This window comes from Sphaerodactylus townsendi, linkage group LG17 (genome assembly GCF_021028975.2).
Source record: "Sphaerodactylus townsendi isolate TG3544 linkage group LG17, MPM_Stown_v2.3, whole genome shotgun sequence".
In the NCBI taxonomy this organism is placed as follows: domain Eukaryota; kingdom Metazoa; phylum Chordata; class Lepidosauria; order Squamata; family Sphaerodactylidae; genus Sphaerodactylus; species Sphaerodactylus townsendi.
Genome location: NC_059441.1, coordinates 4,520,223 through 4,591,042, shown reverse-complemented (window position 1 = coordinate 4,591,042; position 70,820 = coordinate 4,520,223). Strand labels below are relative to the sequence as shown.

The 70,820-nt window shown below is 53.0% G+C and overlaps 1 protein-coding gene and 1 long non-coding RNA gene across 3 annotated transcripts in view; both read right to left on the bottom strand.

Annotated features, from left to right (window-relative positions):
- The window catches only part of SKOR1 (SKI family transcriptional corepressor 1), a 13,750-nt gene extending 10,019 nt beyond the window's left edge, over positions 1 to 3,731 (bottom strand). For both annotated transcript variants that reach the window (XM_048481890.1, XM_048481891.1), the window contains exons 1-2: positions 3,619 to 3,731; positions 1 to 1,968 (exon numbers count right to left, since the gene is read on the bottom strand). The exon at positions 1 to 1,968 is cut by the window's left edge and continues 42 nt beyond it. In XM_048481890.1, the coding sequence (XP_048337847.1) occupies positions 1 to 1,935 (1,935 nt within the window). In that variant the 5' untranslated portion in view covers positions 1,936 to 1,968; positions 3,619 to 3,731. The remainder of the gene's footprint in view (positions 1,969 to 3,618) is intronic.
- A 43,045-nt stretch (positions 3,732 to 46,776) lies between these two features.
- LOC125424759 lies at positions 46,777 to 68,614 on the bottom strand. Its single transcript, XR_007243273.1, has 4 exons — positions 68,584 to 68,614; positions 68,196 to 68,228; positions 51,902 to 51,963; positions 46,777 to 46,828 (listed from the first exon to the last, which is right to left on the bottom strand). It is a non-coding gene; the product is annotated as an uncharacterized LOC125424759 (long non-coding RNA).
- Between the last annotated feature and the right edge of the window lie 2,206 nt (positions 68,615 to 70,820).

Here is a 70,820-nt window from a genome sequence, read left to right as displayed (position 1 = left end):
CGCCGCGGGAGGGACGCTGCTGGGCGCCGCCAGGGGGTCCTCCGGGGCGGCCAAGAGCGGCGGCTGGGAGGCCTCCGGGGCTTCCTCCTGCGGCGCCTCCTCCTCCTCGTCGTCGTCCTCTTCCTCGTCGTCCTCGTCGTCCGGGAAGCGGTTGGATTCCACGTCGACCTCGGGCTCGTCGACCGTGTCGTTGCCCGGGGAGAGGGAGCGGTAGCTGGAGCTGCCCTCGCTGAGGAAGTCGGGCGAGAGGTAGCCCGGGGGGCAGGCGCGGGGCGCGGCGGCGGCGGCGGCGGCGAAGGCCTCGCGGGTGCCGTAGAGCTTGGCGATGCTCTCGGCGTCCTTCACCACGGGCCGGAAGGCCGACAGGTAGCTCCCCTTGCGGGGCAGCGGCAGGGCCGGCAGCAGGGCCTCGTCGCCCGAGCGCTCCTCGTCGCCCAGGGCCCGCGAGAGGGCACTGGCGCAGCGCTCGCCCTCGGGGCCGCCGGCGCCCGAGCCCTCCTGGGGGGTGGCGCTGCCGCGCTCGCTGCCCGACGGCTCGGAGCCCTCCAGCTCCCCGTGGGCCGGGCCGGGCCCGCGCAGCACCAGCGGCTCCACGGCGGCGGCTGCGGCAGCGGCGGCGGCCACCACCACGGCGGTGGCGGCGGCTTTGGCTTGGCTCTGCGCCGGGTAGGGGGGCACCGGCAGGCTCCCGGAGGCCGGCCAGAACATGGGGAAGGGCGGGTACACGCCGCCCTCCTTGGCCCCGGCGCCGGGCTGCTGCTGCTGCTGCTGCTGCGGAGGGTGCGGGTGGGGGTGCGGCGGCCCCCAGAACATGCCCGGCGGCAGCCCGCCCGCGCCCTTGCCCGCCTCGCCGGCGCCGCCCAAGCCCTCGTCCGGCTTCTTGGGGCACAGGCCGAAGGCAGCGGCCGGGAAGCCGTAGGGCGGCGGGAAGAGGGGCGGCGGCAGCTTCTGCAGCATGCCGAAGCCTTTGCTGGGCACCGGGATGACCGGGTAGCTGCGCACGACGGCGGCGGCGGCGGGCCCGTGGGCCGCGGCGGGCAAGCCCAGGGCGGTGCGCTCGCCCGGCGGGTCGTCGGCTCCGGCGCAGCGCAGGCTCTTGTGGACGGGGGCGAGCTCAGCGGCGCTGGCGGGCGGCGGGTGGGGGGCGCCCTTGGCGGCGGCCGAGGCGCCCCCGTGGGAGGCGCCGTGCAGGGAGAAGGTCCGCTTGCGGGTGCCGCCGTTGAACATGGCCTTGACGTCCTCCCAGGCGTGGCTGAGGTCGTCGCTGGCGCCCTTGTCGCTGAGCTTGAGGTGGCGGCGCCAGGAGTTGAAGTTGGCCGCGTCGGGCTGCGTGTACTTGGCCTCGGGGATGCGGTGCGAGTGGAAGATGAACTTGTTGGGCGAGAAGTACATGCTGCAGTAGGCGCACTTGATGCACTTGGCCCGCGAGCTGTTGTAGCGCGCGGGGATGAAGCTGCCGCGGGAGCCCCACGCGCACTCGTGCACCACGTCGAAGGCGAAGTTCTCCGGCAGCTTGGGCGGCTTGTGCTCGCCCAGGAAGGACTTGCACAGCCGCTCGGCCTCGCGCTTGGTGATCATGCCGCAGCGGCGCGAGGAGATGGGCATGGCGCCCGCCCGCCGGAGGATCTCGAGCTGCACCGGGGTGCACTGCACGCACGTGATGCCCAGCGCCACGCGCCGGTTGTGGATCTCATTGTAGCTGTAGTTCTTGAGCAGCGTGTTGGAGATCTGCGCCAGGCACAGGCGCTCCTGGCCGTCGATCACCAGCGACACGATGGGCACCCCGTACAGCGCGGTCTCGCCCACCTGGTTGGGCTTCAGCGCGCTGGCCCCCGAGTAGGGCTGCAGCTCTTGCTTGGAGTGGGGCGACGGCGAGGAGGAGGAGCCAGAGTCTCGGCCAGGCCCCAGCTGACTGGCGGCCGCCAGCGACTCCATGGCCGCCCCCCGGCCGCGCCGGGCTCCTGCTGCCTGCGGGGAGAAGAAAGACGCGGCTCAGAAAAGGCGCCCGCGAGCAGGGGAAGGGGAGAAGGAAGCGGGCAGCCCCCCGAGACACACACACACACACACACACGCCCCCCACCCCACACGCCGGCCCTGGCGCCTTCTTCCAGCCGGCACCCAACTCAAGGCCGGCTGGGAAAGGATGCCGGAGCGGCATCAGCACGGGGGGACTCCTTGCCTGCAGAAAGGGGCCGGGGGTGGGGGGTCTTCAGTAGCCGGCCGTTTTAGGGTGCCCCCTAACGAAAAGCCCCAGCCCTTGTGAGCGCCTCCAAAGGAAGGGTGCGCGGCAGAAACAACAATCAAGCTTCCTCTTGCAATAACAAACCGTACAAAAATAATAATAATAAAGCCCGGGGCCTTGAACGCAAATGTTTATATATACATTTATATATAAACATTTATATATATAAACATATATATACATACACACACACACCGTGAAAATATCCCACGAAGCGAAGACAATCTTAACGTTTCCCTTCCCCGGCCCCGGATTTCTTTGCGGGTTTCCAGCTTGAACTGGAAGAAGGCGACCTGATCCCGCTCCCCGCGTTTCCCGATTTCTCTCCCCTCCCACTCCTCCCGGCGCCCCGTGTTTGGAAGCCGGGAGAAACGGTGCGTGTTGGGGGTGGGGGGTGGGGGGTGGGAAGAGAGAGAAAAATAATGCGGTAATTAGAGCCGCGGAGAGCGGTATTTAAAGGTGAGGCGGAGCCGGCCGGCCCGCGACCCACCAGGTTTAAATAAACTCTGCGCCTTCTTGAGCCTGCCCGGTAATCCTGGCCCGCCATGGGGCCAGAGGTATTTAATCCCAAATGCCGCCTCTCGCTTCCTCCCCACCGCCCAAAGGAGCCGCGACTTTCCCCAGAGCCCGGGGAAGGGGGCAAGAGCCAGACCCCCGTCAGGGCGCCGTTACTGTTACAGACCTCAATATTTTTGGGGGTGGGGGTGGGGGACGGCTTGGCGCCAGAAGCTTCTCGGGGGTTTAGGAGCCAGGCAGCTTATGGGACTATGTGCAGCCCTCGCAAGGCAGCGAGAGGGAAAGGCCGGCAGAAGGGAGCCTGAGCCGCTTAGCCAAACAGGATCGGCCCGGCTTAAGGACGGAGCGGACCGCGTAATTACACGGCAGAGAGTCTCTTTCTGCCAGCAACACACAAACACACAAACACACAAACACACACACATCCCGCCAGCCCCAAAACGTTTGTCTTCTCTCTCGCTCGTTCCCCAAATCGAACGAAAAACGTTTCTTTGGCCAGGCGACGGCAGAGGCGCGCTTGGGGCCGAAGGAGCCCAGACCTGACCCCCCCCCCCGCGTGTCAATGGCTTGTTTCGCCCCGCTCAGAAGTGACCCGCTCATTTGGCCCCCCTGCTCTTCTTTTTCAGAGGGGCCTTTGGGAGAAGCCCCCCAGGCCGAGCGTCCCCCGCTCGTCGGGGAGGCGAAAACGGCCCCCCAAATTGCAACCCCGGGAAGGGACGGCCAGAAAGGGGTGACCCCTTCCCCAAGGAGCAGGAGGGAAAAGGGCCGAGGGACTGACCACGCGGGGGGCCAAGCAAGCCCGAAGCCCAAAGGGTTCCGCTGTCTGCGGAGCTGGGGGGGGGGGGAGAGAAGCCGCTTACCGTTTGCGCGTGGGCGACGCTCAGCCCCGGCCGCCTCCGGGCGATCCCGAAGCCCGCTTAGCAGCCGCCGCGCACCGGGGCTCCCGCGCGGCCGCCTGCCCTGCGCCGCCCTCCTCGGCTGTGCAGCTGCGGGCGGGCGGCTGACCGCATGGCTTCAAAAGAGGCAGGGCCGGGCGGGGGGCTGGGGGGGGGCGCGGAGCGAGGCGGGATCCTCAGCCTCGCCCGCCGCCGCCGCCGCCGCGCACTGCTCCGCCGCCGGGCGCCCGCGCAGGATGGCGACACCCAGTTAGCAGCCCCCGCGCCTCTCGCCGCCTGCCTGCGGGGCTCGGGCGCCTGTCAATCATCCGGCGACGCCAGTCAATCACGAGGCGGACGGGGCTTCTTTAAGGAACCACAGATTGGGCGGGGGGGGGGAGAGAGACGAGGAGGAGGAGGAGGAAGAGGAGGAGGAGGGAGTGGAGCGCGAAGGAGTCGCCCCAGCGGGAGCAGGTAAGCCTTGGCATGGGGACCCCGACGACCCTGGCTGGGGGACCCCCCCCTGCAGACCCAGACCGTCAGCCGCCACCCACCCTTCCCAGGAGGCCGGTCCGCAGACTTCGCCCCCCTCCAGGGCTGCTGGGTTTATTAAAGGACAGGGGGCGGTGAAGCTGGACAGGGCGGGGGAAGATCTGGGCTGGCCAGAGAGGGGCCCAGCTCCGTGACGCCTCCCTCTCGACCGGGATCCCCCCCCCTCAAGTTCTCGCCTCCCCCTCCACGCACAGCGGAGACCCTCAGGCCTGGGGCGGCCGGGGGGGGGGGCTGCGGGCCGCTCGGCAGGGGTTTGGGATGGTCCCGGGAGGGCCGCGGGAGGGAAATCGGGGAGGGAAATTGGGAGGCGGCGGAGATCTCCTTCTGGTGACCGGCTGGATTCCCCCCCCTCCCCCGGCTTTCGGGGGCAATAGCTGGGAAAGCGCGAGGGCGGCGGCGATCGATAAGAGATCTTCCGCTGGGGGAGGAGGAGGGGGCTTCAGTCGCCAAACCCGAGGAGCGAATTCTGGCTCCCCCAGTAAGGGACTGATGGAGGGGTCCCATGGCTGATGGGTAATCAATCGTTTGGAGGACCTCAGCGAGGCAAATCTCTCTCTCTCTCTCTCTCTCTCTCTCTCTCTCTCTCTCTCTCTCTCTCTCTCTCTCTCTCTCTCTCTCTCTTTCTCTCTGCTAGATCTGCGATAGATTCCGTGCTAGGAAACTCTCTGGAAAAGTTTTCGCAGATGAGGGGGGGGGGGAGGGAGACCCCTCGAGCCTCCTGAGGCCAGGGCCTTCCTGCCTGCTCCAAAATGTGGACGCGGTGACATTAGACAGGCGTCATTATCCCCCCAACCGGATGTTATTTACCTTTCCCTACCTGGATTCTTGGGAGAGAGGTGACCGATGGATCGAGACCTTTCAAAGAGGGACCTCTTTGAAAAAAGGTTATGCCGGGGGCTTGAATGTAGGTTTTAATCGAGACACGTCAGGGGAGGGGAAGAGGAAACTGTCATTATTTTTGCAAAGCACCCCCCCCCCCTCCGTCTGCGCAGGGCCTCTCTCTCTCTCTTTCTCCAGCCCGAATTGCAACCCAGGCGAAGGAGGAATTGGAAGCAACTTCTAGGCTTGAGGAGGGGGTGTTCTAATTTCAGGCGGGGGTGGGTGGTTAGAAGTCGTCGGGAGTGTTTGGGCAGAGCGTAGCAGCCATCCAGAAAAATGCCCGTCTTGGCCCTGACCGGGGTCGCGCGCGGCAGGAAGAAAACCCGTGGAAATGTGCCCTGCGAGTGCATTTTACAACATCCTTCTATCATGCTTCCGACCATTTTAATTCCCCGTATCCCTCCCCTTCCCTCATCTGGAAACCTTATCCGGGCATTTCCCGATGCCAAAATAAATACATTCCGATTTAACAAAAAAAATAGAGGGGGGGGGGGAAGAGAGAGAGACTCAACCCTCCCCCTTCGCCTCGAGTTTCATTCCTCAGGCGGTTTTTCTGGGCGCAACGTGGCATTAAGTGCTCTTAATGGACGCGTTAATTAAACTGTAATTAATCATACTGTCCGGCCCCAAATTTGAGCAATTACCCTAATCAAACAGAAGTTAATAACGGCCGGGGCTGTGGCCGCGGGGCTGGCGCTTGTGCGGGGGGGGGGGGCGCTCGCCCTTCGCCCCAACATATGCGAGCCGGCAGCTTTGTTATGAAAATTCGCCTCTCGCCTCCTTGAGATGCGATGTGTCATTAGACGGGATTTGTCCTTGAAAACAGATTTGGGGGGCATAAATCTCTTCCCAGGAATCCGGGGGCGAATGGGGGTGGGGGGGACGGTGGAGAAAGCCTGTTTCTCCCGGGAGGACCGGAATCCATCACCCTCGGAGAGGGTGGGGGAGGGACCTTGAGAAACCGGGCGCGGGGGAAGGGGGCGCGTGGAATAATTTGGAAAGAGTTGAGACTTTTCTTCGGAGGAGCTGGAGGGGCGGACGGAGGGCAGGAGACTAGGAGCGCTCCCGGTTTTAGCAGGGGGGGGGTTCTTCCTTTTGGAGAGGATCCCAGAACACCCCCCACCCCCGCCGCCCACCCCTCTCAGGCCTGATCTCTCTCCTCCCCACCTGGGGCAGACAAAAGGTGAGCTGGAAAATTCCTGCCCGCGGCCGGCGAGCGAGGTAACCCGGCCTGGCGGCTGTTTGGCGCTGGCGGCGGCTCCCGTTTCCAAAGCGCGAGCGGCTGCCCATAATTACAATGGGGGCTCGGTAATTATTCCTCGCCTTTTAATTATTTAAAGCCGAGACACACTGAATTCCGCATTGTGACCAATAAATGCTGCAGCTCCGGATGGCCAGAGAGGAGCCCCCCCCCCAACCCCCCCCCCCCCAGCCTTTGCCCTTAATTAGACTTCCCCCTGGCCAAGGCGACCCCAGTCCCTTCTGCCCCCCCACCCCAGCCGGCTCCTGACCCCCCGCAAGCCCTGACTCCTGGCCTCTCTCTCCCCTCCACGCCCACCCCACATACACAAAAAAATGCGCAGTTAAATATTTATTAGCCGTTATTACAGAGCCCACTGATTCGCCCCCCCACCCCCGGCCGCCGGCGCGGGCGAGGAAGTTAAAAAGATGAACCCTTTTCATAAGAGGAAGCCGAAAGGCCTGCGGGGGGGGGGGGTGCGGGCCGCCCCCTGCAGAGACAGCCGGTTTATGCATGATTTTAATATGCGTAAGTGCGTGTTTGTACAGACAGAAGTTAGGCGTTCGGTATCAATTTGATGGAATGGCCTTTGGTATTTATTTGAGGGGGGGGGCAGTAAACGTTGCTTCGCTTTTAAAATATTATTTATTCGAATAATTCTCCGAGCTCCGCCGCTTTATGCCAGATCTCGATGCGGAGGGGGGGGGGTTCCCTCCAAATTCAAACAAACCAATACAAACTGCGCTGCGTGGAGTTTAAATGAAATTTTAAATACTTACAAAGTACCGTATTTAATCTGATCCCCCCCCCCCTTCCCGCCGCGTCTTCCTCTCCCTTCCTTCCCCCCGCCCTTCGCCCCAGGGCTCTTAACCTCTGCAGAGCGGTGGATATTAGACCCGTCTGTTAGCCTAGAGTGTCAATTGCAAAGGCAACCCCGGGAAAGGGGGGGGGGGTGGACAGCGCGGAGGACGCAGAGGGAGGAAACTTGGCAGCACCGAAGGAAGTTGAATTCCTTCCCTTCCCCGCCCCCCGCCCCCGCCAGGCTCAAAAGAATAGCAAAGAGAGGGCAAAAGAGACGTCCTTTCATTTTCATGGGGTGGTGAGTTTCTCTAACCGTTTTGGGGGAAAGACTGGACCACCCGGGCGCCGCCCGTTTAAGACCCACACGCCGGTTCCGAACTCAAATTTAATTACAACCCTGTACAAATAAGTCACAGTCCGGAATCTAGACGCCAGACACAGGAGCCCCCCCATTGAGCTGCCCCGGGGGAAACCCCCTCCGAAAGTGACTCTGAGTCTCGGTACAAACGAAGGGTTTGGGGTCCCACACCAAGCTGCTCAGAGAAAGCCATCCTCTAAGTCCCAAGCGAGTCCCCACCTTGATTCAAGCCCAGACGCCGGCCCCACGAGCAAAGGCATCGGCTACCTTCAACCAGCGTTGCTAAATGGCCAGGAAGGTAAACAGAATGTGACAGACATGCGCCGAGGGGGCCTTCCTCTGTTGGCTCAGGTGGTATTTATTTCTCCTCCTCCCCCCAAGTCAAACTAGGAGCCTGGTCCATGAGCCCCTCCCCCCCGCAGACCCAATCGGGGCCCACAACCTCTCCGTGCCCTCCCAGGGCTCGCTGTCCGAGGTCCTGAATCTCCCCACCGGAGCGCGGCTCGGGTTGGCGGCTCCGGCCTGGGCTCCCCGGAGCGAAGTGGGGTTCTCCCCGCGGCCCTCCGTTCAGCACCCGGGACAGCGCCCGGGGCGGGCCGATGCAGTTCGACCGCGTGGCCGTGGGGGGCGCTGCTTGAAGTGCGCTGAAGTTGCCCGCCGCCGGTTCTGGCCCCTGGACGGGAAGGGGGTCAACCAGGCGGCAGCAGCACCCTCCAAGCGCACCCCACCCCCCACCCGCGCCCAAGGAAGGCCAACCACGCAGCTGGCTAGTCCAGCTCTTCTCAGAGCTCCTCATAAAGCTGGCACATCTGGGAACCCCACGGAATCCCGGCCAACCAAGGCGCTTCTGCAGTCCCTGCTAGGGTGGGGGGTGGGGGGTGGGGGGTGGGGCGCTTGCTGGCCTGTTTTCGTTGCCCTTCCTGACAGTTAAACCACAACCTGAAATAACCTTCTCTCGTGAGGGCGTTTCAGGAGGAGGGTGGGGGAGAGGAGTACAGAAAGAAAGGAGCACATTTTAAAAATAATAGCCACCGGGTGGCCATTCAGATTCTCTCCTGCGACCTCTCGGGTCCCCCGGGGGCTGTGCTTTTAGCTGTTCGGGATACCCTCCCTGGTCCTCGGGAAGCCCGCCCGAAGGGGATGGGGGCCCAGTCGGCTTGAACAGCTAGGTTTCTTCGGTCGCTCGCTCGGTCCTTCCCTCGCCTCTGCCTGGATCCAAGAGGGGAGGAGAGCGGGAGCAGGCAGGTGCGATCTCCCCCGCTTCCTCGCCTTGCTTCTCTTGAGCTTCTTGCGATCCCCATATCTTTTAACAGTTGAATTAACTGCAGTTTTTTTGTCAGTTAATTAGGTTTAATTTACATAATTAGTACAGTATAAAGAGTATTGGGGATAATCAGGAGGTACGTCTCGCTTACTGTGTAAACACGGATTCGGAATTAAAAATCAGATGTAATTAAGGCGTGTGTGCGCACGTGCGTGCTTGGCGGGTTTAATTGTAACAATTTCTAATTAACACTCAATGATCACCCAATGCAAAAGGGGTTTTTGGGGGGGAGACAGCCATTGTTTTGTTGTGGGGGGGAGAGAATGGGATGTGGGGTGAGCCTTCACCTATTCCTAGTTGATTTTGGCGGGGGGAGGAAGGGAAGGAGTGGTTTGGACCCGAGAGCCTGCCATTCGAAACGGAGAAGGTGTGGAGGAAGACACCTGCACTCAAGAAGGAGGGAAGGGCCGAGAAGACGCACCTGGCCACTTTGCCTCTTGGCTCCAGCACCAAAAGCGCCCTGTCTTTCAAGAGGGGCGCCTCTTCTCACACAGCTGGCCTGCCGCGGTCCCAAGCAACTCACTGCCACAAGAGGCGGCGACGGCAAGGTGTATGAACAGTCGGCCCAGAAAGCCAAAAAGGGCCACTTCGGAATCCACGGAGGGGGGGAAAGGCAAAGAGGATTTCTTGCTAATTTCTCTTGTTAGTGAACATTTCCAAGGCATCTATTTGGCTGCATGAGAAACTGGCAGCCCGTTGACCTAACAGAGGAACGCCTCCGCTTGGCCCGGCTTTGAAAGAAGGGGCGACCGACCGTTCACGGGAAGGGAAGGGGGCAATTACTCCCCCCGACGTCTTTTTCTCACGTCCTGCCAAGCTGAGGGGGCACCTGGGGTGGTGAGGGGGGCGGCCCACCCGGAGTATTGGTACTTTATTTATTATTTAGACATTGGGCTGGCTTGAATCACAGCCCCGACGCCCCTCGCGGGCTGAGATGAAATCGAATCCGAAACTGAATCACAGTCCGGTAAAAAAGAAGAGTTGGTGCTGTCACGAGAGAGAGAAGAGAGAGAGAGAGAGAGAGAGACCCGGGTGTGCAATAAAAATGTCAGTCAGTCAGAATAAAAGGGGAGGAGCTTGTGACCTTGGTTTAGTTGGTGTTGATGAAAGGGCAGCGCTTAATAGGGGGGGAGGATGTTTTGAGGTTTGGGGGGGGGAGGAAGAGATCCCCAAGCTTATCCCTTCTCTAGTGGGGGAGGGGAGCCAGTTCTGGGTCCGGGCCAGTCTATAAGTTTCAAATTGGCTTTCGAATCCGGCCAGCGGATGACCTCCCCGCCCATTCTCTCTCTCTCTCTCTCTCTCTCTCTCTCTCTCTCTCTCTCTCTCTCTCTCTCTCTCTCTCTCTCTCTCTCTCTCTCTCTCTCTCTCTCTCTCTCACACACACACACACACACACACACACACACACACACACACACACACACACACACACACACACACACACTCTTCGTGGCTTCCCTCTCCTAAACTAGGCGCAGGTGTAGAAACGGTGACCAAGTGAAGGCCGCCTCTTTCAGCTCTGCTTGAGGCCGAATAGACTGGGGTGGGGGGAGCGGGGGGCCCAATCCTGACTGCCGGCTGCGGAGGCGGAGGGCAGCCCCAGGACTTCGGTGGGGCCAGCTCGCCCGATCTCCTCCGACGGGGGGGGGAAGGGGGCTGAGCAGGGCTGGCCCCGGTTCGTCCTTGGGTGGGAGACCGCCCAGGAAGTCCAGGCTTGCTGTGCAGAGAGCGCCAGGCGGCGGGAAAGCAGTTTGGGAGATCTCCTGCCTTGAAACTTTCATGGGGGAAAACGAGGGGGGGAAGAGTTTAATCTGGGCTGGGGGGAGGGCTGGGAGAATGCTTAGAGCCGGTAAGTTTTGGCAACTTTAGGGGGCCTTTGGAGCCCAGCCGGCTCCCCCCCCTCCGCCCAGGCCTTCGGCGGCCCTTTCCCCAGGTTAAAACCCACCCCGCCGTGTCATCTTTTTATAAATATCTGCGGTCCAAGGCCCTTTCCCCCGCTTCTCCTTCCTGGAGGGGCTCGCAGGCACGAGATTGGCCCATAAATCACGGCGGTCTAATTCAGTGGAAGTTTAATAAACGCCTCCTATTGGAAACGAATGTTCCCCATTTAACAGTTGTATCAGCACCATATAAAACCATGACCCCAATAAATTTCATTTTAGCGGCCGATCAATCCCGGGCCTCGCGCTATCGATCCACGCCAGCGCCCCGCCGCCCGCCCCCCCCCCTCCCTCCGCCCGCCGCGGCCAGTTGCTGCTGGTGGGGGAAAATAGCCTTTCGATTGGACGCTTTATTAGGGAAAGATTGCTCCGAGAAGGCCTGAAAATTAAACGGTGACATTTTAATTACTGGACATTGATAAAAGAATCCGGGGGGGGGGGGCGGCTCTCTTCCTGGCCTCGGCGGGCGCCGCCTGCCCGGCTGGGGAAAGTTCAGCACCCTGGACAGCGGCGCGCCCTTCCAGCCTGCCTGGCCCACGGCCCGCTTTGAGGGGGGGGGGCAGCACCACCCCCGGAAGGGCTTTGGGAGGCCAGAGAGGAGAGGAGGCCAGAGAGGAGGGAACTTCAGCACCCTGGACAGCGGCGCGCCCTTCCAGCCTGCCTGGCCCATGGCCCGCTTTGAGGGGGGGGGCAGCACCACCCCCGGAAGGGCTTTGGGAGGCCAGAGAGGAGGGGAGGCCAGAGAGGAGGGAACTTCAGCACCCTGGACAGCGGCGCGCCCTTCCAGCCTGCCTGGCCCACGGCCCGCTTTGAGGGGGGGACGGCACCACCCCGCCCTCCCCCCATCCAACTCAAGATGCGTCAAGAGTCTTTCCTACCAACCAACCCACCCCCCCCACACACACACCAAAAAGCACAATGGTCCACAGCGAGCTCACACTTGGGGGAGGGGGTGGGAGAGAAACGCCAGGGCCATTCTTCTCCCCTCCCCCCACCCCCCCACCCCCGGCTCTGCCCGATAACTCTCAATAGAAGAGGATGGCTAAGTGATGGTCGGAGAATGAAATTTACGCGATCGATAGACAAGACTTTATTGATTAGGTTAAAACAGCGCTTTCCCCGCAGCAGCCGGGTTGGGCGAAAATGAGCTAAAAGGGAACAATTAACACTGGGCCGAGGCCCCCCCCTTTCCCTCCCCCCTTTAAACAGTGGAAGACGTGGAGGTGTTTAAGTGAGCAGGCCCCTGGAGGGGGGGGAGGAAGAGCCCGGCAGGAGCGGGGGAGGGGGCTTCCCCACATGCTGCACACTCTTGGCATACAGCGGCTGCTGGCATGCGATGTGGGCGCACAACGCCAGCCAGGATTTCACTCACCTTCTTGGAGTTGGTTGATCTAGGTGGGTTGATCTCTCTCTCTCTCTCTCTCTCTCTCTCTCTCTCTCTCTCTCTCTCTCTCTCTCTCTCTCATCCACTAGATTTTGTGGTGGATCAGCTGTGAGAAGGACCACCCTCCCCCCCCCAGCCCTAAAACCATTTAAAAGCCCCAGACATCCATTTTCCATTAAAAATCTCTTGGGCTGACCAGCCACTTATAAACCTTGAACTTTCTCTCCAGGATTCCGGCTCAGAGCAGCTGCGCCAGTGGGGAAGCAGGGCCGGCCGAGCAGCCCCGGTTTGTTCTTCAATAGCCAGGAAGGCTCAATCCATAAATCCTGTCATTAGAGCCGCACTTGTAGTTTATGACCCTACCCTTTCGTGAAGGTAAAGTCTCCACAGTCGGCACAAATCTTCAGCAATTGTACAGCCAGAGTCTCCCTCCTATCGAAATGACACCGAGCTCTGGGCAACTCTGCTGAGAAAGGAGAGATGCCAAAGAGAGCTCCAGAGATGAGCTTGTCAGCCTCCCTTTCAGAAGGGTAAGCAAAGCCCACTCCGCTCTTTCCGCCTGCAGGGGAGGACCGAGTCTACACCTGGGGACTGGCGTCCATTCACATAGAACAGTGATGGCGAACCTTTTTGAGACCAAGTGCCCAAATTGCAACCCAAACCCCACTTATTGATCGCAAAGGGCCAACCTGGCCATTTAACCTGAATGCTGAGGTTTTGGTTTAGAAAAAAACCCTTGGTTCCCTCTTCCTCCGCCCCACCCATTCGATCAGGGGCCAGCCTGCTCTAGCCTCCAGCAAGTCCCACACACTCCGCTTTGTGCCTCTCTAGCATCTCTGCCTCCTCTGTGCCCCCACCCCTCAGGCAGCAGCCACCTGAAGCACAGGCACCAGGCCCACCAGCCGAGTCCTCCCTGCTCACCGTGGTGCACACGAATCGTGCTCAGTGGCCCAGGCCAGCCTAGATGTCTGTGTGAGTGTGTGTGTGTGTGGGGGGGTGATTTTCCACCCCCACATGACGAACTCTGTGTGCGCGTGCCCACAGAGAGGGCTCCGAGTGCCACCTCTGGCACCCGTGCCATAGGTTCGCCATCATTGACATAGAAACAAATCCCAGCTGCCTTTTATGGGTTCAGCTCTGGATGATAATAGCCACAATAACATCTTGCATTAGAAGTGTGTAAAACACTCCACACGCCCACTGCGTCATTCTCGCAGTCCCATAAGATCATCCCTTTAGAGCCAAACTTTGTGGCAACAGGAAACTTTTTTAGAGCGCTTTAAAAAAACAACACTGTACTTCCTTCAGGAGCTCCCAATGAAAATGAAACACATTCATATTAGCCATGGATATCAAGGTCTATGTCTCTGTGTCTCTTTACCAGTAAGTAACCACTGCAGTTTGTCTTAAAACTTGGACTGGGTTCTTGGCCTTTCTAGAGAATGTCTCATGCCATGTCAGGTCAGGTCAGCCTGCCTCTTGACTGTTCTAGACTTTACTTGAGGATCTAAAATCTGACTCCATCTGCATGCAGTTCAGAGGATGTTCCTATAGGGGCAGTAGTGCAGGCCGTTAACAGACCTGGCTGCTAGCCAGATTCCATCAGACCTCAGAAGCTAAGCAGGGTGGTACCTGCGTAGAAGTCCACCAAGGAAGTCCAGGTTTGATGTGCAGATGCAGGCTACAGCAAACCGCCTCTGCTCATCTCTTGCCTTGAAAACTGCATGATCCTGGGGTTCTCGTGAGTTGTCGAAGGCTTTCACAGCCGGATTCAACTGGTTCTGGTGGGTTTTCCAGGCTGTGTGGCTGTGGTCTGTGTGATCCACCAGACCACGGCCACACAGCCTGGAAAACCCACCAGAACCAGTTATCACGAGTTGTTTGCAACCTGACAGCACACAATAATTATTATGATTTGTGAAGGGACACACACTTCTGCTTTGAAGGAGGACTTCATCATACTACAGATTGCTGAACAACTGTCTCAGAAGAAGTAAATGCACAAACCTGGCTGACATTGTGAATTTGAATGTCTTGGAGAGGGTAATAAAGAATCCTGGAAAGCGGAGTTGAGTGTAGCCACGATCTATGAAGCAACTGTGATTCTGGACCAATGAGAGGCTGTTGCGTGGGGGGGGGGGAGTATCCCTGATGTATGCATTGTATATGCTATGCTAAGTTCAGAGAGATAGAGTCTGAGTTGAGTGTTAAGTTGAACTTTGTTATTGCTGAAGAGTTCCGTATAGTCTTGTATAGAATAGACTTGTGTAACCTTGCAACCGCTAAAGTAAAAACCTTCCTATTGAAAGAACATCTTGTGTGAAGAGTATTCTTTTCCAAGAGTGTGCTAGAAGGTTGCAGTGAGTGCAAGAAGACTATTAAACCTTCTCATCTTACCAGAGTAGCTCCGCTTTAAACTCTGCTGACAGTCATGTGGTCAGGACAAGAGATGGTTTACCATTGTCTAACTCTCTGGCACTGTGGAGCGTGGATGGAATGTACAGAAGTGAAAAAAAATTGGGCAATTGTAATGATATATATCGAAAAACTGGTGAAGATTAATATTGGTTTAAATAATGACTTAATGTTCATGGGTGTAATGGAGGATAGAAGGGTGGATAAAAAATATAGCTATATGTATAAAATAATGATTAGAGCAGCACATGCAACAATAGCTTTAGGCTGGAAAGAAAAGAAAAAAATGGACAATCCAGAAATGGTTGGAATACATTTGGGAACAAGTGACACTGGACATTTTCGATATAATAACAAAAAATAAACTGTGGCAAGATAAACAGAGTGAAATCTTGACGATATGGACCATATATGTGGACTGGATGAAAGAAGCTGGAGTCAATGAGGAAATATGGGAGAAGAGAATACAACGAATGAATTTACTGCTGTTTGGTTGATAAAATCATGAAGAAAACACAGGGGGGAGGGGAAAAAGGGGAAAATGTATTGTTTGAAAATGAACGAAGAAGAGTACTAATATAAACTGTAATGTTCAAATGATAACAATAAATTTTTTTTTAAAAGCCATTGCCTGACTGTGTGGGTTGAGAGAGTTCTGAGAGGACTGTCACAGGCCCAAGTTCTCCCAGCAGACTTCATGTGGGGGAGCGGGGAATCGAACCTGGTTCTCTAGATTAGGGTCCACCTCTCTTAACCACTCTGGCTTTCAAATGGAGGTACAGCCCTGAAGTAAGTGAAGCCTTTGGGGGCAGCAGGGTAGAAATTCTCAATGTTGGGGTAGATCCAGCCAATTTTTAAAAACTCAGTCCTGCCCGATTCCCCTCAGTCAGCATGAATTTTGTCCCTACAGCTCCCATGAACCCTAACATAGTATTTATGGGTGGCCATAGAGGACCTTTCCCCCCCTTTTCTACCAGTGGGAAACTGGATCTGGATTACTGTATATACTCATGTATAAGTCGAATTTTTCAGCACATTTTTTATGCTGAAAAAGCTCCCCTTGACTTATATGCGGGTCATTAAAATTTTTTGTGTTTTTACTTTGCCGGCCTGCAGGGGGCACAGTTTTTATGCTAGCGGCACCAAAATTTCAGGGTACCCTCAGAAGCCTCTCCTGATGATACCAGCCAAGTTTGGTAAAGTGTGGATCAGGGGGTCCAAGTTATGGACCCCCAAAGGAGGTACCCCCATTCCCCATTGTTTTCAATGGGAGCTATTAGTAGATGGGGCTACCCTTTTGAGGGTCCATAACTTTGGACCCTCTGAACCAAACTTCACCAAAGCCTGGCTGGTCTCATCAGGAGAGTCTCTTTATGATACCAGCCAGGTTTGGGTGAAGGATTTGGGTCCAAATGGGGATCCAAAGTTATTGAAGTCCCCTCAAAAGGGTGCCCCATCCCCATTGTTTACAATGGGAAGCTTAATAGTAGATTTTCCATTTCTGATAATATCCCTCTTAAAATCTAAGTTGAGTTACATTTTGGACATACAGATGATGACATTAGGGAATCCAGTTTTGAAAGGATTTTTAACTCTTGTGTTTTAGCTTGGTTGCTGGTTGAGCTAAGGTTTTTGAACTTTTAAAGTTATTGTTGATGCCATATTGTTCTTGTTGACCCTCTTTTGCACTTACAGAGCCAGTTTACTGTTTTTCTTTGAAATAAATATTCAAAAACATTTAACCTACTGATGCCTCAATTGATGTAATTTTATTGGCATCTATTTTTATTTTTGAAATTTACCAGCAGCTGCTGCATTTCCCACCCTCGACTTATACGCGAGTCAATACGTTTTCCCAGCTTTTTGTGGTAAAATTAGGTGCCTCGACTTATATGCGGGTCGACTTATACACGAGTATATACGGTAATTCAGAACATGAACTGATAGCCGGACTTGTGACACGGTTAAAGTCCTACGTAAAGCTCACCCTCAGGAGGAAAATTTTGGCCCCAGCTGGAGCAGTTTGGGGTTTTGCCTTTTGAAGCCACAGTTTGAGTAGTTCCATGAATTGTTTTCTTTTGCCAGTAAATCCACACACCAAGAGAGCTTTCTCAAGCTGCTGTAGAGAAAACGAAGAGTGACGCTTTGCCCTTGGCAAACTGACAGCGGGGTGCCAGGAGAAAAATGCAAGGAACCAATTTTTTCCCTCCTTAAAACCCTTCTCCTGAAAACAAGGCAGCTAAACTGAGAGCACTTGGGGGCTTCAGGGGAGAGACAACCGTCTATTTTTAAAAAAACAGAATGTCTTTCTTGGGAGCAAGTCTTTTTTTTAAAAAAACCCTGCAAAACTTTAACACAGTTGGAAAGCAGACAGCACCCCCCCTAGCCTGCTGCCGATCTAAACCACACATGGTGTTTTGAGTAGTTCCACTGATAGTCTGAATAAGTACCGGAATACAGAACAGGACCGCCCTTGCAAGAGAAGGAGAAGGAGAAGGAGAAGGAGAAGCATAAGCATAAGCATTTTATTGTCATTGTGCACGCACAACGAAATTTACAGCAGCATTCCTCGATGCACACAATTCCAGACTCATACATCATCATCCTCCACCCATCCCTACACAGCCCCAAATACATCAATATGAAGCAGCGGAGTTTAGCATAGCCACAGCTTCTAGAGTAGAAGCTGTCTCTAAACCTCTTTGTCCTAGTTCTGAGGGCCCTGTATCGTCTGCCAGATGGTAGCAGTTTAAAAGAGAGTGTGCTGGATGAGACAGGGTCCCTCAGAATATTTTAGTGGCTTTGATTTAGGCTTCGGGCATTATAGATTTCTTCCAAGGAGGGGAGAGGGCAGCCGATAATCCTTTGTGCAGTGGTGATCACCCTTTGGAGCGCCTTCCTATTCTGCCACTTTCGTGCAACCTGGTGAAGACCATACACAGATGCAGTAGGTTAGGACACTCTCTATAGCACAGCGGTAAAAGGACACCAGGAGTTTTCCATCCAGTTGCTGCTTCCTTAAAAGTCTCAGATAGTACAGTCTTTGCTGGGCTTTCTGACAATCCACTCCAGCAGTCTGTCACCTCCCTGTAGGTCAAATCCTCTTTGAATCATAGCGCCGCAGAAGAAGGGAGAAGGAGAGAAGGTTAAGGAGAAGGAGAAGGAGGAGAAGGAGAAGGAGAAGGAGAAGGAGAAGAGAGAAGGCAAGAGGAGGTGAGGAGAGAGGAGAGGAGGAGGAGGAGTGAGGAAGAAGAAGAAGAGGAGGAGGAGGAGGGAGGAGAGAGGAGGAGGAGGAGGGAAGAGTTTGACGATTTATATCAGAAGAGGTGGGATCCAGCAGGTTCTCACCAGTTCCTGAGAGTGGGTTACTAATTATTTGTGTGTGCCGAGAGGGGGTTACTAATTGGGTCTGCTTTTCCGTTAGAAATTCCATTAGGTCCAAAAATCGTGAAGTCCTGTGGTTTCCTAGTGTGGCTGGATTAGCGAAGGTATGTAAGAAAACGGGATAATTCTCCCTGTTGGGCTGTTTTAAAAACATGTTTTAGCAATATGGTAAAGTTCCTTGTTTAAGGAAAGTCTCCTTCTTTGGATTTCTAGAAACAAAATTAAGTATTTGAAAGTATTAAGTATTTGACAGGCAGTCAATTAGAGGAGAAGTAGTTGTTTCTGTTGGCAGCAGACGATAGGAGTTGCTATAATGAGTTTAAATTATGGACAGAAGGATACCAGCTGGAAATTAGGAACTTTCTTTTTTACAGTAAGAGTTTTTTACAGTAACAGAGAAATTATTAATGCCCCGCCCCCGGAATGCCCGGCCACGCCCCCGTTGTGCCCCGCCCAGCCCCATTGGCGCTACGCCACTGTTTGAATCCCACCACCATGGGAACCTGTTACTAAAATTGTTGGATCCCACCACTGTTTATATCCCCCCTTTCTCTCCTCTAAGAGACTCAAAGGGGCTTACAATCTCCTTTCCCTTCCCCCCTCACAACAAACACCCTGTGAGGTGAGTGGGGCTGAGAGAGCTCCGAAGAACTGTGACTAGGGGTCTGCGATCCGCGGATCCGGAGCCGCATGCGGCTCTTTCGTCGTTGTGCTGCAGCTCCCTCTGGCCTCCGGCCTCCACTGAGGAGCCCACCGGCCATGGAGAAGCTCTTCCTCGGGGCTTCGGTACCAAGCGGAGAAGACAGGCGGCGGTGGCTCCTGCCCTACAATGGCAGGGATCAGTCCCTCCCGCCCGAACCACAGTGGTGACAGCGGCTGATCCGCTCTGAGCTGTTCACTCCCCCTCCCCCAAGATCCGAACGGTGACTGACAGCTCAAGCCCCGCCTCCTATCCACCTTCCTTGCCCTCCATTGGTCCCTAACATACAAGGGTCTGCCTGCTTTTTAGCTGCTCTATCAGAAACACTGATGTAATTCTCACACCAGTTCTATGGAAACAGAGACATGGCGACGTGGAGCTTTCTGGGTAACAAAGGTGTTCAACTTTTTTGCTGCTGCCTGGAAAGGGGCTTTTTAAATTGGAAGTACAAGTAACCGGAATGCACAGAGGAGATAGTGAGGAGAATTAGAAAATAGGGGCGGGGGAATAGATCGAGGGTGGGAGGGAAAGCACCACGGGACCAGTGTGGACTGTTGAGGTAAGTGCTCCTGGTAGTTGGAGATTACCCCTTATCGTAGTTAGCAGAGCGGCACGGGTGGCTAGAACACAGCAGAAGCCTTACCTCGTGTGCGTGCGTGTGCGTGATGGATCCCAATGTGCGGCCAGCTTACACAAAAGAAAGTCGGAGTCAGTTGTAGTTTCTAATCTAATAAAAAGAGTATTTATTAGTGAACTCCATTCTGGATAGAAAGGTAGGTAGGTAGAGTCACTATGCTATCCTAATCTAGCTGGATGGAGATGGATGCGAGGAGCATCCATCTTCTCTCTAGGCATGGTAGGAAGAAGTGTGAGAAGGGGTCGAGGAAGAAGCCGGAAGGAAGGAAGTCCCTGAGAGTATCAGTCTAACATCAAAGGGATAGAACCAGCATGATAGAGTAAAGGTGTCAAATCCCTAGGTCCCTATCTAGCCACTAGCTCTCTAGTAAAACCCCCTCTGTAGTTGAGGCAGGAAACAGCGTAACAGTGTAAAGTCCTTCACTTCCAACATGGACAACCATTCACGAAGGAGGGGAACTGGGCAGGACTGAGTGAAAACAGGGTTCTGAAATGGTTGGAAGGCAATTTTCAGCTGTGTGGTTAGATGCAGTTAAAAGCGGTGGGAGGCTCCAACCTGATCGTAATTGGAGACAGAGCTGAAATTACAGGTACAACGAAGTTGGTGAGAGACTAACTGGAGAGTGAAGGGCTAAGCTCTGACCATCTTTCCATTCAACCCTCCTGGGTGCACAGCCACTCCACATTCACATGAATGCTGCTTCATGTTGCTCGGCTGCCGTTCTTTGGGTCAAGGGTGGCTGGGGGCCCATTGCCTTTGTAGGAAAGTTTAGAAGGAGCCGCAGGAGATCCCAGAGATGCTGACAGAGCTGCAGGGACTGATGGCTTAGATCAGTGATGGCGAACCTATGGCACGGGTGCCAGAGGTGGCACTCGGAGCCCTCTCTGTGGGCACGCACCCACAGAGTTTGTCATTTGGGGGGCAGAAAATCACCCCCACACACACATCTAGGCTGGCCTGAGCCACTGAACAGGACGTGCACGCACCGTAGTGAGCAGGGAGGACTCGGCTGGCGGGCCTGGTGCCTATGCTCTGGGTGGCTGCTGCCCGAGTGGGGTGCACAGAGGAGGCAGAGATGCTAGAAAGGCACAGAACGGTGCGCGCGGGACTTGCTGGAGGCTTGGACAGGCTGGCCCCTGCTGGAGCGGGTGGGGCGGAGGAAGAGGGAGCCAACCGGTTTTTTCTAAACTGAAACCTCGGCATTCAGGTTAAATTGCCGGGTTGGCACTTTGTGATAAATAAGTGAGGTTTGGGTTGCAATTTGGGCACACAGTCTCGAAAAGGTTCGCCATCACTGGCTTAGATTCAGTCAGGGCACAGGAGGTTGGCTGGCCTGGCCCATCCTCCTGTCCTGCCACTGGAGAGCCTGAGAGGTGGACGCCTGCCAGAGACAGTGCAGAAAGATGCAACAGGCAAACCTATGCCAAGTCTGATAGAGCCACGGGCAGTGGTGGGATTCAGCCGGTTTGCACCACTTCGGCAGAACCGGTTGTTAAAATGGCGTTTGTAAACAACCAGTTGTTACATTATTTGAATCCCACCACCAGAACCGGTTGTTAAATTATTTGAATCCCACCACTGGCTACAAGGCTGGTTTGCCCCAGAGCAGTTCTAATGTCTCTTCCTGCTCTTTATTGCCGCACCTGTACAGCAACCATCAACACAGGGCCACTAGCTATTTTGATTTATTTTTTCCTAAGTACATGAGAATTGTGGATAGCTACACATTGCAACAGCCATGCAGAAAGTGCTAGGAAATTTTTCCAGGTAGTGGTGGCTAGACACTGGGAAAAGGGAAGTTGCAAATTTTGCTGCCTTCATGTTTGACCATTGAACTAGAATCAGGGGTAGGGAACCTGCGGCTCGAGAGCCGCATGCGGCTCTTCTGCCCTTGCACTGCGGCTCTACGAGCCAAGCCGCTGGCCCCATCCTTGCCCGCCCTGCAGGCAGCAGGGCAGGCGCACCAACTGCCCATGGCCGGCTGGGCTGCGCCGCGGGCTTCCCCTCTCGTCCACCCCGTTGAAGTGGGGCGGGCGCTTTCCCAGAGGCCGGCGAGGCCAAGCCGCCAGCTTCATCCTTGCCTGCCCTGCAGGCAGCAGGGCGGGGGCACCAATTGCCCGCAGCCGGCTGGGCCGCGCCGCGGGCTTCCCCTCTCGCCCGCCCCGTTCAAGCGGGGCAGGCGCTTTCCCGGCAGCCGGCGAGGCTGAGCCACCGGCTTCATCCTTGCACACCCTGCCGGCAGCAGGGCGGGCGCACCAATTGCCCGCAGCCTGCTGGGCCACACCGCGGGCTTCCTCTCTCGCCCGCCCCATTTGAGCACGACGGGTGCTTTCCCGGCGGCTGGTGAGGCCGAGCTGCTGGCCCCATCCTTGCCCGCCCTGCAGGCAGCAGGGCGGGCGCATCCATGCGCTTCTCAGAATGAGCGGAGTAAAAGGTAAAAAAACCCCCCAATATATACAGTGTTATCTTTATTTTAAATGTCAAAAATTATTTGCGGCTCCAAGTGTTTTCTTTTCCCATGGAAAACTGGTCCAAATGGCTCTTTGAGTGTTAAAGGTTCCCTACCCCTGAACTAGATCATGGCATGATGGGAAATGTCAGCTCAGAGAAAAGTACCCATATGAAGCCAATATAAATTATATCTACAACCTGTGAGGCTGATGAAGCCATCGAAAAATGCGGATTAGGCGCAATGCATTTTCCTCCTTGTGTTTAAAAGAATTTGGACTTATGCCTGTGCACAATTTTGGACTTATTATTGAATACATACAGAATACTTTCCTGAGTGGATTCATATAAAATGTTGATGAACCAAGATGGACTGAATATATTTACGTATAAACATGTTTTCGCATTGATTGAATACTTGCCTTAAGGAGGTTGAACTGATGGGAGAGTATGAACTAAATACCTGAATTAATACGGATGACCCTGAATCTATTTGTTATAATTGTTAAAAATAAGTTGAACTTACCTGTTGGATGTAGTCGACAAGAAATGATTGTATTTATAACTAATGAAATATAAAAAATATGAACAATGATATAAACTCATGTATATAGATATACGTATTTGAAAAATTAGTTATAGCCAGAGTGCAACAGTAGTTCTATGACCATTGAACTTACCATGTTCAGAAGCGAGTGCAATCTATTTGGTTCGTGTCCAGCAGCTGAGAACGCTGCTAAACTGATTTGCACCCGAACTATTGTCAGGGGGATGTCAACTAGTTGATTGAGATGCATTCCCGGAACTATGTACTTGCTTAAAATAATAAATTGCTGCTACTCAAAAGATGTCTGTAACCAGCCTGCTATATGTAACCACTGCCATCTGCGCATTCTTTCCTTGATCTTTGTTTATGGCTTCACATGCTTATAGACAACTAGGCCTCCCCTGGCCCTCTTGTCCCATGGGAACAACTTGCTTTCGTTATCTCATAGGGCAGTATGCCATGTGGCTTTCTCTTGCTATCTGCTAGCGACGTTGGGGCGCCTTAGCTCCGAAGGCTGGTCTTCACAAATTCTTGGGAAAATGGGATAAAGGGGACAGTGAGTGCCAGTTTTGCCAGAACCGGCTTTACCAGTATGGTGCTTTGATGCCTGCTCAATAAACGCTACTGATCAATACTTCAGAGTCCGTTTGTTGGCTTAAGGATCTGAGACCTAACAACTGTGCAGGCTCCAAGATGCTACTGTTTCAAAATGATCTGCAGCTGTTAGCGTCACTGGGCCTCCTTATTATTATTAGGCAAACTTCTTATTAGATGAAACATTGGATTTATGGATATAAATCAGTCATCAATATAAATATGGATCCAAGGTGCAGGAAAAGAGATTCTACCTAAATATTAGGAAGAATTTCCTGATGGTAATGGCTGTTTGACAGTGGAATATGCTGCCTCGGAGAGTGGTGGAGTCTTCTTCTTTGGAAGTTTTTAAACAGAGGCTGGATAACCATCTATTAGGAGTGCTTTGATTGGGTATTCCTGTATGGCAGGGGGTTGGACTTGATGGCCCTTGTGGTCCCTTCCAACTCTAGGATTCTATGTTCTGTGAAGGTAGAACTTAGTCGGGCTGTGAGAGACAGCGCATGCTTGAAATACAAATTGCACTGTATGGCACCAGTAGTAAGAAATAGCTTGCTGAACAGCCACAAAGTTTGAGGAAGTACCAAACTGACCATCAATAAATCTGTCTTTGCAACTGGTGAACACGGCACAAGCCGAACTGGAGGGCATTCAAGCAACCCTAGCTGCCAGCAGTGTGCCACGGATCTCCCAAACTGCATGGCAAGTCCTGTTTCACAACCAAGGAACAAGAAGAAAACTCTGGAGGCGCTTAGGAGCCTGGGCTATTTTTTCAGGTGTGGTGAATTCCAACCCTTTTCTCCGCTGAGCTGATTCTCCTCTTATCTCACAGGGACTGTTCTTACTTTTTATCTTTAGACATCCAAGCACTTGGGAGATTTTCTTGATGGTGACGCCAGGTCACCGAAAGCTAATTTAATCTTTGTTCTCCTTCCTTTTGAGTAAATTGAATAGCAGAAAGCTAAGTCTTGAAGCGTCTCTGGCCCACATGTTCTTATTTCACGTAAGATTTGAGAAGGAACATCAAAGCAGTCATTATGATGCGTGTGCAGCGGATCTAGAGAAGAGAGATTAGTTTTCTCTGGTGACTCCAGGCAGTTGCGGCAAGTGGTACCATCAAATGTTCCCTCTGACAACACAGGGTCCAGAGCAGGGCTCTCCAGATGTTCATGGACTACAAATCCCATCAGCCCCTGACAGCATGTCCAGAGGATCCAGAGGATGGTCCCACAATATTTTAAGCAGTTCCGCCACTGAAGCTAAGCGGGTCTCATCAGCTGCCCCGATGGGAGATTGGCCGGCAAATATAAGCAACGTGTTTTTGGAGGAGAAAAAACGGGGCTATGTGTCCACCGCACTCCTCTGCTCACCATTCTGCCGTTGAAGCCAAATATATAATGCTATCTGCATTTCTGGGGTGCTGTGTGGTTTCCGGGCTGCATGGCCATGTTCTGGCAGCATCCTTTCCTGACGTTTCGCCTGCATCTGTGGCTGGCATCTTCAGAGGATCTGATAGTAGGAAAGCAAGTGGAGTATATATACCTGTTGGAGTATCCAGGGTGGGGGAAAGAACCATTGTCTGTTAACAAGTAAAGGGTGCAATTAGCAAGCTAGATTTACATGTGTTGAGTGGGATCCCCCCACTAGCATGTGAGTAACAGTGAAGATAGCAAGGTCAATAGGTGAGGGCATCTGAATAGAAGTAGCCTGGCCTTTGTTCCCTTTGTTTATTGTCTATAGTCATCCTATAGCCGTGGTGGCGAACCTTTTGCACTCCAGATGTTATGGACTACAATTGGCCATGCTGGCAGGGGCTGATGGGAATTGTAGTCCATAACATCTGGAGTGCAAAAGGTTCACCACCACTGTCCTATAGTCACTGTCTATTACCACAGACAATAAACAATCAAAGGGAACAAAGACAATATATCTGCATTTCATTATGAGAGAAAAAACAACAGTGGGCCAATTCACAGACTCAAACTTCAAGGTCAATAAATGAGGGGTTGGGAATAGGGCAGATCTACTTGGTGCTCAGCAATTGATTCAAACTTGTGCCTGATTCCTACAAATGTTTGTGTGCATCATTTTTTTTGCCGTTTCTAAAGGGTTAATGCAGACTTCCCGAATGACTAAATGACCAATTAATTGCTGTCAAATCCAACAGTTCATTTTGAACCACCCACCCACCCACCCTCTTCACTGCAAAATTGCTAATTGACTCTTGCAGAAAACATTCCGTCTTCCCCACTTAAAATACACGTAGACCACCAATTAGCAATCTCGGTCAGTCTTGCTCTACGGCTGATAAATAGAATCCTTCGGAGGAGGGTGAAATCGGTACGATCCTTCAGCTAGTAGGTTCAAATGGTGAAGGGAGAAAAGAGCAACTTCTTCTGATCGGGTTTTTTAAACTCATTTTTGAGATGCTCGACACAGGGACAAGTTTATGCAGCGGGAGAGCAGATAAATAAGTAAAAAAATCTGTGTAGGCCCAGCTGGCTCAAAGGAAAGAAATTTGTCTCCGTTTTAGAAAAAGCACCTGCAGCTACTGGTCACACCGAGTCATTCATTGTCCCGTTATCTGCCAGAGAGGTTGTGACATTCGAGCAATTAAGAAAAACTTTAGCCTATAAGTTCATGCCTGCAATCTCTATCCTTCACTAGAAGATGGATGATACCCTCCGAGGAAGGAAGGAAAGTATTTTCCAGACTACCTTTGAAGTAACACTTAGGATTTGTAATTGTTCGGCAGAATTCTTTCACTACACAGGACTTGAGAACTCCCCAATATTTTATGACCCTCTTCAGGTTTTTTTTAGAGACTTTGCATTCCCTGCACACACACACGCATTGAAGCTGGCGGTTTTCAGAAGAACCTGCTCACACAGAGTCATAAAGGAACCGAGAGACCTTGTAAATTCTACATTCTTGCGTATTCCCGTGATTAAAAACCTGGCGACAAAATGACAGAGAAACTAGATTCGGCAAAAAGACTCATGACCGGTGTGTGTGTGTGTGTGTGTAATTCTCTTTCAAAATGGCTAGGAACTTGGTCACACTTCACGTGTGGGCCTTGTAAATAGTAAGAGTGTTTTAGAATGGGGTGCTACTAGGGGACGCTTCCATTTAGAACAGCAATCCCCAAAGGTGGCAACGGATGACGCTACAGAGCCGCTCGCTTCTTGGGGATCGATCCCAAAGGGTCTTGCGTAGATCCACCTTTCTCCACTTTCCCACAAGCACAATTAGGGACTTTTGAGTCGCCCCCTACTCAATGACTGAGCTCCTGAACTCATCCTGGGCAGGTGTTGCGCCGGTGTTGCGCCGCTTACACTGGCCCCCAGTCGAGTTCCGAATCATCTTCAAGGTATGGGTTCTGACCTTTAAGGCCTTACGCGGCCTGGGACCTCTGTACCTTCGGGACCGCATTACCCCATATGTCCCTACTCGGCCTCTGCGCTCAGCAGAGGCCAATTTGCTGGTGGTCCCCGGCCCCTCAATGATACGGCTGGCCTCCACGCGGACCAGGGCTTTTACGGCCCTGGCCCCATCCTGGTGGAACACTCTTCCTCCAGCTGTCCGGGCCCTGTGGGACCTCGGTGAATTCCATAGGGCCTGCAAGAACAGAGTTGTTCCACCGGGCCTTTGGAGTAACCACAGCCGTTGATGGTGCCCCCCCCCCCTTCCCATCTTTGTTTGTTTACATCTTTTATTGATGGAATCACCAGTCTTCCCATTTAGGGAGGGTTTTTAAAAATGGGTTTGCTGGGCGCCCGATTCGATTTTAAACTTGTATTAACCGCTGTTTTAAATGGGGAGCTAGTAATTTATTTATATTAGATCTTAATTGTTTAGTTTTGATTGTACTTAGCTGAATTGTGATTTAACTTTGTTGTACGCCGCCCAGAGCCCTTTGGGGATAGGGCGGGATATAAAACTAATCAATCAATCAATCAGTCAATCAGTCAATCAGTCAGTCAGTCAGTCAGTCAGTCAGTCAGTCAGTCAGTCTGTCTATCTATCTATCTATCTATCTATCTATCTATCTATCTATCTATCTATCTATCTATCTATCTATCTATCTATCTATCTATCTATCTATCTATCTATCTATCTATCTATCTATCTATCTATCTATCTATCTATCTATCTATCTATCTATCTATCTATCTATCTATGCACACCTGGTTTGACCACAAACAGGTATCTGGGTGCGGCAGCTTCTCTCTGTGGTTCTGCAGGGCTCAGACCCTCACTTTTGGGGAACCTTGGCAGAGGAAGTGTTTCCGAATAACCAAGGAGGCCTTCCCTTTATGTCTGCAAGAAGTGCCAATCTGGACACAGCTGCCTCCACCAGCTGATGCTGCGGCCTAAATCAGTTCGAGGCAACCACCGTTTCCACAGCTGTAGGAGGATGCTCAGCTTGGAAACGGCCAACATTTTGTGATTATCCCATTCCGTCTGGCAGCCGCTTTACGATGGGCCACGCTGGGCTGCCGTTTCGTGGTGGTGCTCGCTGCCCTTTCCCCCAATTCCAAATGGGTCTGCCCAGGGTGGAGCCCCCAGCTTTGGAGTCATGTTTCTCAAGGTGCCCCCCCCCAGCCCCCCCAGGCAGGGCTGTGCTTTCCTCGCAGCACTCCTCAGCCAGGATCAGAAATGGAGACAGCAAAGGGGCCCTCAGAGAGAGGAGCTGCACAGCGGATCCCAACCGGCTCTCCGTGGGCGGCAGCTGCCGTGCGTGGGAATTTCAAGCTGCCCTCAAAGTTGCTCTTACTGCACACAGAAGAAGAAGAAGAAGAAGAAGAAGAAGAAGAAGAAGAAGAAGAAGAAGAAGAAGAAGAAGAAGAAGAAGAAGAAGAAGAAGAAGAAGAAGATCCCCCCCCCCCCACCCCCCCCCCCCCCCACCCCCCCCCCCCCCCACCCCCCCCCCCCCCCACCCCCCCCCCCCCCCACCCCCCCCCCCCCCCACCCCCCCCCCCCCCCACCCCCCCCCCCCCCCACCCCCCCCCCCCCCCACCCCCCCCCCCCCCCACCCCCCCCCCCCCCCACCCCCCCCCCCCCCCACCCCCCCCCCCCCCCACCCCCCCCCCCCCCCACCCCCCCCCCCCCCCACCCCCCCCCCCCCCCACCCCCCCCCCCCCCCACCCCCCCCCCCCCCCACCCCCCCCCCCCCCCACCCCCCCCCCCCCCCACCCCCCCCCCCCCCCACCCCCCCCCCCCCCCACCCCCCCCCCCCCCCACCCCCCCCCCCCCCCACCCCCCCCCCCCCCCACCCCCCCCCCCCCCCACCCCCCCCCCCCCCCACCCCCCCCCCCCCCCACCCCCCCCCCCCCCCACCCCCCCCCCCCCCCACCCCCCCCCCCCCCCACCCCCCCCCCCCCCCACCCCCCCCCCCCCCCACCCCCCCCCCCCCCCACCCCCCCCCCCCCCCACCCCCCCCCCCCCCCACCCCCCCCCCCCCCCACCCCCCCCCCCCCCCACCCCCCCCCCCCCCCACCCCCCCCCCCCCCCACCCCCCCCCCCCCCCACCCCCCCCCCCCCCCACCCCCCCCCCCCCCCACCCCCCCCCCCCCCCACCCCCCCCCCCCCCCACCCCCCCCCCCCCCCACCCCCCCCCCCCCCCACCCCCCCCCCCCCCCACCCCCCCCCCCCCCCACCCCCCCCCCCCCCCACCCCCCCCCCCCCCCACCCCCCCCCCCCCCCACCCCCCCCCCCCCCCACCCCCCCCCCCCCCCACCCCCCCCCCCCCCCACCCCCCCCCCCCCCCACCCCCCCCCCCCCCCACCCCCCCCCCCCCCCACCCCCCCCCCCCCCCACCCCCCCCCCCCCCCACCCCCCCCCCCCCCCACCCCCCCCCCCCCCCACCCCCCCCCCCCCCCACCCCCCCCCCCCCCCACCCCCCCCCCCCCCCACCCCCCCCCCCCCCCACCCCCCCCCCCCCCCACCCCCCCCCCCCCCCACCCCCCCCCCCCCCCACCCCCCCCCCCCCCCACCCCCCCCCCCCCCCACCCCCCCCCCCCCCCACCCCCCCCCCCCCCCACCCCCCCCCCCCCCCACCCCCCCCCCCCCCCACCCCCCCCCCCCCCCACCCCCCCCCCCCCCCACCCCCCCCCCCCCCCACCCCCCCCCCCCCCCACCCCCCCCCCCCCCCACCCCCCCCCCCCCCCACCCCCCCCCCCCCCCACCCCCCCCCCCCCCCACCCCCCCCCCCCCCCACCCCCCCCCCCCCCCACCCCCCCCCCCCCCCACCCCCCCCCCCCCCCACCCCCCCCCCCCCCCACCCCCCCCCCCCCCCACCCCCCCCCCCCCCCACCCCCCCCCCCCCCCACCCCCCCCCCCCCCCACCCCCCCCCCCCCCCACCCCCCCCCCCCCCCACCCCCCCCCCCCCCCACCCCCCCCCCCCCCCACCCCCCCCCCCCCCCACCCCCCCCCCCCCCCACCCCCCCCCCCCCCCACCCCCCCCCCCCCCCACCCCCCCCCCCCCCCACCCCCCCCCCCCCCCACCCCCCCCCCCCCCCACCCCCCCCCCCCCCCACCCCCCCCCCCCCCCACCCCCCCCCCCCCCCACCCCCCCCCCCCCCCACCCCCCCCCCCCCCCACCCCCCCCCCCCCCCACCCCCCCCCCCCCCCACCCCCCCCCCCCCCCACCCCCCCCCCCCCCCACCCCCCCCCCCCCCCACCCCCCCCCCCCCCCACCCCCCCCCCCCCCCACCCCCCCCCCCCCCCACCCCCCCCCCCCCCCACCCCCCCCCCCCCCCACCCCCCCCCCCCCCCACCCCCCCCCCCCCCCACCCCCCCCCCCCCCCACCCCCCCCCCCCCCCACCCCCCCCCCCCCCCACCCCCCCCCCCCCCCACCCCCCCCCCCCCCCACCCCCCCCCCCCCCCACCCCCCCCCCCCCCCACCCCCCCCCCCCCCCACCCCCCCCCCCCCCCACCCCCCCCCCCCCCCACCCCCCCCCCCCCCCACCCCCCCCCCCCCCCACCCCCCCCCCCCCCCACCCCCCCCCCCCCCCACCCCCCCCCCCCCCCACCCCCCCCCCCCCCCACCCCCCCCCCCCCCCACCCCCCCCCCCCCCCACCCCCCCCCCCCCCCACCCCCCCCCCCCCCCACCCCCCCCCCCCCCCACCCCCCCCCCCCCCCACCCCCCCCCCCCCCCACCCCCCCCCCCCCCCACCCCCCCCCCCCCCCACCCCCCCCCCCCCCCACCCCCCCCCCCCCCCACCCCCCCCCCCCCCCACCCCCCCCCCCCCCCACCCCCCCCCCCCCCCACCCCCCCCCCCCCCCACCCCCCCCCCCCCCCACCCCCCCCCCCCCCCACCCCCCCCCCCCCCCACCCCCCCCCCCCCCCACCCCCCCCCCCCCCCACCCCCCCCCCCCCCCACCCCCCCCCCCCCCCACCCCCCCCCCCCCCCACCCCCCCCCCCCCCCACCCCCCCCCCCCCCCACCCCCCCCCCCCCCCACCCCCCCCCCCCCCCACCCCCCCCCCCCCCCACCCCCCCCCCCCCCCACCCCCCCCCCCCCCCACCCCCCCCCCCCCCCACCCCCCCCCCCCCCCACCCCCCCCCCCCCCCACCCCCCCCCCCCCCCACCCCCCCCCCCCCCCACCCCCCCCCCCCCCCACCCCCCCCCCCCCCCACCCCCCCCCCCCCCCACCCCCCCCCCCCCCCACCCCCCCCCCCCCCCACCCCCCCCCCCCCCCACCCCCCCCCCCCCCCACCCCCCCCCCCCCCCACCCCCCCCCCCCCCCACCCCCCCCCCCCCCCACCCCCCCCCCCCCCCACCCCCCCCCCCCCCCACCCCCCCCCCCCCCCACCCCCCCCCCCCCCCACCCCCCCCCCCCCCCACCCCCCCCCCCCCCCACCCCCCCCCCAGGGGCTGACAATCTCCTGTGCCCTTCCCCCCTCACAACAAACACCCTGTGGTGGAGTGGGAGCTGAGAGAGCTCCGAGCTGTGACTAGCCCAAGGTCACCCAACTGCTGGCGTGTGTGAGGAGGCGTACAAGGCCCCTAATCTGAATTCCCCAGATAAGCCTCCACAGCTCAGGCGGCAGAGCTGGGAATCAAACCCGGTCCCTCCAGATTAGATACACGAGCTCTTAACCTCCTACGCCACTGCTGCTCCTAGAACACAACCTACGTTTTATATATGTTGAACAGTATTCGTAGCAGCAGCCGGAAATGGACTTGCTATTATTGGCTGAAAAGGGTTTTTGTGCCGAGATCCCCCTCAATTGCCAAGAAACAGGGCAAGGAAAACTATTGTTTTATTTGACTCCCCTAACCCTCGATAAAATTGGAATGCAAGCTTTCCGTTTACCCCGATCCTTTCAGAAAGCCAGTGATCTGTAAGCTTTTCAGACGCCTGATGAAAGTGCTCGGAAATAAAAAATAGAGCAACAAGGTGCCCTCCCCACAGCCATTTTAAAATGGCAAATTTGGCTTATTGCACACTTCTCTCCCTTACCATACGCTGTAATTAAAATGTTCATTAACATACATGAGAGACAATGAGCTGGATTCCAACGGTTCGCTCCGGATGAAGCCGAGAGAGTTGCCATTTGAAAAAAATCCTCCCTTCAAACCGCGGCAAACATTAATCATCTCCGCACTTCCAATGTTCTGATATCCACCTGGCTATACCATTAAAATAAAACTCGCCGCCCCAGGGAAATCCTACTTATTCTTAATTGTTTCGAGGCTTTGATGGGCTTTTAATCTAAGATTAATTTATGCAATTTTAAATAACTCTTCTTATGATTAATAAGCTTGAAAATTAAAAGGAGTCTAAAGCAATTATAATGAGCATTTGGTCATAACCTCATTAGGAGAAGGAGTGAGGGATACAACGCTGGGATTCTTACAAGATTACAATTTAAGGTTACTTCCCGAGAAGTCAAATGCAGCTCCCCAAACTGCAGAGGCAGATTAGCCTCAGTCAGGTGGAAGCAGGGGAACGGGACACTGCGGCTCCCACGACCACCACGCTAACAATATTGTTAGTGTGGTGATCCTGGAAGCCACAGTGTTTGGGTGGAACTTGCTATGCAAAGATGTGGTTCCAACCCAAACCTTTAGCAAGTTCCACCCAAACACTTACTGATGGGTTCCCCATCCTGGGACATGGACAATATACCCACTAAACATAAAGAATTATTGTTTATGGGTATACTGGAAAATAGTAGAATAGAACAAAAAAGAAGATCATTGTATAAAATAATGATAAGAGCTGTTCATGCGGTGGCGTAGGAGGTTAAGAGCTCGTGTATCTAATCTGGAGGAGCTGTGGAGGCTTATCTGGGGAATTCAGATTAGCCTGTACTCTCCCACACACACCAGCTGGGTGACCTTGGGCTAGTCACAGCTTCTCGGAGCTCTCTCAGCCCCACCTACCTCACAGGGTGTTTGTTGTGAGGGGGGGAAGAGCAAGGAGATTGTCAGCCCCTTTGAGTCTCCTGCAGGAGAGAAAAGGGGGATATAAATGCAAACTCTTCTTCTTATTGCGCTGGGATGGAGAGATAAGAAGATACGGACAATACAAAAGTGGTTGGAATACGTGTGGGAACAAGTACAGTTAGAAATGTTTGAAATAATGTCTCGAAACCAATCACGGCAAGAAAGACAGATCGAAATTATGAAGATATGGACTGAATTTACAGACTGGATGAGAGAAATTGGAGTCCAAGAAGAAAGATGGGAAAAGAGACTACAAAGGATGAACTTGCTGCTGCTTACGTAAGAAACGAAGAAAGAAAACCCTTAAGGGAGGGAGGGGGAAAAGGTATAATTTTGGATAAAATGTAAAGTACGCAATATGTTTGTAAGAATCTGATCCAAATATACCTAGTAAAATTACACACACACACACACACACATACACACACACACTAAACTTTCCCTTCTCACTAGACACAGTGTGAAACAGACTTCTCTCTGTGATACACCTCTGAAGATGCCAGCCACAGATGCAGGCGAAACGTTAGGAACAAGACCCACCAGACCACGGCCACACAGCCCGGAAAACCCACCACAACCAGTTGAATCCGGCCGTGAAAGCCTTCGACAATACAAAGTATAGAGACTTTTACTTGACTATACTATCCCGCCTTCCCAGACAAACAGCAGTAATGTCGTACAACATCATAAAAACAATACAATAAAATTCACTCTAACAATCAAACCTATTCTGACTCAATTTAAAACAGTAAAAACCTACATCATCTAACGTTAGAAGAGTCAAAGAATGTGCGTCATAGGACTTCCCAGAGGTTTAGGAAAAAAGGAACTGTCCCCCCAGGGCACAGGTGTCAAATTTGCGGCCCTCCAGATGTTATGGACTACAGTTCTCATGATCCCCTGCCAGCATGATGCTGGCAGAAGGAGACGTCATAAGAACATGTAGTGTCAAACACATCTGGAGAACATGTATTTAATACCTGCAATGCCGAAGATGGTCTCCTAAAATAATATCTGACCCCACCCATCCCTTTAATCATAATTTATTTCCTTCTAATATAACAGAGGATGAGGAGAAAACAGGAGGGGGAAGGGGAAGAATGAAAGGGGGAAGCCAGGCTAAATGATAGACCACGACTGCCTGGTGGAACATCTTGGTTTTCAGAGCTCGGTGGATCTGTGGAGCACATCCCACAGGGGCCCTCATCTCAGATGGTAGACAGTTCCACCAGGTTGGAACCAGGGCTGGTTGAGCCCAGCCAAATATCCTTTGGCCCGGGGATTTCCAGCAGGTTACTTCCAGAGGAGCGGAAGGTCCTCTGGGGGTGGTATTTGGAGATGTGGTCCCCCAGATACTAAAAGCTCTAACACAGTGATGGCGAACCTTTTCGAGACCGAGTGCCCAAATTGCAACCCAAAACCCACTTATTTATCGCAAAGTGCCAACACAGCAATTTAACCTGAATACTGAGGTCTTAGAAAAATGTTTGACTCCGAGGCGTGCGTTACTCGGGAGTAAGCTGGGCGGTAGTCAGTGGCTTTGCTTTGAAGCAACTGTGCAACTCTTCGAATGGGTGAATCACGACCCTAGGAGGGTTTACTCAGAAGCAAGCCCCATTGCCAGCAACCGAGCTTACTCCCAGATAAAGGATCGTGCTTTAGTTCTTCCCATGAAAATCGGTGGGGTTTAACAGCACTTAATAGGGCTACCTACACTGAGTCCCCAAAACTAGGTCTTAGGTTTAATGCTAATAATTGAACCCAGCGGCCCAGGCCAGCCTAGATGTGGGGGGGGGGGCACTCTGTGCGTGCCCACAGGGAGGGCTCTGAGTACCACCTCTGGCACCCGTGCCATAGGTTCGCCACCACTGCTCTAACAATTTGCAGAAACAAAAAAGAAGGCACTCAACAGCTCAAATGGTTCCAAATTAGCAGATAAACTTTGGATACAACCGAATTATTTTTTTTTTAAATTGCCTCCCAACAGATGAAGCGCAGGCTTGAAATTTATTTTTGATAGAATTCTCAGAGGCTTTAGAGAAATAAAGTTTCCCAACCCCCCGCCCACAAAACAGATAGATTTGGGTTCTTGCGGCACCTTGGAGACCAACGACATTTTGGTCTTTCGAGCGTCTCAGTTCCCTTCCCTGACAAAGGGTCTCTAAAGCGCTTCAGGACTTCAATCTAGCTGTTCTCTTGCAGACCCACACGGCTACCCTCTGAAACTCGCTTCTAAAAAAAACCCACCATGTTTCATTTAAAAATTAGAAAGTGGAGCAGGCAATGAACACAGAGCTTGATTGAAACAAAATTTAAATTCCTGTCAAGGCCATTTAAACACAGGGGCCTTCATAGCCAATTAGCTGCTCTGTATGAATGCAGGATAAACTTAAGCCCGGCCACGGTCAGGAGAGAGCGGGCCCACTGTGAAGTGCTGGGGAGCTAAAAAAATTAACTAAAATCAGGAATGTATGAAATATTTATCCTCCCTGCTTAGCACGAGCGGGCTTGCAAAGTGTAAATGAGACAAAAACCGATTCCTTGTTGCCCTCCAATCAATCCTCCCCCAAATGGTTTTGGGGCATCTGTTTCCGCCAAATTTTTGTTCACCGCGGCAGATTTCACCTTAATTGTCATTGTTTATCTCCCTCTGTCCCCGGGGCCCCAATCTCCCGATAACTAATATTTAACGCTCCTTCCGCATGGAAAGCGCCTCGGAATCCTCAACAGGTTTCGGGGGCTCTTAAAATTATTGAAACGGCCGAGGCAGGGGACGGGGGGCTGCTTTGTGAGCGGAGCGTTTCCTTCTCCGCGACCAGCTGGGTCCAACCACCACCAGGGAGGGAGACAACAAAGGTGCTAAAAGGTTCTTTCACAATTGCAGTTGTGCCGTCGGGAATTCGGGGAATCAAAAAGAGCTTTGATGGGGGAAGGGCGGGGGGGGGGGGAGAATCCAAACAAGAGGTCTGTGGCAAGCCGGCCAAATAGTCACTGTCGTAATGAAATGCTGTCAATCACCATGAAAATCCAATTAAGAAACGTTTGGCATAGGCTTTCTTAAGTTGAAACGCGTCCTCCGTTTAGACAACATTTCGTCCATTCCGTACATTAGAGAGCGTTGTCACGTTGCACAAAAATTCAAAAAGTCTGGGAGCTCCTCTGATATGTTCTGTGTGTACATCCTGTGCACATGCTTTCCCGCCACGATCTGCTACGGCAAGGAACAACGCTCCCTCTCTACATGTCCCCCCCCCCCGGTTCTTGGGTACTTCAGTGAGGGAAGTAGAAGAAGAAGAAGAGTTTGGATTTATATCCCCCCTTTCTCTCCTGCAGGAGACTCAAAGGGGCTGACAATCTCCTTGCCCTTCCCCCCTCACAACAAACACCCTGTGAGGTAGGTGGGGCTGAGAATGCTCAGAAGAACTGTGACTAGCCCAAGGTCACCCAGCTGGCGTGTGTGGGAGTGCACAGGCTAATCTGAATTCCCCAGATAAGCCTCCACAGCTCAGGCGGCAGAGCTGGGAATCAAACCCGGTTCCTCCAGATTAGATACACGAGCTCTTAACCTCCTTCGCCACTGCTGCTCCTGTAACTCCTGCAACTGAGTCCCTCCAAGTACAAGAGGACTCCCACGAAAGCCAAAAACTGGGCATGGGAAGTCCTGAAGGCGCAGGGTCGCCTCTTCAACCTAAACCTTTTCTGTTGCTTGGATGTCTCGTCCTCGGAAGCCAAGACCGAACATGACTGCGTCTTTGTTATGGAGAGGGAAAATCCCTTTCCCCCGCCCCGTTTCGTATCTGTCAGATCGCCCTGTTCCACTTGAAGGTCTATTTTTATCGGCATAGACCCATCGTTGAGGGACTCGCGCGCAAATGCCATTCCTTTCAGTGGGCCTTGTGTGGGAGGAGCTCCCAGGGGGAAAGTGACCTAGATTAACAAGTAAATGTTGACTTATCTGCCTGCTGTAACGTTTCATGATTTCAGGGCAATTCATACAGGGGGGTTCTGCTCACAACGTTCCTCACAGCAAAGGATAGCCGGGCTCTGTCCTCGCCTGGCCAGCTTTCAGTCTTCCATGAGCTGGAGGAGGGGGGGAGTAACTTCATAATGTGCTAGAAATCAGTCTGACTCAGGGGTCTGCAACCTGCGGCTCTCGAGGTTAATGGACTACAATTCCCATCAGCCCCTGCCACCATGGCCAATCAGTCTGGCTCAGGGGTCTGCAACCGGCTCTCCAGAGGTTAATGGACTACAATTCCCATCAGCCCCTGCCACCAGGGCCAATCGGTCTGGCTCAGGGGTCTGGCTGCTCGAATAAAGTTTGCCGTGCGGCCCACTAAATTGTGCACTGAACGGACTGCGCAGCTTTTGGCCAGTTTTGAAACACATGGATCAGATCTTGCAGCAAACCCAAAACGGCACAAGAGCAGGCGTGGCGATCTTTCTACTCTCTGGCGTGTTTGGACTTGGGGGATGCCTGTTCCACTAGGGCGCGGCGGGCACTGCGCGGCTCTGTCTCATCGGACGTCAGAAGCTAAGCTGGGTCGATATTCCGTGGGAGGCCACGAGGGAAGACTTTGCAGAGGAAGGTCACAGCAAACCACCTCTGCTTCTTACTTGCTTAGAAAGCCGCCGCCAGTTGCCTGCAACTTGATGGCGCTGTACACGCGCATGTTCAACACGTGAACCTGCCTTACACGGAAAGAGACCCCGGCTCCGTCAAGGTCAGCCTGGCAGAAGCTCTCCAGTCACGGGCAGAGGCCTTTCACCTCACCCTGGAGATGCCGAGGATCGAACAAGGGATGCCCAAGCAGATGCCAAGCAGATGCTGTATCACAGCCCCACCCCTCTATTAGCATAAGGAAGAGCAGACTTGAAATTTATCAGCTAATTTATGATCGTCTTATACATTACATGCAGTTTTTAAAAAAGGGACTTCAAGGTAGCCATTGCACTTTGACGGGACCCACCAGAAGTAAGTGGCCCACCAGCAAGTGAGGCACCGCAAAGATTCTTTAAGGCCCTCTCTTGGGTTGTACGTTTATTGGAGGGGGGAGGAACAGGGCCGTGTCCTGCAGTCAGGAATGAGACAATAATTTCAACCCCATTTTGCAAAATACAAATGTGCCTTGCATGCCGGGATTCTACATAAGAACATAAGAACGAGCCTGCTGGATCAGACCAGAGTCCATCTAATCCAGCACTCTGCTACTCACAGTGGCCCACCAGGTGCCTTTGGGAGCTCACATGAAAGCAATGGCCTTCTGCTGCTGCTGCTGCTCCTGAGCACCTGGTCTGCTAAGGCATTTGCAATCTCAGATCAAGGAGGATCAAGATTGGTAGCCATAGATCGACTTCTCCTCCATAAATCTGTCCAAGCCTCTTTTACAGCTATCCAGGTTAGTGGCCATCACCACCTCCTGTGGCAGCATATTCCAAACAACAATCACACGTTGTGTGAAGAAGTGTTTCCTTTGATTAGTCCTAATTCTTCCCTCCCAGCATTTTCAATAGATGCCCCCTGGTTCTAGTATTGTGAGAAAGAGAGAAAAATGTCTCTCTGTCAACATTTTCTACCCTCAGCCGTCTCCTCTCCAAACTAAAGAGACCCAACCGCTGCAACCTCTCCTCATAAGGAAGGTGCTCCAATCCCTCAATCATCCTCGTTGCCCTTCTCTGCACTTTTTCTATCTCTTCGATATCCTTTTTGAGATGTGGCGACCAGAACTGAACACAGGACTCCAAGTGCGGTCGCACCTGCCTCATGAGTGTGGGCAGAAGAAAAGACGTGAAAATGGCGGGGCACTCAGCGTCTTGAGTCTACCTGGCTGCCTCCAATCTGATAAATTGGCTTCCACAGTCCGGAAAGAGGGCTCCCTTCCCTTTGTTTCTTCCCTCTCCTGTATTTATAGAACAGAACTGGAAACCATGACTTGGCAGTACTGCAAATATCGTAGATGTAGTCACCAGTTTTTGCGGTCACACTAACAGCAAACTTTTAATGGAAGGCGAGGGACACATTACATCCTCTCTCTGGCGGGCCACAAAACCTATAAGGACATCCCACTGGTCTTCAAAGAAGATAATAGCATCTGGGCTGGCATGGGATCCCACAATCTAAAAATATTAAAGGGAAGAAAGGGGGGGGGGGGGGGGATTGCACAGCTAGCTGGACGCACATGACACCATAGCACACAAATCTCACGAAAGGCTGCATTTGGGGTGCGTTTAATTGGTTCAGGCTTTTTCTTAGGAATAGCTACCGTTTGGAACTATTTTCTTAGATTGTGTAAAAGTCAGACACGGTTTGAGAGCCACATAATTGGGTACCGATGAAGCAATTTCCGTTTTGTCCAGGTTTCGTCTTTTTTATTTATTGGTCTTATTGGTCTCATAGACCGCCCTCCCCCGGAGGGCTCAGGTCTTTTATTTCGGCAGGTTTTCCTAGCTCACAGAGAGTGCAGGTCTGGGTGCGTTGGGTGTTCCCCCCAATTCAGACTGGGGGCACCTGGAGGACGGCATTTGCCTTCAGTGACGTCGGCCAGCCAATCAGCCTGGGCAGAGGAGTCACGATGCTTACCATGTGACCCCTGATTAACTAGGTTCAGAGGAAGAAGAATTACCCTTTGAAGTATAACCAAAAAAAGGTCCTTCGGTAGCGGCAAACTGAGGGGAAAGTAGGCGCAAACAGGTGTAAAATATCTTGGAGGATGAGGTTTTACACAGACCTTTTCATCCTTGGTCTCAAAATGTCAATTTTTGCATAACCAATTGACCCTGGTAACATTTAGCATGGTGACCCTTAAAGGTCCAGTCCACCCACTTCCAGTGACATAAGGTGTACAGGGAGAGAATCACGTGGCAATACCTCTGCAGGTCTCTTGCACGTCACGCGGCAGAGTGGAAGGCCGCTGCCTCCTCTTCCCCTGTGGGCACAGACAGGGGGAGGCCTCTGCCCAGAAGAGCAGCACCCCAGATGCAGGTGGGGTTGAGAGTGAACAAAGGCGAGGTAGAGAACAGACGGGACAGATCTTTTCTCTTCCCCGTCCTGACAGCTCCTTGGCACCATCCACAGCGGGACGGAGAGTGACGGTTACGTCTCCAGGAGCAGCAGTGGCGTAGGAGGTTAAGAGCTCATGTATCTAATCTGGAGGAACCGGGTTTGATTCCCCGCTCTGCCGCCTGAGCTGTGGAGGCTTATCTGGGGAATTCAGATCAGCCTGTGCACTCCCACACACACCAGCTGGGTGACCTTGGGCTAGTCACAGCTCTTCTGAGCTCTCTCAGCCCCACCCACCTCACAGGACGTTTGTTGTGAGGGGGGAAGGGCAAGGCGATTGTAAGCCCCTTTGAGCCTCCTGCAGGAGAGAAAGGGGGGATATAAATCCAAACTCTTCCTCCTCCTCCTCCTCTTTTCTTCTTCTTCTTCTTCTTCTTCTTCTTCTTCTTCTTCTTCTTCTTCTTCTTCTTCTTCTTCTTCTTCTTCTTCTTCTTCTTCTTCTTCTTCTTCTTCTTCTTCTTCTTCTTCTTCTTCTTCTTCTTCTTCTTCTTCTTCTTCTTCTTCTCTCCCCCCCCCCCCCCAAGAGGGACAGAACCAGACAAGATTTTTCTTTCTGCAGCTCCTGCCCTTCTGAAGGTGGCGGAGGTGGGAGAAATCGGAAAAAACACTGTGTAAGGTATCTTATTAACTTTCCAGCAGCGGCGCACTTTCCAGTTGGAAACTCACCCGGGGAGCGCGAGAGCGCCTTTAAAGAGCCTCCTAGCCACGCAAAAAGCCCGAAAAGGGGCCATCTTCTCCGGCAATTCTCATAAGCAGACTGGCGCTACTGGGAGACAATTTCCACGTCAGCCTGCTAGCTGAAGCTCTCTCTGCCACTGAACAGCGAGAACAGATAATAACCATTAGTAAATCAAACTCCCTGGCAATATCCAGCTGTGCCCAGCGCATTTACATACAGATAGAATGGGTATATGTTTTTAATATGTATGCGATAACACACTTTTCTCCACAGCCGAAGCGCGTCTTACAAAAGGAGGCGGCGAATGGGAACGGTCTCGCCACGAGATAATAAAGTGACCTAGATAAAGTATTAGCCGGCGATTGATCTCAGACAGGGGAAGACTGCCTCTCTTTGACCTGGTTACTTGCTATGCATAGATTCTATTAAATAGAGCTTAGGGATGGAAGAGGCGAGAAAAAAAAAGCTGGCGCCGCCCGAGGCTGAGACTACGATGCCGCGCGTCGGACTGGAAGCCTAGCATAGGAACAAGAACCCGGCGTCCGAGGTGGACCGTGGGACAGCAGGCCTCGTCTAAAGAACGGCGCCTGCTTCGACTCCAGGTGGGTCTAGCATCAGGCCAAAGCTGGGCCAGACTTGAAATGGAGAGGCAGAGAAATGGAAATTCTTCCAGGTAAAGCGGCTCTTTCTGCCTTGTATTATTTCTGAGAGCTCAGATCCAGATGTTGGCCACATCAAACCCAAGAGGAGTTTTCTGTTTCATCCAAGGACCCTCTGAATCAGAGGTCTGCAACCTGCGGCTCTCCAGATGTTCATGGACTACAATTCCCATCAGCCCCTGCCACGTGGCAGGGGCTGATGAAGTATGAATCCATATCTGGAAAGGCTGCATTAGGCTTCGGGCTACTCTCAGGAATCTACCTGTGCATCTGGAGCCAGGGGAAATCTCTCTCTTTCTTCAGTATCAACCCGGGAGGACACGATTTCCAAGCATTACATGATGTATCGAGGTTTAGCCTGACTTGCAATATGGAGGCCTAAGCTGCATCCTCACCCTACCATGAAGCTTATTGGCTGACTATGGACCAATGGCTGGCTGGATTGGCTTGAGGATAACGAAAGGTGAACTGTCGCTGCCCTGTGTTCTTTGGAGGAGGAGGAGGATACAAATGTGAGAACGTGATAAATCTTGGAAGAGGAGCTTGCACGCCTGGAGTTTTTGGCAGTCAAAAGGCAGGCTGGGCTGATGGATGGATGGACCTCTCTGCTTTTTGGGTTACTCTGCTCTGCACACAGGAGGAGCACATTTTCATGCTCTCAAAAAGTGCCCTTGGATCCACTGGGTTCAAATGGTCACTCCAAAAGAGGGGGCAGGTATGCAGAAGGCCCCAGGTTTAATTCCCGGCAACTCCAGCTAAAAGGACCGAGCGGCAGGTGATGGGAAAGGCCTTAGGAGCAGCAGTGGCGTAGTGGCTAAGAGCAGGTGCATTCTGATCTGGAGGAACCGGGTTTGATTCCCAGCCCTGCCACCTGAGCTGTGGAGGCTTCTCTGGGGAATTCAGATTAGCCTGTGCACTCCCACACATGCCAGCTGGGTGACCTTGGGCTAGTCACAGCTTCTCGGAGCTCTCTCAGCCCCACCCACCTCACAGGGTGTTTGTTGTGAGGGAGGAAGGGCAAGGAGATTGTCAGCCCCTTTGAGTCTCCTGCAGGAGAGAAAGGGCGGGATATAAATCCAAACTCTTCTTCTTCTTAGTTGACTGGAGACCCTGCTGCTAATTTGACAACACTTAGACAAGACTGGCCACGATGGACCAAGGACCGGACACAACAGAGGGCTGCTTCATGTGGAAAAAGAGCTCTGGTGCATCAAAAATACTTCCCCATGCAAGCCGCATTCTCCTTTCCTGCCCCTTCCCTTTCTAGGCAAGGAAAACTTACTGATGATGCTACCTTAGATGGGAGCTGTGGATTTGGAAACTCTGCAGTAGTTACAATGCTAGTTTTCCAAAATGCATTTAATAACGTAACAATCATTTGCAGCGTGAGAAAAGAGGGGAGCCCTGCTGTTGCTACGTCGCAGCTAATCTTTAATTACACCGAACTGCCTGTACGATACCAGTCTCTGTGATGGCTCATATCCAGTGGTGGGATCCAAACATTTTAGTAACAGGTTCCCATGGGGGTGGGATTCAAACTGTGGCGTAGCACCAATGGGGCTGGGAAGCGAGGAACCACGGGCACAGGAGGCGTGGCCAGAGCATTCCTGAGGCGGCTGTGGCAAGGGCGCCAGCCACTTGTGCCAGTCGCTTGGGCGAGGAGAACTTGAATGCACGCAGGCGCCATGAGCTGCCGCGCCATCGCCCGGTGCACCTCCTGCTAGACTGCTTCAAGTTCTGCGCGCTACTGCTGAGAGGAGGGGCGTAACTAAGGCAACAATCACGTGGCAAAATCACCCATTAGTAACCCCCTCTCGGCACACACAAATAATTAGTAACCTACTCTCGGGAACCTGTGAGAACCTGCTGGATCCCACCTCTGCTCATATTCAGAAAGTGGGAAACGTTCCTTGTACCCTCTGCTCCTGCACTGGTCCAAGGAGCTCCCTTTATCTAGAACGCTTCCAGAAGTCGGATAGCCTTTGACCCGGCTGCTTGCTCCACTGGTAGTTCAAACCTACTGCCTCTCTCCAATGAACCTGACAGCCAGGGGACTCACTGCCAGGCAGCGTTCAGGAAGGACAGGCCGAATACCCAAGAGAGCTAAATGGAAGCTTCACATTTAGGGACAGTCTATTATAACATGCGAGAAACTGGGAACAACCAATTAAGGAAGGTTGTCGCATTCCTGCCATGCTTGTAAGCACCTGGAGACATCTGGCAGCTGCTGGAAGCAGAACGCCCGACGAGAACAGGGGGCTGCAACCTGTGGCTCTCCAGATGTTCATGGACTACAATTCCCATCAGCCCCTGCCAGCATGAGCTGATGGGATTTGTAGTCCATGAACATCTGGAGAGCCGCAGGTTGCAGACCCCTGGACTAGAAGAATATGAGCCTGCCACCTCTCTGTCATCTGGGTTTCCTGCTGAGCCCATGGACCTTTTTCTAACCAGAATCATAGAATCATAAGAGTCGGAAGAGACCCCATCAAGTCCAACCCCCTGCAATGCAGGAATGCCTGATCAAATATTTTTAAAATATCTGTATTTGGCAGCAGGGCTTCTAGATCTCAAAACAGACACCGCAGAGACCTGTGTAAGGCATATTTTTAAAATTGAAATTTTAACAGCTGGACTGGACCTGGTGAAACTCTTAGCACTGCAATTAGTGCGAGCACTTAATGAGGTGGGCCAACAGATTTGCTGGCATCTGGGCAACTCCCCCTCCTCCCACCCCGTGGAGTGGTTAAGAGGAGGTGGACTCTAGTCTGGAGAACCGGGTCTGATTTCCCACTCTTCCACATGAGTGGCAGAATCTCATCTGGTGAGTCAGATTTTCTTCCGCACTCCTACGTTCCTGCTGGGTGACCTTGGGCTGGTTATAGTTCTCTCAGAACTCTCTCGGCCCCACCTACTTCACAAGGTGCCTGCCGTAGGTAAGGAAGGGAAAGGAGTTGGAAGCCTCTGATTCTCCTTACAGGAGAGAAAGGTGGGATTATAAATCCAAACTCCTCCCCCTCTTCTTCTTCCCAGCAGAGAGCGATAGCCAAGCCAATCCTTGCTTAGCCTTGATGCCACTTCAGTCCTGCAACATACCCCACCCCACGGGAGGTGGGGGGGGCTGAAAAGCTAGGCAAACCGCTGCCCTGCCCTCGGAGTCTGACTGGGAACTGCTTTGCCATTCTGTTCAGTCATCTGAGCTATAGGCTTCCTTGGCTGGGGGGGGAAAAATGCAGGAAACGTGACCTGTAGCTCGAAAAGCAATTTGAATTCTGAAGTCCAGAACAACAGCAGCAGCAGCAGCAGCAGAGGAAGAGTAGTAGTAGTAGTAGTAGTAGTAGTAGTAGTAGTAGTAGTAGTAGTATGGATTTATATCCAGTGGTGGGATCCAAAAATTTTAGTAACAGGTTCCCATGGTGGTGGGATTCAAACTGTGGCGTAGTGCCAATGGGGCTGGGCGGGGCATTCCGGGGGTGTGGTCGGGCATTCCGGGGCGGGGCATTCCGGGGCGAGGCTGTGGCAAGGACGCAGCCACTGCGCCGGTCCTTGGGCAGGAAACGAATGCACGCAGGCTGCCACGCACGTTGGTGCACCTCCTGCTAGACTGCTTCAAGTTCTGAATGCTACTGATGAGAGGAGGGGCGTAAAATCACCAATTAGTAACCCCCTCTCGGCACACACAAATAATTAGTAACCTACTCTCGGGAACCTGTGAGAACCTGCTGGATCCCACCTCTGTTTATATCCCCCCTTTCTCTCCTGTAGGAGACTCAAAGGGGCTTACAATCTCTTTGCCCTTCCCCTCCACAACAAACACCCTGTGAGGTGGGTGGGGCTGAGAGAGCTCCGAAAAGCGGTGACTAGCCCAAGGTCACCCAGCTGGCGTGTGTGGCAGTTAGTGCACAAGCTAATCTAGTTCCCCAGATAAGCCTCCACAGCTCAAGCGGCAGAGCGGGGAATCGAACCCGGTTCCTCCAGATCGGAAGCAGGACTGCTGTTTCGCGCCTCTGCCCCACCCCTCTGGGTTCAGGGGGCTCTGCCCCGGCAGCACGCCCTTTTGCTTCTGGTTTCCTGGCCGCAGGACCAGCTGTCCTCCCTCCTCACCACAGACTCCTTCGGGCACCAAATGGCTGAGGAAGCGGCTAGGGGAGGAGCCGGTTTTCCACGAAGGGGAAGCACCACAGGGCGGACACGTTCAATCTTTTTTTTTTTCCAAAGGTCCCTTTTTGAAGCAGTCATGCTTTTTTAATTATTCAAAGGGGTAAAAAAAGATCCTGTCTTGTGAGAAGCATCAGCCACCTTAGGGCAGGTAGTTGGAAAGATATATAACTCTTTGTCGCCGTTCCTATCGGCATTCACCCCTTGGCCTCCCTCTTTATGACTTTACACCCTGGAGTGGTGTTATAGCTTCTGAATGTGCACATACACACACACACACACATATATATACACACCGAGGGTTGGAAGTGCGATCTGCGGATGTTTTATTTATGAATGGCAGGCCGATCGCATCCCGGAAAACATGCATTTACAAAGAGATACAGGTTTTATGAAACCCCATTCTGTTGGTTTAATAGCCAAGCCACCCAGCCATAGAATAATAACAACGCAGAAGGCAAAGGCATCGCCGTCTCTAGAACCTGTTCCAAGTTCTCTCAGATGTGACTAAGTGCAGGAACCTTCCAACCGTCCAAAGTTAATAAAAAAAGGGGGGGGCCCGGCAAATTAAGGCAGCCTCAAACCCCCCCACTCTCCAAGGAAAGGACGGACGGGCAGAGAGAAAAGCACAAAAGTTCCAGCTCACTAAGGAACTCGGCAATTTCTTAACTAGGCAATTGAAACTGCTCATATCCATTTTTAGATCCACGGTCAAGCCTTCCACGTACAGACGGAGAAACAGGGAGGGAAACAGCGTCTGCAGATGCTGGAGAAGGCTGACGAAATGTGTTTTTTCCCCTTGGAACGGCATCTCACATCGCCAAACTGCAACCTGCTTTTGAAACTGGCCTCGACCCAGGCCAGGACCTTTACGGCCCTGGCCCCTGCCTGGTGGAATGCTCTGCCTCCAGCTGTCCGGGCCCTGCGGGACCTTGGTGAGTTCCGCAGGGCCTGTAAGACTGAGCTAAGCTCTTGCTCTCCAATATTCTTTGGGATTATCCCTCAGAAATCTAGCCCTGCTTTATACCTGGAACAACTTGTTAATTACCATTGCAGATGGGTCATGACTAGAGCGAGGTGTAACTCTTTTCCGTCAGTACATCTTCAAGGTCGCTTCTCTAATATTCCACAAAATAAGCGTTGCTATCGATTTTGTCCTGATACAACTGATACACTTTCTCATATTCTGCTTCACTGTTCAAAATACAACAACATTAGAACTGATTTGAGAACTGTATGACCAACAGGATTTATGCTCCTTTCTGATAAGATAAAAATGGCTAAGCTTCTAAATAACTCTAATGTTGAAATCTCTGAAGCTGTTGCTATATTTTTGCTCTGTGTACTGCAAGTTGCGCAATAATTACCTTCTTACTGTATTTGGAATTCTTGACACACACCGGTTTTATGCCTAATAAAGGTTTTGGATTTGGATTTTGGTTATGACTTGAGGGGCCCAGCACCCAGCAGACTACCAAAGCAGGAGGCTGTAAAAAAGGATGAGAGCAATTCTCCCAGGACCTCTTGCAAGGCAGACTTTCGCTCCCCCCGACAATGAAAATCTTGGCAAAACCTGGAGCATAGTTTTGTCGTAAGAGTGGTTTTCTCCAACAGATGCCATAAATGCCAACGCCAAGGCCATTCCAGTGGCTGCAGAGGTCAATACACTCAAGCCTGACAGGAATACCAGAGCACGCCAAATGTCAGGGATTCCCGCCCGTCATTAAAGCCTTCATGAAATGGAGCTAAGCGTGACAACGGAAGGAGGGGAGAAGTTATCTGCGTGACTTGCCAGCATCTGCCGGCTGTCAGAGCTGGAAGCAAAATTTAGATTTAGCGTTGGTTAACTTGTGGAGAAAACACAATCAACAAACTTTCGCCTGCAATAAATTAGCAAAGTTTTATTGTTTGGGTGTCAGGGAGAACTCACCATTAACTCTTCCGGAGCAGGCCGTTCCTTGGGCTGTTTTCTCATGCTGGAGACCAAAGAAAGAAAAAAAAGACGGTGTATTTTTTAAAAAAGGACTATTTTCTGCATTCACTTAAAATGTGGAAGGTTGGGTTTTTTTTAATCACCAGTTTTGATTGACCACTTTTTTTTTTTTAAAAAAGAAAAGAATTGGCCTTATGCATAAAACGTGAAGGATGAGTCTTAACTCGAGAATGCCTGGGAGAATGGCAGGCATAAACATATTTCAATCAATCAATCAATCAATCAATCAATCAATCAATCAATCAATCAATCAATCAATCAATCAATCAATCAATCAATCAATCCATCCTTCCAGCTTCTCTTCTATTTCAAAGCTTGAGCCATAAACAGTGACACCACCAAGAAGAAGAAGAAGAAGAAGAAGAAGAAGAAGAAGAAGAAGAAGAAGAAGAAGAAGAAGAGGATGAAGAAGAAGAAGGAGAAGGAGAAGAAGGAGAAGAAGAAGAAGGAGAAGGAGAAGGAGAAGAAGAAGAAGAGGAGGAGGAGGAGTTTGGATTTATATCCCCACTTTCTCTCCTGCAGGAGACTCAAAGGGGCTGACAATCTCCTTGCCCTTCCCTCCTCACAACAAACACCCTGTGAGGTAGGTGGGGCTGAGAGAGCTCCGAGAAGCTGTGACTAGCCCAAGGTCACCCAGCTGGCGTGTGTGGGAGTGCACAGGCTAGTCTGAATTCCCCAGATCAGCCTCCACAGCTCAGGCGGCAGAGCTGGGAGTCAAACCCGGTTCCCCCAGATTAGATACACGAGCTCTTAACCTCCTATGCCACTGCTGCTCCACATTGCCCACATTGCATGTTTGGGGTCACTTCCTACACTCAGGATGTTCTTAAGGCACCCCCCACGTTGCCAAGAGGCGTGCGTCCCAGCTGCACGCCACTGAGACCCGCCCCCTGGCCTCCATGCAGGCCAGCTTTTGGTCTCCCCAGGCCCTGCTCCCGAACGCCCCCACCCCTCCTAGTCCCGCCCCGGCCTCTGGTGCAGAGGGGTGCCCAAGAAGGGGTTGTCCCTGGGCGCCATTTCTCCCTGATACGCCTCTGCAGACATACAGGCTCTCCAGTAGCGCCAACGCAAAGAACCAGAAGTTCTTATTGGCGCAAGGGTGCAAATAACCACGTTGAAGTGCTCAGGTAACCGAGCCCCGGGTGGCCTACTGGATGCTGTTGGTCCTGCTTTCAGGTCACTCTAGGGATACAGAAACCGGAAGAGCCCTCCTGGGAGAAGCACAACAGCCGTTTTCTACCAACGGTGCAACAGGCAATGAGGGAACCCTCCCCACGTCCCTCACAGCCGGAGCAGGGAGCTGGCATCAATTCTACAAACTTTCCTCCAAGCGACACACAATTGGGGGCTTTCTGGAGAATGCAATGCCGCTTCCGTGGGCAGCTGTTTCAAGAGACATTTTGATTTCTATGACTGGAAAGAAAGAAAAGTGGATGCTTTCCAATCGTTGTAAACTTTCCTCCACTCAGACTCTCGTGAGTGGAACGAAGGCAGTCCCTCTTCGTTTGGTCTCGACAGGCAGGCAGCCACGGCCCAGCCCCAGCCTCAAGCAAATCCGTCCCTCTCGGTTCAGATGGCTGGACCGCTCCGTCAGTGACCTCTTCGCTCACCTGCAGCTTTCTGGCTCTTTCCAGGGCCCCTGGAGCAATGCAGAGCTGGCCTGGAGAGCCACTGCGGCACCAGCCCCAAAGCAAAAGAGGGGGGTACAGAAACCGGCATCTGTGGCAGGACCCAATCCTTGGGTTCTCGTCTGTGTTGGACGGTCCATTATCGCTAGTGAGCAGTGGCTTCAGGCAGGGCGGGGGCTCCTTCTGCACTCAGCCTGTGGTCAGCTTCAGTGGAACCTCAGGTGGGGTCGCGACTGGGGCCCGCTGTTTCTGAAACCCGCCCCCCCCAGGACTTGCTCCACCTCCACCACCACCTGCACCCCCAACTGCATGCACTGCCCAGGGCCACCAGGGGGAAAGGGTGGTGGGAGGTCTCACAAGTGGGCAGGAAAAGGAAATGCAGGCTGGTGAGAGGGAAGGAAGGTGTGACCAGGGTGGGGGAGGGGGGCTGGAGGTAGGTACAGATGGGGAGGGGGACCCTGAGACCTCTGCACCTAAGCAACCTTCCCCAAACCTGGAACCAGCGCTGGCTTAGTCGGATCCCTCCCCCATCTCTGTTCACAGACAAGAAGGAACTCTGGAACTCAACCAGATCCGCCTGTCCGCTTCGGTTGCCGTCTTCCGCCAGAAGGCGAAGAACTTTTTTTTGTTTCTTTTGGTGTTCCCTCAACCATCCTTCCTCTCTAGCCAATATTTTTATGTTTGGTATGTATTTTTTCAAACTTTGATCCGCATTTCAATTCTGGGTGGGTTTTTTCACACTTTAAAAAATGGTTTGAAGGAGGTGTATTTGGGAGGAGGTGGATTCCAACGTGAATTTTTTTTTATCATGTCTGTTTTAAATTGGTAGCTGCAGTGGCGTAGGAGGCTAAGAGCTCATGTATCTAATCTGGAGGAACCGGGTTTGATTCCCAGCTCTGCCGCCTGAGCTGTGGAGGCTTATCTGTGGAATTCAGATTAGTTGTGCACTCCCACACACGCCAGCTGGGTGACCTTGGGCTAGTCACAGCTTCTTGGAGCTCTCAGCCCCACCTACCTCACAGGGTGTTTGTTGTGAGGGGGGAAGGGCAAGGAGATTGTCAGCCCCTTTGAGTCTCCTGCAGGAGAGAAAGGGGAGATATAAATCCAAACTCTTCTTCTTCTTAATGGCAGGACGCAAATGTAGTCAATCAACAAATGAAATGAGAACTGAGTCACCTGTGGATCTGGTTCTGCTTGCTACAGACCAAAAGTGTGCAGGAAGAATCACTCATCGAAAAAGCCACGGTTGCCCAGGGCAGCCAGTGGCGCTGTGCGGCGTTGCATGTGCCTTCCGCCAGGGGCCATGCCAGCTCTGACTGCCATCAGCAATGACAGCGCAGAGGTGGCAGCGAGCAGGTCCGGTGGATCACTCCCCTAATAACCGTGCACAGCCCAACTGTGGGCTGCATTCTTGCAAGCCGCTCAAAGCCGCCCTGGCAACAACACTCGTAATCTGACATTCCGAAGTAGCTGGATCTCGTGGGAGAACGAGGCTATTATCTGCCATCATTCACGCTTCAGCCTGACATCTGTGGACATTTCTATGGAGGTTTGCCCTCCTCTCGCCTCAATTAAAAAAATATAAAAACAATGCGCTCTCCGATTAATCTCTGGGCGCAGACAGAAAGGTGCCGGCTGTCCCTTGTCCCTTACTTTTCAAGAGCAGGAGAGATCGCCCACAATTACGACTTGTGGTACAAAAGCCAAATCTACCCCAAAAGTGGATCAGTCTTATAATAAACATAAACCTTTGTATTTATTATTTCAATTAACTGGAAAGTTCCACTGTTCATTTGTTTATCGGAACGCTGCCTTTTGGGACATTCCCAGAGAACGGCTCTCTCGCATCTGTTTCAGCCGGCATCCTCTTAGCCTATCCAAACGATTCACCCTCTCAGCCCCAGATCACCTCCTCAGAACTGGGCTCTGTTGACACCCATCGAATTTTTTTTTTGCATCCAAAGAAATGGGGAATTGAAACCAGGGAACGAGGGGGGCGTCTTCTGGGGCCCCAGGTTGATTGTGTGCCCCAACGCATTTTAACACAAGTTGCCCTCTTAATACCGTAGTAACCTGATCCTGCGCTGTACTGAGCACTCTTTTCTTTTACTGGGCTTGAGGAAGGAAATGGTTTGTAGTCCTCCTTTCCAAAGGATCAGATCTCAGCCTGATTAAAAGTGGAAGGACAGGGCAGGTGTAATTGAGGGGCCCGCCATCCCCCCTTTTGGGGGTAGGTTTTAAATTGGGGTTTCTGGACGCCTCTTGTTTATTTTTGTATCAACTGTTATCCGCAGTTTTATATGAGTTTTTAGGTTGTTTTATTGATGATTATGGGATGGAGCCTATGTATTTGTATTTTGTGTATGACTTGCTCCTGCTGATGTTTGAATTGTGCTGTTCACCGCCCGGAGCCCTTTGGGGATCAGGCGGTATAAAAATCGAAGAAATAATAAATAAACAAACAAACAAACAAACAAACAAACAAACAAACAAACAAACAAACAAACAAACTGATGCCCTTCCAAGTATGACATAATCCCCTCCCTCCCTCTTATGCTAAATTATACCCAAATTTCTAGTTTGATCCAAATGTTCATTTTGGAAAAAGAAAGAGAGGGGGGAAATCCTCCTCTGTCCCTAAAGTTCAACCTTTTTCTTATTGCTTTAGGGCTTGCTTATTAGCTTTTCATATAAGTGTGGCATTAAAATGACTTTCCCCTATTCATTATAATAGGCTGCGTACAGATCTTTATCCTTTTGGTGCTTAGGATATTCCTTCTTTAACACAGATTCCTTTAAAATTCTTCCTCCCAGTTAATTGAAGTGGCCCCCTATCAAACAAGGTGGCTCACGTGGAAGCAACCGAACGTGCCCTACGGTACGGTTTAGAAATAGAAACGTGCCCACTATCGAGAACAGCCTCTCAAAGAAGAAAACCCATAAAACCATTTCTAAATGAAAAGCCAACAAATCAATCATGTGCACAGTTTAGCTCATGTTAAAAGGAGAGACAGGGCTCTCTCTCTCTCTTTTTAACATAAATAATATCGGGATGCCTGAATAATGGCTATAAATATGATTATCTGTCATTCCTCTTCCAGTGATTTAAAAATACAACAATAACAAAACAAAACCCACACACAGCTAGCTCCTGGAGAATACACCCAGGTCCCCAGTCATTTATTAAAACAAGGAGGGGGGGGGGTAAACATTCTCCCTCCGAAGTACTTTTATGACCCTTTGTGTAAATAACGTTTACATAATTTAAACAGTTTGTGGAGCTTTGCCGGCCCAACTGCCCAAGGCCTCCCCAGTCCCTGGCGTCTCTGGAAGGATACCGAGGAAGCCAGAAGGTCCTGTGGAACTGTGGAGTTAATGGCATGTATCATTTACATCAAGGGCACGGAACATTTGCAAACGAAGCTTACCATTGAGTGATGAAGTGTACAAACGGCTCGGAGAACTCCCCAACCGGAAGGACGGGCGATTCCTGCAATTGGGTTTGGATTGGGGGAGGACAGAAGGTCAGGGGGAGGGAGGGGAAACACACACACACACACACACACACACACACAGAGGGTGAGAGACGGGAGACAAACCAGAGAGGGTGAGCCCCATTTGTTAATTGTGTAGCTGCTTCCAGACTGAAAACCAGTCGGCGGGAAAGAAAGGGAGGACGTCTCAGGAACATGTTAGGAATCTGGCATTTGGAAGTAATGAATGTTACACAATGGGTAAAAAACATGTGGAACGACGACCGACCGAGGGGAGCCAAGAAAGGGACAACGGTAGCCACAGGGCAGAACCAAAGGTGGGGAGAGTGTAAATGAGAAATTAATGATTATTTAAGTAACACCCAAATGGTCTTGTAATTAACAAAGAGCCGGGAAATTATTCCTGCACCGATCTTTGCTTCCTGCATCCTAGTTGCTATTTATTTACACTTAGCAATCCCAAATCTTGTTAGATTTAAGGAGGAGAGGTGGAATGGAAGCGTGGGTGGGTGGGTGTAAAAGGGGGGGGGGGAATGCTGGAAAGATAATATTTTAAAAAATTAGAAAACTGTGAGTCCAATTAACAGAAAACCCATCAAAACAAAAATCTGCCACTACGTTTCTAACAACGTGCGTGAAACTATCGGGTTATTTTAGGGAGGAGTATTTCGCCGGCGCATGGGGGATTTGCAAATTGAGAGACCCTTCCCTCCCCCTGCCCCCCCCCCCTGCCCCACCAAGACTGACAAGAGAGATTTGCTAGTGTTTATAGTGTAACTGCTCAGGATGTAATGAAATTGCGCTGCACAGTACTTTAACAGTCATCTCATTAGACCTACAGTTGGAACACGAGAGCCACATAAAACAGGAGTCAGCTGCAAATGACTCTCTTCTCATCTATTCTCATTTGCTATTAAAAATACCTTTCGGCGGCTTTTGCTACCGTCTCTTCCCCCTCCCCACGTTTGCGTCCCCCCAGCCCTGAGTGCTCCGCAAAGTATGATGCATGCACCTATTTAAATTAACAAAGGAATGACTTATTTTAATCTTGTAGTGCTTTGGAGCGCTTTGGCCATTTGCAAGAGCCATACATCATCCCATACAACCTTGCAGTGCTGCAGGCAAGAAACTCGGGAGCGTGCCGCATTTGGTGGGCGCCAAACAATTTCTCTCGCACACAACTGTGTCAAATGCGCGTGTGCTGTTCATTACGGGGGGGGGGTTGCGAAGAAAATAGCTTTGATGCGGTGTTGTGGGGGGTGGGGGAGGGAGAATTTATTTTTTAATACGAGATGATGAGGGTGACGATTAGCAGCACCTCCGCGATACCCACCAGCCCGCCCGTCGTTATCAATGGCGGCAGGAAGACGCGGCCGGCGAGCTGCCGACGTGATTAGTAAATATACATATAATTGCGGCAGCCAATTATCAGAAAAATGAGAGTGGTAATTACAAGACAGAAAATTAACTAGAACTCTTATTAAGGCTTTGTTTCCGATTCAAACAATCGGAAATTGCAGCAAAATACAATTTAAATCAAAAGTAACTGAAGAGGAAACGGGAAAGAGCATTCCGAGGCCCGGTTTGTGATTCCCGCCGTGCAGAAAGAGCGGCTGTGAACTGGTACGACTGAACCGGCGGTGCAGGAAACCACGGCTCTTCCGCAGCCCGCCTGCAAAAGGCGTCAGCGGGAGGTGGCGGCGGTATACAAATGCCACATCTTAAATTGTAATTTGAGTGCCTCACTTAAGTTATCCAGATAACACCCATGTAAGGTAGGCCGATATAATGATTTTGCAGGACTGCAGCGACACTAGTCCCGAGTGGGTCTAGAACAGTGATGGTGAACCTTTTCGAGACCAAGTGCCCAAATTGCAACCCAAAACCCACTTATTTATCACAAAGTGTCAACACGGCAATTTAACCTGAATACTGAGGGTTTAGTTTAGAAAAAATGGTTGGCTCGAGACATGCGTTACTCGGGAGTAAGCTTAGTGGTAGTCGGTGACTTTGCTTTGAAGCAACTGTGCAACTCTTCCAACGGGTGAATCACGACCCTAGGAGAGTTTACTCAGAAGCAATTCCCATTGCCAGCAACTGAGCTTACTGCCAGGTAAAGGATCATGCTTTAGTTCTTCTCATGAAAATCAATGGGGTTTAACAGTGCTTAACAGGGTTGCCTACACTGCTTCCCCAAAACTAGGTCTTAGGTTTAATGCTAATAATTGAGCCCAGCGGCCCAGGCCAGCCTAGATGGGGGGGGGGGGGGAGACTCTGTTTGTGTGTGCCCACAGAGAGGGCTCTGAGTGCCACCTCTGACACCCGTGCCATAGGTTCGCCACCACTGGTCTAGAACTAGTGTCTTATGGATGCAGCTCAAGCAAGTTCTGGCTAATCCTGAAGGTGGGACCTGCGAAAGGAGTCAAACTGCACCCAAGCTTCCTATTGGACAAAGCCAGTCAGCTGACTCTCCCTGACCACTATAAAAGCTCTACCGAGCCATACTGCCCACTGTCAAAGCAACTCTGGACACTGAAGACCTCTGCGGGAACTCTCTGAGATAGGCTGTGTGTTTCTTCAAGCACGCCAGTTTTGCCCGAGGCGACCAAGTCGGGTGATAAGGCGATATTTGAACCGGGGAATTTGCATCACCGTGGGGGACGCGCGGAACGTATAAAAAGGGCCACTGCAAAGATGCATCAAGAACAGCACCACAGTTCCTCCAAAGGACCCTGCTGCGCCCAGAGCAAGCCCCAAAGCAGAACGGCTTCCTTTCGATTTCCCCCTTCCCTTTAGAGGGCTGGGAGGGACAAGCCCGGAGGCGGGGTGGGGTGGGGGGGGGTCGTCAAACCAAACCGATTTGTATACACACAGCCTGAGAACAGAGAAGGGTGAAGCCGAGGGGGGGAATGGGGGGGTCGGTCGCCTGTGTTTTGAGTGATGCCTTTGCCTGGTGAATAATGAACAGTTCAGGCAGGTCAACCCATTACAACGGAAACTGTTTAATTATTAATTATGCACAATCTATGAGCAAAAGGACAAGTTCAGAATGTTTAATATGTGGGGGGGGGGGACGACTCCAGCCAGACCCTCGCTTGGCATTTCGCGATTAGCACTCGTCAGAGAGGAGCTCAAGCAGAACCTGCAAGCCCTAGCGAGGGGAGGAGACGGGTGCGGGGACGGCCACGCACGGAGGCCTCCCCCTGATATTGCACCTGCAGAGGCAGAGAGCCCCCCCAGGGCAGAGAGCTGGGGCATTTGAGCAAATTTGATGGAAGTGGTAGTCAAGCGGTCACCCGGCAGTGGCAGCAGCAATATTGTCAGGGACCCTCCTGTGGCGTCCCCCCCCCCTCGCCCGGGCCCTTTGGGTGGTGTGTCCTTCCCTCCTCCCTAACCCGGGGGTTGGTCTCCCCAGATGACGACTCTCCCAATTGGCCCAAGGGCCAAGAAACCACCGCGCCCACAAAGAACTGGGTGTACGGGGCAGCCCTCGTCCACGCCACCCTCCTCCTAGCAGGCCTCCTTGCCTCCCTTCCCCGGTCTGGCTTGAGAGTTCGCACCGTCCCTCTCTCTCTCCCTTGATGCTTCATAGGGAGAGGTGTTTACAGCTTGCGTGAACGACTCCCACCCTGTTACTGCACAGGGTGGGGACCAGCTTGAACCGGGGTCTAGGTTCCCAAAAGGGGTCTGGGCTTCAGGGTCCTCTTCCCTCCTTCCCACTTCCCACCCTGGAGCTGTTCCTTTCCCTTGTCTCTTCGCACCCCCACCCACATTCCCTGCTGCTGCGGTAGCTCCAGACTCGCCCATTCCCACTTCCTTATATCCCTTCTGCCCTCTCACTCCTCTCCCTCATCCCAGCTGCGTCTCCAGCCCATCTTCTCCAGCCACCTCAGCTGTGGGCTTGCTGGGCCTCAGCCTCCTCTCTTCCCTGCCTTCCCCTTTGAATCAGGCCTCTGAGGCCTTTAAGGCCTTCACCCTCCCTGCAAGAGGCTCCTCTGCAGCCTTCCCATCTCCCGCAGTACCAGCTGGTGCGGGACTCAGTGGGGCAAGTCCGGGCGCTGCAGCCGAGCCCGGACACCTCCAAAATCCTTTGCAAGGCTGATCTTTATTTTTGAGTATGTCCTTCTTTTCTAGGCCACCGTCGTCCCCAAGAGGGACTCCAGGCAGCTGACACTGTTCTCTTCTCCTCCATTTTATCCCCACAAGAACCCCGGGTGACAGGCCCAAGGTGGTCCAACGAGCTCCACAGCAGAGCAAGAGATTCAAACTTGGGTTGCCCAGATCCTTGTCTGACACTCTAACCACGGCACCCCTGTGTTTCTCCTGAGCATCCAAACACACACATTTCTCTATGTATTCATGACCTGCATTTTTCAGTATGGAATAAATAACCCATTAATAACCTACATCAGGAAGATGCAGAGATTAAAATGATCAGACCAGATAATCCACTCAGCTGATATACAGCAGGTCGGGTACTTCCGGATGGTCTCGCAGGCCGAGCCCCAATTTCCCACTCTCTAAAGTAACTTGGTTGCTAGAATCTGTCAAAAACAACAGAAGAATGTTGCTATCACTATGTAGACCACAGGTGTCGAACTCACAGCCCTCCAGATGTTACAGACTACAGTTCCCATCATCCCTGCATCATGCTGGCAGGGGATGATGGGAACTGTAGTCCATATGCAGCAGTGGCGTAGGAGGTTAAGAGTTCGTGTATCTAATCTGGAGGAACCGGGTTTGATTCCCCGCTCTGCCGCCTGAGCTGTGGAGGCTTATCTGGGGAATTCAGATTAGCCTGTGCACTCCCACACACGCCAGCTGGGTGACCTTGGGCTAGTCACAGCTTCTCGGAGCTCTCTCAGCCCCACCTACCTCACAGGGTGTTTGTTGTGAGGGGGGAAGGGCAAGGAGATTGTCAGCCCCTTTGAGTCTCCTGCAGGAAAGGGGGGATATAAATCCAAACTCCTCTACTTCTTCTTCTTCTTCATCATAATATCTGGAGGGCTGCGAGTTTGACACCTATGATGTAGACCTATGGGAAAGGTTCAACAACTGGAGGCAAAATCCAACCATCTCCCAGCAGACAAACCAGGGGCAAGAGAAGGGCACAGAGAGAATGGTGGCCATAGCACAGGGACTCAAAAGACAAGAACGTAAGAGCACTCCTGCTGGGTCGCACCAACATTCCCTCGAGCCTAGAACCATTTCAAGAGGTGACTAACCTGCTGCTCCCAAAAGGCCAACAAGTGGGGCACAGAAGCCAACATCTCCCAATGTTGTTACCTGTACAGGTATTCCAAATGTAATTCCCTCCAATTGGGTCGTCATAGCCTACAGGCATTGATGGAGGCCTTTCCTTTGGCAAGGCCTTGTGCAATTATTTCGCTACTTTAGTCTCTGCTCCACACTTCTTTCATTCGGATATTTGGCTGAGTTCCACCAGAGCCAGGGCCTCCCTGTTGGATTCACAGGTGTCAAGCTCGCGGGCAGGGGATGATGGGAACAGTAGTCCATAACATCTGGAGGGCCACGAGTTTGACACCTATGCTTGATGGAACCCACTCCCGAAGGACATCACAGCCCTGTGGGATTTAAATAACTTTTGCAGGGCCAGTAAGGCCAAACTGTTCCACTGGGCTTACAACTGAAGATGCCGATCCTAAACCGTAACGTCTTGGTTACCTCCTCTCTCGCCCCATATGATCTAGAACCGGGGTGGAGGCAGAACTGGTAATTGATGGGGAAGGTTTTGAGTCACCATTCGGGTATCTGTTATACAACGGAATGTTTTAATTTACTACTTTATTAATATGGCTTATTGGTTGTTTTAAATATGTGTGTCAGCCGCCCTGAGCCCAGCTTTGGCTGGTTATTGTTGTTGTTGTTATTGGTATCATACTAGTTGCTGACTCCTGATCGCTTGACTCCACGTCTACTTGCACCTTAATGTCCAATTCTTATAGTGCTGACTCTGGAAAGACTGAATGGGTACCATTCGGCAAGCATTCTGATGCCACCTCCAATCATGCTGTGGGACACAAAGATGCACAGGAAGCCTGCCAAGGCACCATCTGGAGATATCCCCACTTGACTTCCTTGGTGAATGTCTCTGCCTGCGCTTGGCCTCCAAAGCTGTGAACCTTTGCAGAACCCATTCTCATAGCCACATGCCTGCTGTAGGAGCCTTGCACAGAGCAGAGGATTCTGGGCCACATTCAGGGTCCATGTTCAGTTCATGCTCAGCTCCAGCCAGGTTTCACCTATTGCTGGTGTCAACCAAGAGGGTGGGGCTTGCCAATACTGGAGATTCTCCCACGCTTTTCCAGCATGGCGAATTCCAGAGGCTCTGCCGCCACTACCAATATTACCAACTGACTCTGGTGAGGGGTCTGCAACCTGTGGCTCTCCAGAAACAACACCTGGTATGTGTGTTTTTCCCTTGCACAACGAGCAGAGCGGCACAGAGGCTGAACACAGGGAAGCTTACCTGGGCACACACGCGTGGCTAAGCTTGGTAGAGAGAATCTCCAGTATTGGCTGTTGGAAGAAAGGGACTTTATGCTGTTTCCTGCCTCAACCTATAGAGGGTTTTTTACTAGATAGCCAGTGACTAGAAAGGGACCTAGGAATTTGTCACCTTTACTCTATCATGCTGGTCCTATCCTTTGATGTAGACTGATACTCTCAGGGACTTCCTCCCTTGCTTCCGCCTCCTTCTCGGAACTCTCCATCTTACTTTCACCATGCCTAGTGAGAGGATGCGGGGCAGAGATTAAAGTAGCGAAATAACTGCGCAGGGCCTTGCCAAAGGACAAGGGTAAATAAATGCCTGTTGGCTATGATGACCCAATTGGAGGAAGTTACATTTGGAATACCTGTACAGGTAACAACCCTTCCCAGAGGTCCTGCTGCCATTACCCATATTCTAACTGAGCAGATAAGTGCTAAAAACATCACAGAACAAGACTGTCCAGGAGAGACTGACAAGGTTTTTGGAGTACGGACTTTCAAGAACCAATGCCCCTTTTGACTCTCAAAAGCTGATTCTTTCAAAATCTTGTTGGTCTTTAAGGTACCAACATGGCTACGCTCCTCAAAAGAAAAATCTAACAGATGACTGAGGAACTCCTGGGAGGCTTCCAAGGGATTTCAGGGTACGCTGGAACAATTTGCAGCCCCCTGGGCTATTCTTTTAACAGCGGCTGCTGCAGCCTTTTCTCTTGCCAACCGAGTTCCATTTTTGTCAGTTTTTTGTTCTTGCAGCGAAAAACACAGAGGCATTCTGCACAGTTCCTCTCCCCTGCCTTTAAATAGTTCAGGCACGGCGGCATGAAGCGCCATCAGTACCTGACTCGACCAGAGGGACTTTGCCGGGAAAACTGAACCCATTTATAGTTCCCTTGCACCCCACTGTAAAAGCCCCGTGCGTTCTTATTGCTTTCTTCATAAAACGCTGCCGCAAATAATCAAGCATGACCGTTGACACCCGCAAGATTGAGTTTTTAGGAACCATTAAATGAGTTTGGCCTCTCGGGAAGGTTTGTTTCTCAGGTTGGTCTAAAGGTAATTATTCAGCTATTCCTACCTGTAGTTTTACCTTGTCCCCATATAGCCTTTGAATCGTGCACACGGGTAAGGTCACAATTCCTGGCTCCAGTAAAGAGAACAGCAAAAAAAACCATTCGGGGCAGGGCAGACGCGATGATGGATAGATACATCCTGACACTTGACTCTCTCCTGTACGTATACATTTAACATCAGGACGACAGAAGTATACTCTGCGCTCCCCATCACACCTCTCCCTAAAAACAAGTTCATGTTATTTCTGAAAATGCACCGTCCAAATATCAATGTAGAGATTTTAACTCGTGAAAGAAACACGGCCAGAGAGCGGCAGCAACTCCGGTCTAATTCAGTGTAACCGACAGCAATCTCGAGAAGGGCCCGTTTTTTTTTTTTGTCCACATCCGATCGCTTCAGCTTCTACAGAATTTTTAAACGAAGGCCTCACTTGTCAGTTTTATTACTTTCGGAACCACGCAGGTGGCTGGGGGCACCTGTGCCGCCACTAAGGAGCGCGCTCCTCTCCAAAAGCGGCTGGATCGCAAAACACCCAAGATCTCGCACAAATGAACGCCGCTGGTCCCGAGGTCAAATGAAGACTGAGGCCTCCTGTCCTTCGTGTTGCGTTCAGAGCGTGCCAAGATTTCCTCTCTCTTTAAAGTCTGGGAAAATGCTGTGCCTGGCCGGGATGTCCAGCCTTTGGCCAACCTTGCCAAATATCGGAAGCTAAACTGGGTGGGCTCCGGGAGTTAGTCCTTGGAGGGGAGATGACCAAAGAAGTCCAGTGTCTTCATGTAAAAGCAGGCGAGGGCAAACCACTTCTGCTCTTCTCTTTACGTTGAAAATCCTACGGGGTTGCCTGTCACAACGCCAGGAATTTGGGGGGGGGGGGTTTCCCCACGCCTGTTTTTTAAATCCTGGGTTCTTTTCCTCCAGATACTCAAAACCACTGAGTGTTCCAAAGATTTCATTTAAAAAAACAGAAAATAAGAAACGCTCTGATACAGATATTGCTCAGCTAATAGCATTGCTTCATGCAGGCTTTGTGTCAGACCTGGGCTCTGGAGCTGCTTTCTCCTGCCAGGTCCGGATTGGAATACCCTTTGTTCCTTCTCTTTGGTTCTCAGGTAAATTCTGTTTCCTGGCTATGCTGTAATCCAGTTCTTTGTTCTACCACCGTTTGGCGACTAGCTTCCTTTCGGGTAATTCATCCAAAGCCTTTTGGTTTCCTATCCGGAGATCAAAGGCCCTTGTCGGGCTAGTGTGAATCTGCCCGACAGCTGTGCCCAGAGCGACCTCTTCACGTTGCCAGAAGTCCACTGCAAGCTGACGGCACTTTACACACTGCGAAGGGTCAACGTTCAGCAGAGGCCAATTTACTGGTGGTTCCTGGCCCCTCAATGATGCAGCTGGCCTCCACTCGGGCCAGGGCCTTTTGAGCCTTGGCCCCTGCCTGGTGGAACACTCTTCCTCCAGCTGTCTGGGCCCTGCGGGATCTTGGTGAATTCCGCAGGGCCTGTAAGACTGAGTTGTTCCACCGGGCTTTTGGAGTGCCCAGCTGCTGATTGAGGTGCCCCTTCTATTCCTCCGGTTTCGGAGTCCCCCTGTCATCTAGGGGACCCACTTTTTGTTCTGTTTCCCCCTCCTTGGGAGGGTTTAATTGGGGTTATTGCTGACGCCATTTTTACTGAATTTACCGCTGTGTTTTAAATTCTTAAATTTAAATTATTTTAATTTAATGGGGTTTTTGTTTGTATATATTGTATGTAGAATCTGGGTTGTGCACCGCCCAGAGCTCTTCGGGGGTTGGGCGGTATAAAAATCCCATAAACAAACAAACAAACAAACAAACAAACAAACAAACAAATAACTGGCAACATGGACCAGGGGACTGACTGACATCCAGGGAAAGGACTGCCCCCCTGCTCTGCCCTAGGCGACATCACAGGGGGCCGGGCCAAATATCCCCTTGCCCTTCAGAGAGCAAGTGGTCAGTCTGCCCATTTCACCTCCACCCTCGGGGTCTGGGACAGAAGTCAAATGCTCCTAAACTGAGGGCTGATATGGATCATCACTGCACCAAGTTGGGAAACGTGCACCTGTCATGGAGGCGGGGGGTGGGTGCGGGGGGCGGGGGGAACTTGCTGTGCAAGAAGAGCTGCAGACTGAAGGAGACGGGAGCAGTTCCTCCCCCCCCCCCCGTGCATTTAAGGCCCTTCCCAGCCCTGAGCTGCTCTCATGAAGTTGCCACAGAAGGGAAGCATTTGGCCCGAGATCATCAGTTTTAGAACACTAAACACTTGTAATAGCTAACGCTCGCACTGAAAACAACAGCAGCTGCACCATACCGGAGAGCAAACAGCCCTTCTCTCATGAGGTCCTTATTTAGAAAGAGACACACACATTAGCACAATAAGTGGGGACTATTATTCTCCCCCAACAGGGCTGCATCTTAAAAAGAGCCCAGGGAAGGGAGCAGAAAGAGAATGAAGCAGGCGGGTGGGGGGGGGGGGGGCTGTAGCACAAAACAAGGCAGCTATCGAGCCAACATGAAAAGGAGAACAGTAGGGCACCCACTGGGGCCTGGCGAGAAACGGGAATCATCTTCTGCGGAAAGCAGGGAGTCGAAAAACCAGCATGCCGTTCATTGCGCTATTTCTGCACAGAATGGAGCTGAGGAGCAGGTGGCATTTTTCAGAACTCATTCGTTCTTCCTCCCAAGAAAAAACACAAGCTTATAGTCCTCATGGAGGGGGAGGAGAGTTTGAGAACCCAGGTTGCAGGTCCGATCAATTGATCGGTAGGCGCTCCATAAATAAGGAAAGACTGGCAATGATGTCATTTCCCCCACCAGGTGTGCTTCTCGGAAGGATGCCGAGGGCCTGCGTGGAGATTCACGCAGCGTCTTTGGGGGGAAGACATGGCCCTTCTGCAGGAAGGGCTGGATTCGTATGTGATTCTGATTGCCCTGAAGGAGCTCTTCACACCAGCAATTTGAACAATCCTTATATAAAGCCATGGTGCGACCGCACTTGGGAGTCCTGTGTTCAGTTCTGGTCGCCACATCTCAAAAAGGATATCGAAGAGATAGAAAAAGTGCAGAGAAGGGCAACGAGGATGATTGAGGGACTGGAGCACCTTCCTTGTGAGGAGAGGCTGCAGCATTTGGGACTCTTTAGTTTGGAGAGGAGACGTCTGAGGGGGGATATGATTGAAGTCTATAAAATTATGCATGGGGTAGAAAATGTTGACAGAGAGAAATGTTTCTCTCTTTCTCACAATACTAGAACCAGGGGGCATCCATTGAAAATGCTGGGAGGGGGAAGAATTAGGACTAATAAAAGGAAACACTTCTTCACGCAACGTGTGATCGGTGTTTGGAATATGCTGCCACAGGAGGTGGTGATGGCCACTAACCTGGATAGCTTTAAAAAGGGCTTGGACAGATTGATGGAGGAGAAGTCGATCTCTGGCTACCAATCTCGATCCTCCTTGATCTCAGATTGCAAATGCCTTAGCAGACCAGGTGCTCAGGAGCAGCAGCAGCAGCAGAAGGCCATTGCTTTCACCTCCTGCATGTGAGCTCCCAAAGGCACCTGGTGGGCCACTGCGAGTAGCAGAATGCTGGACTAGATGGACTCTGGTCTGATCCAGCAGGCTAGTTCTTATGTTCTTTTGTTCTTATGAAGGACGTGATCATTCAAAGAGGAATTCTCAATTCAGTGTACCACAAGTGATCCGGGAAGCGATATCTGCAAGACCCTGCCTCTCTGACTTCCTCGAAGTCCTCCGCTAGGCCCACCATGAGCAATCTCCTGTGCTGGAACTGAGCCCAAGCATGTGTGACAGAAATGAACACGCATCCTGGCCTTTTCCTCCTTTTCCCTAGTACCACGTGATAAATTGATGAAGGCCAGGACCCAGCTTCTGGGGCCCCGGACAGCACCTTGTGCACTGACGGTGCTCGAAAAATAAACAGCCATGCAATGCCGGCTAGCCTCTACCCGGGCCAGGGCCTTTGCAGCCCTGGCCCCGGCCTGGTGGAACGCTCTCCCTCCAGCTGTCAGGGCCCTGTGGGATCTCAACGAGTTCCGCAGGGCCTGTAAGACTGAGCTGTTCCGCCGGGCCTTTTGGGAGGCTGGTCACTTTATAACATCAATAGATCCTGCCGTTTCCCTTCCCTCTTTTTCTTTTAGGGGACTTGATTGTAGGTGCCATCTGTTATGCTGATTTAGTGTGCTGCGTTTTAATGGGGTGGGGTTTATTTTGTATAGAGCCAAATTAATTAATATTTAACTGATTTTAGTTCTTGATTTTATTGTGCTCTATTTATGTCTGTTGTTCACCACCCTGAGCCCTTCGGGGGAGGGCGGTATATAAATGAATGAATGAATGAATGAATGAATGAATGAATGAATGAATGAATGAATGAATGAATGAATGCTAGTACAGTGCGGCTTCACAGTTCATAACCTGACAATCCATGCAAATGCACCCAACGTGTTTGAAGGACTGGCTTACACAAGGTGGTCTGCCAGCTGCAATCATCGATTAAAAAATCATCCCAATTTGTGTTCTGGTTCTGTTGCTTTAATTCTGGCCACGGTCCACTTCCTATGATGGCCATCTGAGGCGCGGCATTTCCTGATGCAATGAGAAAGGGAGCCATCTAGTGGCAAGGAGGCCACCCGAGACCAGACCAACTAGTCCCGTTCAGCTTCTAAGCCACAGAACTGCACTTCAGCGGGGTGGGTTATGTTCCTGACCTACACCGCTGCACTCGGAGGGGATGAGTGGACCCCGGTCACCAGGACGAAAGGAAGGGTCTCTGACTGGCTGTGGAAGGGCAGCTCTGGTCACCATCAGAAGTCAGGTGGTCAGTCAGCAGATGAAGTGCAGAAGTGCCGAAGCGGAGAGTGCGTGCACTCAAAATAGCCCAGCCAAGCGAAAACGAACCCCACAGAATTCAGTTAAAATGAATGCGATAAAAAGCCAGCAGAGTGCAGCGATTAGAGCATAGGCGTCAAACTCGCGGCCCTCCAGATTTATGGACTACAGTTGCCACCATCCCTGCATCATGCTGCATCATGCTGGCATCCCTGCATCATGCTGGCAGGGGATGATGGGAACTGTAGTCCATAACATCTGGAGGGCCGCGAGTTTGACACCTGTGTATTAGCGGGTCAGAGGAGGATGAGTGTTGAATCCCCACATGGCCATGGAAGCTGGCTAGGTGACCCTGGACCAGTCTCGCACTCGCCACTTAACTCCTTCACGTTACCCTTGAACACAACGCGTGGAGGTAAGAACAGGAACAAGACAGCTGGCCCCAGTGGTGGGATCCAAAAATGTTAGTAACAGGTTCCCATGGTGGTGGGATTCAAACAGTGGCGTAGCGCCAATGGGGCTGGGCGGGGCACGACAGGGGCGTGGTCGGGCATTCCGGGGGCGGGGCATTAATAATTTCTCTGTTACTGTAAAAAACTCTTACTGTTAAAAAAAGTTCCTAATTTCCTGCTGGTGTCTTTCTGTCCATAATTTAAACTCATTCTAGCAAGTCCTATCGTCTACTGCCAACAGAAACAACTACTTCTCCTCTAATTGACTGCCTGTCAAATACTTCATACTTTCAAATACTTAATTTTGTTTCTAGAAATCAAAAGTAGGAGACTTTCCTTAAACAAGGAACTTTACCATATTTCTAAGACATGTTTTTAAAACAGCCCAACAGGGAGAATTATCCCGTTTTCTACCTTCGCTAACCAGCCACATAGGAAACAACAGGACTTTATGATTTTTGGGCCTAATGGGATTTCTAACGGAAAAGCAGACCCTCTCGGCACACACAAATCATTAGTAACCCACTCTCTGGAACTGGTGAGAACCTGCTGGATCCCACCTCTGGCTGGCCCCAGGGGCATAACGAGGCAGCCCTGGGCAAACTGTAGCCCTGGGCAAAACCTGAGTTGGATGCCCCCCCTCCCCCCCATGGGCGGCCACTCCACCATGACCAAAAAATCTTTTGCACCAGGACATTGGTGCCTGCAGGGGGTTCATTTTTAGACATATCAGCAACTGTCCTTATGGTACCTCCAAAGTTTGGTGCAGTTTGGTTTAGGGGGTTCAAAGTTCTGGACCCTCAAAGGAGGTGCCCCATCCCCCATTCTTTGCTATGGGGGCTACCCTTTGAGGGTCCATAACTTTGGACCCCCTGAACCAAACTGCACCAAACTTGGGGGGTGCCATCATCTCCAGATGATACCCTGAAAATTTGGGCCGATGCATCACAAATGCACCCCCTGCAGGAACATCCTAGAAATTTGCCCAAGAATTTTAGTTCTGCATTGAGTTTTCTGCATTGCTGTCAATGGGGGGTTGCAGGCTGTGGGGGGGGGGCACATTTCTGAAGGCACAGTCTCAAAACTTTCAGAGTCTCATCAGGAGACTACCCTAATGATACCCCCCAAGTTTGGTGCAGTTTGGTTCAGGGGGGCCAAAGTTATGGACCCTCAAAACTGTAGCCCCCATCTCCTATTAGCTCCCATTGGAAACAATGGGGGATAGGGGCACCCCTTTTGGAAGTCCATAACTTTGGACTTCCTGAACCAAATCTCACCAAACTTGGGGGGTAGCATAAGGACAGTCTCCTGATGATACCCTGAAATTTTGGTGCCGCTAGCCTAAAAACTGCATCCCCTGCAGGCCAAAAATGGAAAACCACTAAAATACCCAAAAACGAACCCAGCATTTTGATGCCCCCCACAAGGTGATGCCCTGGGCAGCTGCCCACCTTGCCCAATGGGCATTACGCCAGTGGCTGGCCCTGATCTCTGCCTCTGCATGGTTGGCTGGTGGCCTTCAAAGGTGACCCTGCAGAGGAAATCACTGCAAGAACACCCCCGTTCCCTGACCAGCGCTGCTGGCTCTGGAATCTTGAGGGTCATAGGAAGGGGGAGTTTGCCAGGTGACCCCTGCAGACAACTAGGTGATCGGCAGAGGCAGAGCCGGCACGCATGCTCCCGTTCTCCCTCCGTGTGGACGAGTTAAGGTTGCTGTGTGGATAAAATGGAGAAGGGGATTCTGTAGGTTGCTTTTGGTACTGCTGGGGAGAAAGGCAGGGTGGAAATGAAGTAAATAAAGTATCTTTCTGGTTCTCCAGAGAAAGAACAGTAGCTTGACAGACAGCCTGACGACAGAGGGAGCCAGATAAAACCTAAACCTGGTGCAAACATATGGGTACACAGATATGAACAGGAACTCTGAACTACACTGACACAAGGAACAGAGAGCTCTGATGACGTCCTGCAGTCCAGAGAGTGACCTTCTAAATTCAAAGGCTAGGACAGTGGTGGCGAACCTATGGCACGGGTGCCAGAGGTGGCACTCAGTCCTTTCTGTGGGCATGCGTGCACAGAGTTCATCAGGGGGGGAATCACCCCCCCAAACACCCCTAGGCTGGCCTGGGCATGATCCTTTACCTGGGAGTAAGCTCGATTGCTGGCAATGGGGCTTGCTTCTGAGTAAACCCTCCTCGGGTCATGATTCATCCATTCGAAGCGTTGCACAGTTGCTTCACCAAGCTTACTCCCGAGTAACATGCGCCTCAGAGCCAACTGTTTTTTTCTAAACTAAAACCTCAGTATTCAGGTTAAATTGCCGTGTTGGCACTTTGCGATAAATAAGTGGGTTTTGGGTTGCAGTTTGGGCACTCGGTCTCGAAAAGGTTCGCCATCACTGGGCTAGGACCAATCCCTACCATGCCAAAGACTTTCCCCACCATCGAAAAGCACAGCTGTGTTGCACGCAGGGAGCTCCAGACAAGCATTGGAATGTTCATTTTCTTACTCAGTCTCTGCACCAGAGCAAACTCTCCCCCTCCCCCTCCCCCGCCAAGTATTTAGGGTCTCTGGCTAACAAAAGTCCAAATAACAAGTCCTTCCCATTCTGCTTTTCCTTCTCTTGGCTAAGCCAAAACGATTTGCTCTTGTATTGTCGAAGGCTTTCACGGCCGGAATCACTTGGGTGCTGTGTGGTTTCCAGGCTGTATGGCCGTGTTCTAGCAGCATTCTCTCCTGACGTTTCGCCTGCATCTGTGGCTGGCATCTTCTGCTTTACTACCATCAGATCCTCTGAAGATGCCAGCCACAGATGCAGGCGAAACGTCAGGAGAGAATGCTGCTAGAACACGGCCATACAGCCCGGAAACCACACAGCACCCAAGATTTGTTCTTGTTGGACAAACGTGCTCGTGTTTACAATTCAACTCCAACTCCTTTTAGTGGGGCCACCCTTTGCAATGCCTTGTATGCACCCGCTGAAGCCTTCCTCGTTTAAAGGATGGTTTTCGTCTCTTCACTGCTACCACATCTGGCAGGAAAGAGAGGTGATCAATTAACGAGAAGGCCTCTCTGCCATCTGGGGGGGGGGGGGGAACCCAGACTTCCCCAGAAACGCGTCTGCCTTTCCCGAGGATTTCCCAATAGGGAGAATCAGAGAATGGCCCGGTGCGGGACAAGGCCGGCCGGTGCTCGACAGCTCTGAAGCAACTTGTCTCGCTGTTGAGGACGTTAAAGCCATTGTGCTTCATTAGGAAACAAAATATAAGCTTTCCAGTCCATTAGGAATGACTTTAGGAGTGAAAGCGCATAAGAGGGCGACTCACCTCATCAACAATGCACTGGAGTAACTGCAGAGGCTGTGATAGAAAGGAGAGAGCGGGTGGGGGGGGGAGAGAGGAAGAGAAGTATTAAGCCATATGCAATATCTTTACAGTGGAGCAGAAAGGGGAGGGGGGGGTTACGCGCAAATCATTAATGCAATAAAATATAGCAAGATTAATCAACAACAGCAAATTCTTACAAAAAACACATCGCGGCTCAGGATGTCCTATTATTTCTAATGGTACCTAATCTAATACAGGCAGTTAAAGGTTTGCATTTTCTGCAAAATGCAATTTGCTAAGTTTAAAACAAGGCACCCAAGCATGCAGCGGAAGCAGCCATCAGGAAAAAGAGAAGTGAATTTTTTCCCCCCAAACTCATAAAGCTTACCATTAAAGATCCCTGGTTTTTCTGAATCTGAAAAAGAAGAGGGGGGGCGGGGGGGGAAGAGAAGAGAAGAGGCAGCAATATGTAATTAGCATGTCATAATCAAAATGACTCACTTGGACACATTATGATCACTGAGAGAAAATTATTGTATCGCTGGTGGCAATTTGTGGGCATGTGTTAACACAATTTACATAATGAAAATACACAAATGTTAATAGCTCGCTTCTCATTTATAGGCGAAAGTCAGCGGAATGTTAATTTCACACAACACTTTTTAGTACCCTCCAGGTTGTATTAGAATAGGGAGAAAAACCATAATCCATTTCAAAAGGCTGTTTACGATTCAGATATAAATAATGTTTTATATTGCTAGATTGTGAACACTGCGCTTAATGTTGCAATCACCGCTAATGTTATGAAGCTCGCTCTTTTTAAATTAAAAACCGATTTATTTAAAATTGAAATTAAATCATAGTCAGAAATTAGAATTTTGGATTACTGCCAGTGGTTTGCTCTCCGCCCCCCCCCTTTTTAAGGAAACTTTAATTATGTGGCTGAACTATCTGCCTTGGAAAATAGTAGTTCATGCTTCACTTTTTAGCAGATCTTCGGTGCCTCAAAACATACACAGTTACTTTTCTCTCATTAGAAACCAGCTGCTAATATTTTCGGTGCGACTGCTGAGTTAGGGGAACGTATAATTGGCCAGAAACTACCCAGCTTGCGGGCCCTCCCCGTCGCGGAAGCAACACGTTGGTTTCCTCTAAAGTCACACCATCAAATTCAGACAGACAGCAGCAAATGGATCAGGAAACCAAAAGAATGGGCAAGCCATCTGCAGCCATTAACCTCGTACCGGCCAACGTTGTCACGAACCAGAGGCGCAGGCCAACTGGACAGGTGGGGTCGGCGACGTGGTTCTCCCACTGAAGGCTCTGTGGGCTCACCAGCTCCCCTGCACTCCTCTCCACGCAGCGTTCTGCTGGAATTGTCCAGGAAGGCAGCGCTCTCCGCCACGTCAACATGCCTTTTCCAGTTGGCAACGGACCTCTTCGGCTAAAAGGCCTTGGACTCGTTCACAGTTAATTTGGCCTGCCCTTTCGAGTCAGTATTCTCAGCTGAGCCGCAGCCAGAGTGATGGATGGATGGTTGTCTGCCGACAGCTTTGGAAACTCTCCTTCCTTCTTGGCCAGCTAGAGGCGTTATCCTCTTAAGTAACGGTTTGCACAGGTAGCGGAAATTGAACAACTGGTTGACCGTTCTTGAGGTTCTCCTGCAGCTTTCGCCACTACAGAGTTCTTGGGCAAAGTGAAGACCAACATTGCACTTACCGGCGTAACAGTTACCAAGTGGATTGTCGAAGGCTTTCACAGCCGGAATCACTGGGGTGCTGTGTGGTTTCTGGGCTGTATGGCCGTGTTCTAGCAGCATTCTCTCCTGACGTTTTGCTTGCATCAGTTCCTCTGAAGATGCCAGCCACAGATGCAGGCGAAACGTCAGGAGAGAATGCTGCTAGAACACGGCCATGCAGCCCGGAAACCACACAGCATCCCAGTTATCAAGTGGGTTTCTGTGCAGTCCCACACTGGGAGACTCCGCAGGTGCAGTCCTGCCTCAGAGAGAATAGGAATTATTGGGATGCTGTGTGGTTTCCAGGCTGTATGGCCGTGTTCTAGCAGCATTCTCTCCTGACGTTTTGCCTGCATCTGTGGCTGGTGTCTTTAGAGGATGCTCCACTTGTTTTACTACCATCAGATCCTCTGAAGATGCCAGCCACAGATGCAGGCGAAACGTCAGGAGAGAATGCTGCTAGAACACGGCCATGCAGCCTGGAAACCACACAGCACCCCAGTTATCAAGTGGGTTTCTGTGCAGTCCCACACTGGGAGACTCGCCTGTGCAGGCCTGCCTCAGAGAGAATAGGAATTATTGGGGTGCTGTGTGGTTTCCGGGCTGTATGGCCGTGTTCTAGCAGCATTCTCTCCTGACGTTTCGCCTGCATCTGTGGCTGGCATCTTCAGAAGATACTCCACTTGCTTTACAACCATCAGATCCTCTGAAGATGCCAGCCACAGATGTAGGCGAAACGTCAGGAGAGAATACTGCTAGAACACGGCCATACAGCCTGGAAACCACACAGCACCCTAGTGATTCCGGCCGTGAAAGCCTTCGACAATAAATAGGAATTATATTTCTGTTCTGCAGCTTTAACAGCACTCAGTTCCCCTCCCTACATG